Here is a 68853-nt window from a genome sequence, read left to right as displayed (position 1 = left end):
TTTCTTATGTTTTAAGCCCTACCTCCCCAAAGTCGTGACTGCTAGTTCACTCTTGAGATCCATCTCCCCAGCTTCTGCTGTCACGACCCTCCGTGACTGCCGGCACATTACTTCTTAGGCTAAAGATGTCATTTCCAATCTGATTAAATTCTGGCCAAGGAGGTATAAATGGAAGTGTGTTCTACTTTACTTCCAGAAAGTTTCCTCAAGAAGAAAAGAGAAACCCCCATTCCTTGTTCTTTCCCTTGCTGTTTGGAATGCAGATGTGATGGGGCTCTAGCAGTCACTTGGGGCCATGGTGACATAAAGAATAGGCACCGCATGCTGAGAATGATGGAGGAGCATAAAGTTAAACTAGGTCACTAAGGCTACCATGAAGCCAAGGTTAACGAGTGTTTACCTCCAGGTATTTTTTTCAATGAGAAATAAACATCTGCCCATTTAAGCCACTGTTAATATTTAGTTACATCCAGCAGAACTTAATCCTAATTAATCCAATTGTTTTTCCAGCCCCCTGAGGCTGAGGCACAGGCCTGTGACCCAAGCTCTGGTCATTGTGCACAGGAGTGCAAGACTTCAAATTCTAAAAATCAGGCTCTGGGATGCCTGGGTGGCTCAGCGAGCAGTTGAGCGGTTGAGCGGTTGAGCGTCTGCCTCTGGCTCAGGGCATGATCCTGGAGTCCTGGGATCGAGGCCCACATTGGGCTCAGCCTGCTTCTGTCTCTGCCTCTCTCTGTTTCTCATGAATAAACAAATAAAATCTTTTTTAAAATAAATAAAAAATAAGCAGGCTCTGAAAATTCCTTTACTGGCAAGGACAGGAGTGGAAGGGATCAGGGTTTCGAGGCAGCAATGGTGAGAGGCATCGGCATCTGGTGCCACGTGGCAGGGGTAGGAGCTGCGGAGTCTGCGCCCCACAATGGCTGTGGGGCTTTCTCTAGAATGTTCTCACATGTGGTTAGCCACACCTCCTGGCCGCCCAGCTTCCAAGGCCAACTCACTGCTCCTCTCAGGGATTCCGTGAGCAACCTGATACCTCTAATAAATCATTTTCCTGTTTCTGCGGCAAGGAGCCTCAGGGATCTAGCACTCCCCTTGGGTTTACCAAAAATAAAGATCTTGTGTTTCTTAGGACCTCAGCTAGATCCTAGTCACAGGAAGATCATCTTTTTTGGTTGCCTCAGTTTGAAGTACATATATTCTACTACTTCTACCCCCAGACTTTAAAATATACTATTTTACCTTTTATGATTTTGGCCACATGTTTAGAAAATTGTTTTCGTTTGCAATTATCTCTATCACATCGTCCATCTATTCTTTGCTAATCACCCCTCTGTCCTTTCCTCCTCCCTCCCTCCCCATTCCCTCCCTCTATCCCTCCCTTCCTTCTTTCCTTCCTTTTCTTTCTAAACTCTACCCCCAAAATGGGGCTTGGACTCATGACCCTGATATCAAGAGTCACATTCTCTTCCGACTAAGCTAGCCAGGTGCCCTGGTAATCACCTTTCTTATTTCAAATTTCACATTTAAACTTCCATATAGCTAATTTAAGCTTCTGGATCAGGAGTCAACTGTTTCTATAGAGAAGTTTGGAAACTATAGCCACCTGTTTTTGAATTTTCTTGGACTACATCCCCACTCACTCATTTGTATTGCCCATGGCTGCTTTCACACAGGGTTTGGGCAGTCATCCAGAAAATGCGGCCTCTGGTTGGCCCCTGACCTGGACCCCAGCAATCAGAATCTCCTCATTCCCTGTCCCTGGAAGGTGCATTCCGTTGCCTTCCCTGCTCCCAAAAGCTGTCGCAAGGACAGAGTCTTCAGATAGTGATGTGATGTTGAGACCATCTGGACAGTACACATGACTGAACCCAGTTAAGGCCTCTATATAAACTTATGATTTGCCAGGCAGGTGTGCAGATCTACTCATCTTGCGGCCACCCAAGACAAGCCTCGTGTGATCAGTTCCCATGCTTGGGTAACCTCCCACCTACCAAACTGGAGAGACCTGCCTCTTCTGTCCCTCACTGCCCTCCTAGTACAGGGAAAGGGCTCAGATTACACCCAGGAAGCTTCCAAGGAGCTCACAAACAGACTACAAAAGAACTGAGGTTAACTGTGACTGAGATGGGGCCCACAAAGCCAAAACTATGCACTATTTAGAACCTTACAGAAAACATGTGCCAACTCCTGTTCTAGATCTATTTTACTATGATCTAATATTTTTGTTCTGTTTATCTTTTAACTTAACGCCCCTCCTAGTTTCTATTACATCTTTCCTTTTTATTCTTAGCCCTTCTTATTCTATTGAGATATGTACGTTGACCACTGGCAGAGCTGAAATAAAGGGTCTCAGAATTGTAACTGAGGGAGCACAGATTTGGGTAGCAACCCAAACTGTGTTCCCCTAGAGAACAAAAGTCAAAGGTTTTAAAAGACATTTGTATCAGGGTGCCTGGGTGACTCAGTCCGTTAAGTATCTAGCTCCTGATTTTGGCTCAGGTCAAGATCTCATAGTGGTGAGATTGACCCCCTGTGGTCATGGGACCACACATGCTCAGCAGGGAGTCTGCTGCCCCTCTGCCCCTGCCCCAACTCGCACACGCACTCGTGCACACAAGCACACACACTCTACAATAAATAAATCATTAAAAAAGAAGAGACTTGTATGTATTGTTTACAAAGAATTGTGATTGGTGTTGGTGGCAGAAAACTAACCTTGGCCGAATATAATTGGTTTGCTAAGGCTAATACTGAGCAAGATTTCTTAATTCAAGAAAGTTGCAGGTATTTCAGCAGAGTTCTTGGAATAGTTGCAATTTGTCCGGTTCAAAGTTCACTGTTTCATTAATGAGGATGAGCATTAGCTCCATCTCCTTAATAGCCTCCCGGCTGCTTTTGAAAACCCCTTAACAGAAGTCATTACATTTCATTTCACCTTCCAGTTATCTGAGCATGAAGGAAAGGCAGCAAAGGGTGCAGGGAGAGCACCCAGGAAGGGGTGACAGTATGTCCTAGTGGACTCCTCAAGCCCCCAGGGCCCCCAGACCACGACACAGAGTGCTTTCTGCAAGCTTATAGGTGGCACCCCATGAATGCTGCATTAAGGAGGGACTCAGGCACAGAAGGGCCTCCCTCTTTCTATAAGACCCCAGGCTGAGACTCAGCAGTGTATGAAGTGGGTAGAAATGAGCAAGAATCCTTAAAATCCTTTGTGTCCCGGGCAGCCCTGGTGTCGCAGCGGTTTCGCACCGCCTGCAGCCCAGGGCGTGATCCTGGAGACCCTGGATGGAGTCCCACGTCAGGCTCTCTGCATGGAGCCTGCTTCTCCCTCTGCCTGTGTCTCTGCCTCTCTCTCTCTCTGTCTCTATGAATAAATAAATAAAATCTTAAAAAAAAAAAAACAAACCTATGTGTCCCCTTTCTTGGCATCACACACACATCCCGATCCACTGAGCTGGTACAACAGACGCCAGAAAAGGGAACTCTCATGTTCCCAAACACAGTCAGTCCTGAATCCAAAGGCCAGAAAGGAAGAACACAAGCCAGGTCATAGTGCTCAAGGCTTTACTGGGGATTAGGCAGGGCTGGGTAGGGACCACCCCGGGGGAGCAACAAGGGCACACCAGGTCACACCGGGCTTCAGGGCAGTGCTCCGGAGCTCAGGGGGCAGGCTCTGCAGGCCAGAAGTCCATGCCAGTTCCTGCAAGTGGCACAACCACCGAGGGAAGAATGATCTGGTTGGCTTTAGCGCAGGAGGGGTAACATTGGGGGAGGAGGAAAATTGCTGAAGTGGATAGCTGACGTCAAAGGCCTTTGATGAAAATAGGGTTGGGAAGGAGAAAAGGGAGTCAATAGGTATTTCATGGGGACAAAAAAAAATGTAACAAAGGGCAAAAACGCAGGACACCTGTTCTGGTACATGGAGCAAGCACAGCTCCAGCTCCTTGCTGGCATCTCCTCCTATGCCCCCCCTACTTGTTGCCCCACATGGCAATCTTTAGAAACAGGGGGCCTGGGACGAAGCGGTTGGACTTCATGTAGGCAGAGATCTTCTTCAGGCCCTGAGAGTGGAGAAAGACATGTCAGATTTCAGGCCTGCTGCCCTACTGAGCAACCTGAGGTGAGGAATATTCCTTGTGACATCGGGTATTGAGATGGCAGACAATCAACCTGGGGTCTGCAGATCTAATTCAACTCTCCAGCAACCTCTAACTACTGCGACATCTCAAAGAGTTACCACATCTGGAGACTGTCCCTGCACTGGGTGCTTTCAATCCACCGGAGATGACGGTACAGGTAAAGGACCCCCGTCAACCACCCTACAAGACAGGTCCTACTATCTCCCTACAGCAGAAGGCAAACAGGCACAGGGGCTGCAGCGGCCTCCTCAGGCTCCCAAGGCTAGCAGGTGGGAAGGGCTGGAGGGCAGCTGGCTCTCTTTCCAGAGCTGAGCTCTTTCTGCCTCCCCCCTCCTCCTCTTCCCTCTTCCACCCTCTCAGGAGGCCCTATCCCTCCCTGTCATACAAACATCCCCAAGTGCAGAGGGAGGCTCCTGGCATCTCAGGGTTTGACACACACGGAACCCCAGCAGAACAGGGGCACTCAGAATGTGCCCACACAGCTTGCAGGAGAGCCCAGACCTCACCCAGTGACTCAGCAAAATCTGGAGCAAAGAGGAGAGGCTGGGGAGCTTGAAAGCCAGCCCAGGCCAGACTCTATTTACACCTCAGAAAGAAGAAGATCCAACTGCTTGGCCTGGTAGCTGAACCCAATGTCATGGGCACCACTACCTCCTCCCCAGTGCTGCCGCAGCCAGCGGGCACAGGACACTCAGGGCTGTCTGAGGCCCTCCTTCACAGCACACCCAGGGCCCAGTGGGTTCTAAAGGACTCAAGATCCTGGGACTGCCTGTACCCAGCAGGCCACACACTGCAGCCCATGGATGTCCTCTGTCCCTCCTGCCAGCCAGTCCCTGGAGCTCTGGCACAGTCCCCAAGGCCAGTCACCCAAGCCCAAGCCAGGGCTGATAAGGACCAGCTGAGAAAGCAGATCTCTGGATGAGGAATGGGGAAGAGACTCAGACTGCAGGCTGAAAGTCCTGCTGGACAAATGCCTCAAAGCCGCCCATGGCTCACAAAGCACACCCGAAGCCCTCCAGCCAGTGACATCGGGTGAGGTCCAGGCTGTGCTCCTCCAGCACCCAGTTGGCAGCACACACACCACACGGCGGGGTGCTCCTCTAGCCCTCCAAGTGCTCTGAGCCTCAGGATGGTGGCCCCAGGCCCGGCTCACCCTTGCATCCCCACTGTGCCTGGCACGGTGCCTCACACCCCAGGGGAAGATCGGATCGGCCAACAGGACTTAAAATAAACAGACTGCCCGCCTCTGACACGGAAGCTTCGCTAATGGAAAAGAAGAAGGGAAGGGAGTCAGGGAGGGAAGGAAGGTGCCCACCACAGAAGATGTAAGGTGGTCTCCTTCCACGGGGGCACCCACCTAGGCCCGCACACCCAGGACCAACTACATTCCTGGGAATCTCAGGGTGGCCCCCGACAGGGATCGGGTGGCTGCAAAGCTGCCTGGAGATGCAGAGTAAATGCCATCTGTGTCCTTCCTACGTAGTATCATCCCCACCATGGCTCTGCTCTACTAATGCCAGCTCCGTACACACCCCTGAACATCGGCTTCATTCACACCATCCTGAGCCGCGGAGCCCAGTATAAATAGATCCAAGGTGTACCAACTGGCCCAGGAAAGGGAAAGCCACTCACTGCTGCCCACCCCAACCAGCCGCTGCCTGGGAGCCCAGGACAGCCTCACTGCCCCTGACACACTCTGCAAATGACTTAGCCTTTCTGCCTCGTTGCTCTAATCTGTAGTATGCAGGCAATAATTCCTCTGCTGTGTAGAAATGTTGTAAAGACTGAATTTCACACACTATATGTAAGATGTGAGCATGGGTCCTGGCATAAACAAATCCTCTATGAATCCTACTTCTTCTTTATTTTAGCTGTAAAGCTAAGAAAGCCTTAGAGAAAAGAGAGAAGACAAGAGACCCATAACTAGTAAAGAGGGTCGAGAATCACCTCAAAGCGAGCCATGAACTCCTTCAGGTTCGGGAACGCGTCCAGGGAAGTGGGCTCAAATATGCGGTGCAGGTCAAGGATGTCGTAAACCAGGAAATCCACGTAGGTGAGCTAAAGAAAGGCAAAGAAGGAATGAGCACCTAACTCTGAACCTGGACAAAATGACGGCCTCCCATCGCCCATAGCCTTCCCCTTACCTTCTCCCCTGCAAACCAAGGCCTCTTCCCTAGAAACTGTGAGTAGAGCTTCATCTTGTCAGGGATTGCCTTCACGTACTCAGGCTTCAGTTTCTCCTGAGACACAGAACAGCCGTCACCACCTCAGACACAGGCCCCCTGGGCAGACAGGCAGGTCTCCCCTGGGCCCTGCATGACCCCAGCTGCCGGAGGTGAGCAGCTGTGTCCCCCCCACCAGAGCCGAGTCACTGTCCAGGCTATGATTTAGCGAAGCTGTGCTCAGCAGAGTCCTCCTGGGTCCCACCGCCCACCTGTGAGAGGCTGTGGAAGGCAGAGAGCACCACCTCACTGTCCCTGAATCTGCCACCGCTCCTCTCCAAACGCCCTCCCAGAGGTCACACCCAGGTGTCTGTGAGAACCCAGCAGTGCTCTGCACTCAGATGGCGGGCAGAGGCAAAGAAGCACACAACTGAAACGGCCTAGGGAGACATGGTCTATCGCCTTCTACTTGGCAGGTGATAGGTAGGAGTGGACACCCGAGTAGTTTCTGGAAAGATGTAGAATTTGAGAGACTGAGAGGAAGGAGAGGGAGTACAAAGCCCTGGGTCTCCCCTGTGCTGACATTCGCCTGCTGGGCAAATGTGCTCAGGTCTGGGGGTGTCAGGAAGACAGTGCTGAGCTAACAAGGTAAACACACTGTCTAGGAACTGAATTTCCACCCTGGATACTGAGTCACAGTACTCATCTGATGCATTAAATTATACGGGTCAAAAAAATAAAAAAGTAAATAAAAATAAAAAAATAAAAAAATAAAAAATAAATAAATTATAAGGGTCATTCTGGTGAAAGTACAGAGAATGATTTGCAGAATCAGCAGCGCCTTGGGATTCAAATGGCAAAGGAGACCAAGGTAGATGGCACAAAAGAGTCCACTCTCCCTAAAACACCCTGTCCATCTCAGCCCACAGGGAGAAGACTCACAAAATCAGGGCTGTAGCAGATCCTGGCAAAGTATATGCGGGTGTCCATAACCTCATTCTCCAAAATGTCCACACGAATCTTCTCCTCTTCCGTCTCCCCACCTGAAGCCCACATAACAAGAGACTCACCCTCCGCATCCCACCCAGGCATCCCCAGGGGCATGTCACCTGTTCCCCTGCATCCCCACCCAGCCCCACTCACAGAGGTTGTGTTTGCGAGCAATGTAGCGAAGGATGGCGTTGCTCTGCGTGATCTTGTGAGCCCCATCAATTAAGTAGGGCAGCTGCAGGGCAACAGGGGCAGGTGGGTAGGCCAGGGCCTCCCCTGCAAACCCCCCGCCTCCTTGAACAAGGGCACTTCCAGAGTCTGGCTCGCGTAGCCACTCAATCAGTACACTGTAAAACGACTGAATGAACTAGAACGTAGAGCATGGGCGACAGGCGGTGACAAGAACTAGAAAGCTGAGAGGCCTGAGCAAAAGGCAGCAAATCCTGAAACCTCTGAGCTGGGAAAGCAGGTGGAGTAGCCACCCTCCCACTTGCCCCCACATCGCCCCCATCCCCTGCACCTACATTGGGGAAGTCCAGACCCAGCTTGAATTTTTCATTCAGCCACTGGCTTCTGTCATAGTCGGGAGCTGTGGTGGAGAAGATGGAGTGAAACAAACCTCCCCAGAGCCCACCCTCACTGGGCCTGGGGCGGAGGTAGGGCCGGGAACACCCCCCACCCCCCAAAGATCAGTGGCAAACCCCTGTACCAGTTGCATCTAGAATCTGGACCACCGAGTCTCACGTTCCAGGACAGGGGACAGTGTAGGCTTATAGGGCTCTGGGACTTGCATGAGTAAGCTTACAAAACGTTTAGAGCAGCCCCAAGGGGAACCCATCCCAGTTCCTGACGCCAACGTCCAGCAACTCCCTCTCCCGTCCCGCCTGGGGACCCTAAAAGGCGTTAGGGTAGGGCAGGCCCTGCTCCAGGTGGTGGTGGGTGACGGAGTGGAGCCGCATGTGTCTAAGGCAATGGCTGCTGGGTCACAAATCAGCAGCAGGTGGGCCGAAGCCAGAGGGCACGGGGCTGCGTTACCGTCCCCCATCGTGTACGTCTTCTCCTCGTAGTGCGAGTCCGTGTACTCCAGGAGCAGGCGGACGGCGTGCGCCAGCTGCAGGACGGGGCTCCGGCTTGGTGCTCGCCCCGCGCAGGGAGCCTCGGCGGCCCCGGGCCCCGGCCGCGTGCGCGCCCACCTGCCCCTGCCGCACCCCCGCCCGCTCACACACACGCACGCGCGCGCGGAGTCAAGAACACGCCCCATGAGGACAGACTACGAGGAAGGGCTGAACTGCAGAAGCCCTGAAGCGGACTCTGGTACACACGGTCCCCAGGACGCAAGATTTCTCTCCAGGAGCCTCCATCCACCCAACCCGGCGCCCCAGCGCTCACCCCGCGAATGTCCCAGTAACCGAAGATCATGACCATGGTGCCGGATTTTTGCGCTGAGTGGAGGGACTGGGCACAGCCGAGCTCGCAATTTATAGAGCTGACCTGCGGCGGGCCAGCCCCCGCCCCCGGCTCGGTCCCCGGCCCCTCCTCTCGGCTCCGCCCCCACCCCGCCCCTCAGCCCCGCCCTCTCGGCTCCGCCCCCGGCCCGCCCCCTCGGCTCCGGCCCCGGCCGGTCTGAGCCCCGCCCCAGCCTGCCGCGGAGGCGCGGCGACCCGGCCGAGGCGCGGCCTCAGGCCCCTCGGGCTCTAGGTCCCCCAGCCCCCGGGGCCGGGCCGCCTCTGAAGGCGGCGGGCTGCGGGCGTCTGTGCTCCGGCTCCCCGCGGCTCCCCGCGCAAACCAGGGCTCTGTTTCTAGGTCTAGGACCTCATGGAACCCTCAGGACGCTCGGGGCCCCGGGAAGCGCCCCCGCCCCCGCCCTGCACTTGGCTCCGCCCCGCGCTGCCCGGATCCCACCTGTGCTGCGCTCTCCGCCCAGGTGCAGAGCGGGGAGGGCGTCCTCCGTCGGGGTGCAGAGCGGCCCGGGGCGGGGGGCCCAGGACTCAGACCCGCCCCAACGGCCCCCCCGGGACAGGTCTCCGGAACACGCGGTCCCTGCGTGGGAACTGCCGCCGGGATGACGTGGTCTCCGTGTTTGCTCCTTGGCCTGCGGAGGCCCGGGCCCTTCGGGCACGTGCCTGAGGGCCCTTGGCTCTGCTGGCAACGAAGTCATTACCGTTAGGACCCAGGCTGCGAATCAGAACCCAGAACCCAGCCGTCCCAGCAAAGGGCGGGGCTGTGGGGTGCAGCCCCAGAGATGTCGTCCATGTCCCGGACAGCGACAGGGAGTGTGGTGCTCACACACAGCACGGGGCTGAAGGGGCACGGGAACCCTGATGGCCACAGAGGGCAGCGGGGGGGGGGGGAGGATGGGGGGTGAGCAGGAGGGTGGAGGGCGCCCCACAGGACGGCAGTCGGGCCGTCCCTGCGCTCCTCGGCTGTGTGGGCCCACGCATTCCAGCCCGACCCTAGCTGGGGCCCACGTGTGCTCCCCTGCATGTCAGGGTGGCTCAGATGGCCTTTGAGGCTCTTCCGTGACCTCTGACGTGTGGCACGACGTCCACAACCACGGTGTCCTCCCTGCCACCTTTCTTCTTTGGAGGCAGAAGACTATCTCAGAACTAGGTGAGTAGGCCAGAGCTTGGCCTGTGCTCGTTTCCCTTTGGATAAAGGATATTGCAAGGTCTGGTGGGTATGTGAAAACAGAATCTTTTTTTTTTTTTAAAGATTTTATGTATTTATTTGAGAGAGAGTGAGAGCAAGAGCGAGCACATGCAGGAGGTGCAGAGGGAGGGAAGTGCAGAATCCACACTGACGAAGAGCTGGCCCCGGGGCTCCATCCCAGAACCCTGAGATCATGACCTGAGCCCAAACCAAGACTGGACACTTAACCAACTGCACCACCCAGAAGAAGGGAGCCTTAAAAAACAAATGGGGGACACCTGGGTGGCTTAGTTGGTTAAGCATCTGCCTTTGGCTCAGGTCATGATCCCAGGGTCCCGGGATCGAGCCCTGCATCGGGGTCCTTGGTCACCAGTAGCTTGCTTCTCCCTCTGCCTCTGCCTGTGCTCCCCTGCTTGTGTGCTCTCTCTGTCAAATACATAAATAAAATATTAAAAAAATAAATAAATAAAAATTTAAAACAACAAATGACTTCTTTTTTAAGATTTTATTTATTTACTCATGAGAGAGAGAGAGAGAGAGAGAGAGAGAGAGAGAGAGAGGCAGAGGGAGAAGCAGGCTGCACGCAGGGAGCCCGACATGGGACTCCATCTCGAGGTCCAGGATCAGGCCCTGCCTGGCCTGAAGGCGGCGCTAAACCGCTGAGCCACCCGGGCTGCCCAATGAATGACTTTAAAACTCATTTAAAGCACAGAAAAATGCACTACAGAAAAATAAGCCTGAAATGACTTAGCACTGTGTTAGGACAGCAAAGTGTGAACCCGGTGTTTGATAAGGATTTCAAAGCACCATGATCAAGTGTGGAGTGGGGAAAGAGGAGGACACAGAGGCTTCCCCTAGGGGCGCCTGGGTGGCTCAGTCAGTTAAGCATCTGCCTTCAGCTCAGGTCCTTATCACAGGTCCTGGGATCCAGCTGCGAGTTGGGGGTCTCTGCTCTGTGGGGAGTCGGCTTGTCCCTCTCCCTCTGCCCCACCCTGGCTCATGCTCCTGCATGCTCTCTCCCTCTCAAATAAATAAATAAAATCTTTAAAAATAAATTAATTTTAAAAATTTAACAGACAAAAACACCCACAGGCTTCCCCTGATCGATCAGCTATCGCAGAAGTCAGAGGTCTGTCCATCTGTGCTAGGCTGGGGAGCTGGGAGGGTGTGTCGCCTGAGGCCAGCAGAGCTCAGTCCCTGTTGCACGTGCTGCCCACCCATCCACCCTCAGCCAGTCCTCAGTGCTCCAGGGCTGGGTCCAGGCTCAGGAAGTAGCCCTTGGGGTCAAGGTGAATTCCAGGTAAGTCTGGCCACGGGGAGGTGGTGGGGGCCAAGTGCAAACACATGAGTGGCCCTCGATGTGGCTACACGTTCATCATACATTAAGGAGTTGTCCCTTTGACTTTTACACATCCTCAGCCTGGAACGGCAACATCACAAGATTCCACTTACCCACTTTAAATAGATTTAAAGTTCTATTTTTGAAGCTAAGGATAAGCAGAGTAAGAACATGTAAGAGTGGGACAGATGTTGGTCCACTGGCACTCATCCCTGAGGTCACTCCTGTAGTGACCAAGAGTCACTGAGATGCTGTCACCAGGTGGGCACCGTGAATAAGATGATCCTGGTTGTGAATGCTGGGAGTCCCAGGGCACTGCCAGGGAGAGAGGTTTTCAACTGGGGGACACATTTCCCCTGTAAGTACCAAGAGGCAGTGAGAGGCAGAGAGGAATCCAGGGAGGGATTCCTGGGGGGGGGGGGGGGGGGCAGTGTGTGGCAGGAAAGGACACCGAGGCAGGCGACGATGGGAGATGGGCCCAGAGCTCTCATGGCACCTCAGAAGAAACAGGGCAGTTCTGCAGGGGTGCAGGAGGCGGGCTGGCCTGGGTGCAGGGGCCCAGGGGGTTAGGGCAGGGATGCAGTGGGTACAAGGAGATGGGAGCAGAGGGCCAGGGAAGCTGGAGGTTGGGCTGAGGGGCGCCAGTGTGGCCAGCGGGCCACATTGACCATTGACCAGTTCAATTTGAAAAGCAAATTGTGTCAGATTTTGGCTAAGGGACTTTAATCTGACCTCTGGCTTGTATTCCATAACTCCTCCCAGCTCTATATTCTAAACCCTCAAGGTAAAAAAATTTAAATCTATGTAAAATATCCTCAGGATATAAAATGACATGTTAGAAATAAATACCAACAGTATAATATTAAAGTTCCCATGTCCTGGTGATTTTTAAAATTCTTTTGAATATTATTTGAGGGGCACCTGGGTAGCTCAGTGGGTTAAGCATCTGCCTTTAGCTCAGGTCATCATCCCAGGGATCCCTGCTTCTCCCTCTCCCCTGCTTGTGCTCTCTCACTATGTCCCCCTCTGAAATAAATAAATAAAATCTTTTTAAAAATTACTTTATTTCCATGAAAAAGAAATTGTCACTTTACCTTTTGACTTGGAGACCTATTACCATGACTAATAGTTATTTTATTTCTGTTAATTGCCTATTTTACACTTCGCCACTGAATGCATCTGCATTCAGCTCAGGTTGTGACCCCGGGGTCCTGTGATCGAGTCCCACATCGGGGTCCCTGTGAGAAGCCTGCTTCTCCTGCTGCCTGTGTCTCTGCCTCTCTCTCTGGGATTCTCATGAATAAATAAATGACACCTTTAAAAAAGAAGACAAAACAGACTTTCAGAAAGTGACTCTTTAGATCCCCTTAAAAACATATTGTGGTAAAATACACAGAACGTAAAATTCTCCATCTCAACCTAGACCACACTTTTGGGGGCCCCCATAGAATGGCTTTAAGAGAGCAGGGCTTTGGTATTTTGACAACCTGCCTGCTATGCTGGGAGACCTGGGGAAAATCTCTTTATGGGACTTGAGCCTTGAGCCCCTCTGAGGTCAAAGAGAGCAAGCAGAAGGGATCAACAGCCCGTGGCTACTGTTTATTGCTCTTACAAAAGGAACTCAAATGCCTGTGTGACCCTTCCCTTGGGCAAAAAAAGAATATCAAGTGTTTTAAGTCCTCCTGGCCTTTTTTGCGTTCCCATCAGAGAAGCAGGAGGAAGCTGTGGCCAGGAATAAGAGAGAACCAGGCCTCGCTGGCACCTGCGGCCCACAGGACCTGTGCTGAGGAAAGCACTAGGTCCTTCACCTCAGTGAGCTGCCCACAGGGTTCCAGGGAGGCCCAGAAACAGGTAACGGGCATTCCTCAAAGCCCCGGATGGATGGATCCCGGGATCATCCATGTGCCCAGAAGATCTGCAACTTCAGGAGAGAGCAGGGCAGCAGGGCAGTGTGCGCAGTAAAGGAGGCAGAGCCCTTGTGGCAGGGAGCCCCATGATGTCCTCACACGGTCATTATGAGGCTCCAAGTACAGCTTGGTCCAGGAATGGAGTGGGGGAAGGGGCCAGTCCTTATTGTGGTGGATCCTGAAACACTTCCTTGGAAGGATGTTGCAGTCCCTTGAAACCTGTCATGGGGTTTTCCCTTGTGGACAGTATGGTTAGTATTCAGTACATTTAACGGGATCCTGCAGGAAACATTCTTCTAAGGGGTCATTCCTGGAACAGGGCTGCTTTCTCCAAGGCACTGGTTCACATTTTTAATTTTTTATAGGCACAGAGGTACATAACAAATTGTAATTCATTCTCGCCTTGAGCTCTAGACAAATCACAGCCAAATTTTATCATGTGGAAAGAACACAGGATCTCATGATATTCACTCTGTGTAAATCTGGCCTCTGACTCCGTGCTATTTCTTGTCTTTTTATTTCAGTTTTCCTCTGATTAACTCACTTTTTACAATTTTGAATATATTTTTATAAGACTTTTGTGGGGAGGGTGAGGAGACCAGAGTAGAAGACAGACAGTCATGGGCTCATGGGCATCTGAGAAGTACAGTTATCGTAAAAGAAAGCAACAACCTTAACAATCACTGTCAGACCCGGCATTGCTTTAATATATGGATTTCCAAGAATCTTATTTTTTTAATTTAAATTCAACTAGCCAATATAAAGTGCACAGTTTCAGATGTAGTGTTCAATAACTCATCAGTTGTGTGTAACACCCAGTGCTCATTCCAGCAGTGCCCTCCTTAATGCCCATCATCCAGTTACCGCATCCCACACCCTCTTCCCCTCCAGCAACTCTCAGTTTGTGTCCTAGAGTCAAGAGTCTCTCATGGTTTGTCTCCCTCTCTGATGACTTCCCATTCCATTTTCCCTCCCATCCCATGTGATCCTCTGCACTACTTGTTATATTCCACATATGAGCGAAACCATATGATAATTGTCTTTCTCTGATTGACTTATTTCACTCAGCATAGGGCCAAGAATTTTAAATAACCGTGATGGACTCTGTCACTGTCCTCCAGCCAAAGACCACCAGGAACACAGAGAAGTAGAAATTGGGTTTGTTGGTCTTTGCAGCCACGGAGAGTACACAGAGAACCAGAGTGTCTCAGGAAGAGGGCGTGAGAAACACACTATCAGAGGGTTCCAGTTCTGCTTGGGTGATTTGGGGGAGGGCCCCAGGAAGGGGGGCTCACTCTAGATTGGACGCTGTCAGAAAGCTGGGGAGAATTCTGTCGTTGGGTGTTTTTGTCACAGTGACCTTTTGTCTGTGATTAGGTAAAATCATAAAGTGGTTTTGTTTTGTTTTATTGTGGTCTCAGAGTAACTGGGAGATTGTTATTATGTGGGATTGCTTGTCCAATAGGGGAACAGAATGAAGAGGTACAAATTCCAGTTATAAAATAAGTATGTCGCAAGAATGAAAAGTACAGCCTGGGGAACACAGTAACATAATGATGTATGGTGACAATTGACAACTACGCTTATCATGGTGGACGTTTCCTGATTGTGTTAAATGTCAAATCATTATGTTGTACCCCTGAAACTAATGTACTCTTGTATGTTGACTATACTTTAATTTTTAAAAATAAACAAACAAATAAGAGAACAGAGTCCAGCTGTATCAAAGGAACTTGCAGCAACACTGAAGCCTACACTCCATGCACACTCTTCTGAGCCACCAGGGGCTACTTTCTCAGTCCCCCACACCCCACCTTTGGGCCAATGACAAAGTCAGACCCCAAGGCAATAATTCATGAAATCCAGATTTCTTCTCCCAATGCTGAGATTTTCCTAAGGTCAGAAGAGTGTGCATGGAGCATAGTTTATACTTAAACCAGAGTTCATTTTTTCTTCTCCCTCAATTATGGGATGAGTCATTGAACTATCGAAGTGACAGTGGCTGTGCCAGTAACATTTAAGGGTACGATACACTGGCGAAGTGTAAAATAGGCAATTAACAGAAATAAAATAACTATTAGTCATGGTAATAGGTCTCCAAGTCAAAAGGTAAAGTGACAATTTCTTTTTCATGGAAATAAAGTAATTTTTTAAAAGATTTTATTTATTTATTTCAGAGGGGGACATAGTGAGAGACCACAAGCAGGGGAGAGGGAGAAGCAGGGATCCCTGGGATGATGACCTGAGCTAAAGGCAGATGCTTAACCCACTGAGCTACCCAGGCACCCCTGAAACGAAGTAATTAAGTTATCCTCTTTTTAATAGGATTGATGAAATTTCATTTTTCAATTGACATAAATTGAAACAGAATGTTAATCTCAATCTGAAGTCTTGAGCAGAAGCTGTTCACTTCTGAAATAGCATCTTCTAGAAGACTCCTAAGAATCTCAGTTTAAGATTTCCAATAGAATGAACATCCAGTCCTCAGGAGGAAGTGTTGTATATCTTTTGAGCTGGTATATATTACCCTAAGGATCAATACTTTACAATTCTGATGTTCGGTCAGTTAACAGGATATGTAAGCTCCTTTTCATCCAAGCTCAAGGGTAATTTACCTCAGGCGTCTTTTCCAGAGCATGAAATCTCCTCTTGTTAAGTGAGTGGTTTGGAAAGGCAGCTCAGACCTGTTAATGATAAAGCTAGAGTTATTGTATGAGTTCCTTGTAGAATATAATCATATTTCAATCATATCCTGTAATAGAATAGGATCTAACATTGGGGGTGGGATTTTCAAACACATGGACCAGCCTCTTATTAATTGATAAGAATATAACATTTGAGTCCCGGAGGGGATTGATCTTATATACGTTAAAACTAATGGTAATATTTTAGGCCATGGAAGTTTAAGGAAGCTTTGTTAATTTCAGCTTTTAGGATTCTACTAGTTTTTTGGTTTTTTTAGATTTTATTTATTCATGAGAGACACAGAGACAGAGAGGCAGAGACATAAGCAGAGGGAGAAGCAGGTTCCATGTGGGGAGCCCAGTGCAGGACTCCAGGATCACGCCCTGAGCTGAAGGCAGATGCTCAACCACTGAGCCACCCAGGCATTTTTCCTAAAGGACTACAAAAATAAGTTAATGATAAGTTAATGATAAAAGGATGACAATAATAGCAAAAGTTTGGGGGTAAAAGACAAACTTTATAGAGTTCCTTAATAACAGCACCAGTATAATGAGTGTTGTTATTAAAGAGACAAGTGGAAATTTCCTAGGATAGGAGATGAAATCAAGCAGATTTCTTTTTTTCTTTTGCTACAATTAGAACCGTAGCTTCCTGGTAAGGAAAATCTTTAATATTCTCCAAGAAGAAAACAGAAAATAGCCAAAACACATTTATAATCCATTGCAAGAGGCAACTGTATAAAGTCCATTAGCAAGTATGAAAGGCTCTCAAGAATTCAGTTCTTGTCCATATCCTACCTTCATGTTACATCAGGATCACATCATCAGCAGTGTGACATGTTTTAAAAACATCCTTGGCAATGCTTCTAAAGTATCCTACTGGGCAGCCCAGGTGGCTCAGTGGTTTAGCGCCGCCTTCAGCCCAGGGCATGATCCTGGAGACCCGGGATCGAGTCCCATGTCAGGCTCCCTGCATGGAGCCTGCTTCTTCCTCTGCCTGTGTCTCTGCCTCTCTCTCTCTCTCTCTCTCTCTCTCTCTCTCTCTCTCTCTCTGTCGTTTCTCCCTCTGCCTGTGTCTCTGCCACTCTCTCTGTCTCTTGTGAATAAATAAATAAAATCTTAAAAAAATAAATAAAGTATACTACTGATGTTGGCTCAAGATTGCTGCCGGTGTATCTCTGTTATTATGAGTAATAAGACGAAGCATCTCTGCTAAACTTCGTTTAACATTATTTGAGGTTACGCATCAGCCACTGTGAGAACGCAAAATTCCTCTTTATGCAACTTCTCCTGCTTCTGAATTTTTCCACTTTCCGGTTTTCCAAATCAGGGATTTGTCTATGACAGTTTAAAAATAGCCTCTTTGTGTTCTTCCAAGAATTTCTTTTCACTGCGATTACTGGAGCACTGTCTTGGGCAATGCTACTTGCAGAGCAAGAAGGTCAGCCACAGCACTACCGTGAGATCCCCGGTCTTAGTGTTGTGAATGATGTTCTACTTTTATTATAGCTATTTCCTTAGGTAACAGCAAATCAGCTAATCACCCCCCCCTTTTTAATTTATCCAATCTTTATGGTTTTGTCAAAGTTAGAAAGCTCTTCCTAAAGCATTCCAAATTTGCAGGCTACCCCAAAAACATATCTGCTAATAGCACGGGTGCTTGCTCTTTTCCTTTTTAGCAGCTGGGAGGCCCAGGTAAGGACAATTATCTTAATCTTTGGAACTGATTTGGTTTCTGGAGAAGTCTATATTTCAAGTGTGAATTTAGGTCTGTGCTAGCATTTTTAAATATAAGCAAATACAGTGAGGTCAGGGCTATTCAAGGAAATTTCTAACAAAATGATTTAAGAGTGTGGGAAAAGCAGTAAAGGTTCTGAGAATCATTTGGTGAAGAAAAGGAACCTCTACTTATCTGTGTGTAGAAGCACATAAGCATTTTACATGAAGGACCCCAATATTAACTTTACTCATTCGGTGCATTATTTGTGTAAGAGATTATAGTAAAGGATCTACTAATATTTCATTTGTATGTATTCAGATACACGGGTACATAAACATACAATAAATATTACTTTAAAGATTTTGGCTATTGCTTTAAGTATCATTAACTTATCAGCATTAAATTCATCATTTGAATTAACTGTAATAATTTTTCTAAATAAACAGAAAATCACATCCTATTTTATTTTTGTTTTTTAAATCTTTTATTTATTTATTTTTTATTTATTTATGATAGTCACAGAGAGAGAGAGAGAGAGAGAGAGAGAGAGAGAGGCAGAGACATAGGCAGAGGGAGAAGCAGGCTCCATGCACCGGGAGCCCGACGTGGGATTTGATCCCGGGTCTCCAGGATCGCACCCCGGGCCAAAGGCAGGCGCTAAACCGCTGCGCCACCCAGGGATCCCCACATCCTATTTTATATAGATATATATACCTGTATCTCCACTGTTACTATATCCAATACAATTAATCATCCACGCTAATTATTATCTTTAGAGTAACCAATCTTTTCTTTTTTTCTGCAGACACAAGAGAAACTCAAAGGGAAATAAGTTTAAAAACCGTCCAGCAACTTTTTATGCATGTTTATCTCACATTATGTAAACATTTTAAGAAGGCCAAAACAAATATACATGCATTATCATCCAAAGGCATTTTCATGTTTTGTTACTCTGCTGGCATTTTTAAAATAAGGACAAATTAAAATTAACTTTAGTAAACAGTGTTTTGTATCCACACCTTAAAAATCACCTTAGTTCAGTCTGCCTGGAATCAGGAGATCTCATCTGGCCCCTGATGAGTGATCCTTGGTCTTTGACCAAGTCCCAGAGACACATGTCACATAGATGGTCACACTACAGGTCTCAATGGCACCCATCCCGGCCAAACACCTGCTTCCTTCGCTCTTGCTCCTATAATGTTAACACCTGTATATATCTTTCTAACTGGCAGAGTTCACCAGCGACAATTTGAAATTATACGGGCCACTTTGGGGGGACTTTGAGGTGGGCAAATCGTTCGTTTGAGGGGCAACTTAAAATGAAACAAAAGACTCCAAGTATCCAAAAGCTGGCTTTCTTTCATTGGCTTTAGGAGGCACAGTTCAGACTCAGAAATTGCCTGAAATTTCTTTAGCATAAGTAATTACAAAACGTGAGAAACTGTCTCTCTAATCATCCACTTTACATGTGAGTCAGAACTTTCCCTGAATGATTTTCTAGTGCCCTTTCTGCTTTTATTGTAGATGGTTTAATGCCAAAGCAAACAGAAAGTGACGGCTTATCACTCCATTGCATGAAGTTCAGCATTTGATGAAGCATTTCCAAGAGAGTTTGAGGCCCAAAAACAAAAGAACTGTCACCAGGAATTGTTCATCCTGTTTGTCTGAAGATACCGTTTTGTATAACTACAGAAGCATCTTCTTCGCTTGCCTACTTCGGGGATTATTAAGTGCTCGCTTTTTAATCTTAGGGCTTTTTTAAAAGATTTTATTTATTTATTCATAGAGACAGAGAGAGAGAGGCAGAGACACAGGCAGAGGGAGAGGGAGAAGCAGGCATCATACAGAGAGCCTGACATGGGACTCTATCCAGGGTCTCCAGGATCACGCCCCGGGCTGCAGGCGGCGCTAAACCGCTGCGCCACTGGAGCTGCCCAATCTTAGGGCTTTTGTATGTGCGTGTCCCAGGCTGGGTGAGGGCGTCAGAGCTAGGTGGGAATATTGCTCTCCAGTGCCTGCTTAGGCTCCCAACCTGAAACCTTGAGAAAAGTAATGGTGGACTGTCACACCTGCCCAATCTGACTCTTCTGGATCATACCTCCCTTGAAGGGGGGGGGAGTGGTAGAAGCTCTACAAGGGGGATATTTGTTCTCACTAACAGAGAGGATTGTCTCAGACTGGAAGAGAAGGATGGGGGACAGATGAAGTGAGGAGGGAGGGAGTTTGACCTGGAGTCTGAGGTTCAGGGAGCCCCCAAATCCATACTGATAAAGGCTGGATTCACATTTCCCATTCAGGGTCCTTTGGGAGTAATTGCCTGGGACCTTCAGCACCATTTTCACCTGTGGCTGTGGCTACTAACAGTAAACCCTGCCAGGGACACACGAGCTTTGTTAGCTTTGGTGCCTGGTACTGGGAAATTTGTTTCCTCATCTACAAAATGAGGATAATGAGATAACTGTACCTACCTCCCAGCATCACTGTGAGGATGAGGTGTGATGGAGCAATTGGAGGGGCCTGGCACACAGAGTTTGCTGGGAAGATGATAATGGTGATGGTGATGACGGTGATGATAATACCTTCCATCAGCCTCTCACTGGGAGGAAAGTCTTGTCAACTGCGTTCTACGGCTTTCAGTTCCAGGTGCTGAGGTAGAAACACAAGGCTGTCGACAATTGTCACCACAGAAGACAGCTGGGGAGCAGGGGGCACAGGTGAGACCAATACTCTGGGCAACAGCAGAGTTGTGATCTGGCCCTTGGGTCAAAGAGGGCTCCTGCTATGCAAACATTGGCATAAAAATGAAGTGTTATCAGAATGGGAATGGTATCTCAAGTAGTTGCGCACAGCAAAAGAAACAATCAACAAAATAAAAAGGCAACCTATGGAATGGAGAAAGTATTTGCAAATCATATAACTGATAAGAAGACAATATCCAAAATACATAGGAAACTCATACAATTCAATGGGGTGGGACTTAATAATCTGATTTTTAAATGGGCAGAGGACCTGAATAGACCTTTTCTAGGGGCATCTGGGTGGCTCAGTTGGGTAGACATCTGCCTTTGGCTCAGGTCATGATTCTGGGGTCCTGGGGTCGAGACCTACCTTGAGCTGAGCTGGGAGCCTGCTTCTCCCTCTGCCTCTGCTTGTGCTCTCTCTCTCTCTCTCTCTCTTTCTCTGTCTCAAATAAGTAAATAGGTAAAATCTTTTTTTTAAAAGAGACATCTTTCCAAAGAAGATATACAGATGGACAGCAGGTAAATGAAAAGATCACTCATCATCAGGAAAATGCAACTCAAAACCACAATGAGCTATCACTTCATACCTGTCAGAATGGCTCATATCAAGAAGACAAGAAATAACAAGTGTTGGTGAGGATGTGGGGAGAAGGGAATCCTAGTGCACTATTGGAGGAGATTTAAATTGGTGCAGATACTGTGGATAGTATGGAGGTTCCTCAAAAAGTTAAATGTAGAGCTACTATATGATCCAGCAATCCCACTTCTGGTTATATATCTGAAGGAAATGAAATCGCTATCTCAAAGAAAAGTCTACACTCCCATGTTTACTGCAGCATTATTCACAATAGCCAAGATATGGAAGCAACCTGTGTCTGTGGATGGATGAAGACATAAAGAAAATGTGGTGTATTTATATAATGGACTATTACTTAGTCATAAAAAAGAAGGAAATTTTGCCATTTGCAACAACATGGATGGACCCCAACCATTACACAAAATGAAATGTCAGACAAATACCATCTGATCTCATTCATGTGGAATCTGAAAACGCCACACTTGCAAGAATAGAGAACATACTGGAGGCTGCCAGGGGCTAGAAGGTGGGGGAAATGAGATATTGGTTAAAGGATACAAACTTAGCTCTATGATGAATAAATTCTAGGGGTGAGTGCACAGCATGGAGACTACAGTTAGCAAGAGAGCATTGTGCACTTGAAAATGGTTGGAGCTCCTGGGTGAGCTCAGTCAGCTGAGCATCTGACTCTTGACCTCAGCTCAGGTCTTGATCTCAGGGTCGTGAGTTAAAGCCCCATGTTGGGTTCCATGCTGGGCATGGAACCTACTTGAATAAATAAATAGTTTTTAAAAACTGCTAAAAGAGTGGATCTTAAATGTCACCAGGGGGCATCTAGGTGCCTCAGTTGGTTGTGTCTGAGTCTTGATTTTGTCTCAGGTCATGATCTCAGGGTCATGGGATCAAGCCCTGCATCGGGCTCCATGCTCAGCATAGACCCTGCTTCTCCTTGTCCCTCTGCTCCTCATCCCCCACCCCACCCCCTGCCAAAATGTTCTCAGCATACACACACAAAAAATGGTAATACATGAGATGACGGAGGTGTTCATTTACCTTATTGTGGCAGCCATTTCACAATAAATACCTGTATCGAACCATCACGTTGTACACTTTAAAAGTCCACAATGTTTTACACCAATTACGTGGTGAAGCTGAGGGAAGAATCCCAAGTAGGCCTCCTGAGTGCATTAGTTCTTTCCACGGTATCAGCACTGTGATTCTAGATGCATCCTTTTATTTCTTCTTCATATAGCCCTAAGTTAAGGAAACCTAGCAACATCGGAGAGCAGCCCATCAACCAAGGCCATGCATCAGTAGTACCACTGGCTGTTACTGCAGATTCCTGGACTCGCCCAGACCTGCTGCATTTGCATCTTAGGTGCACTCGGTACAGGGCACTCGCACTTATTTCTTTCCAGCCCCAGAAGCACTGCCAATGGTGCAGCCAGGGTGGAGAGCCTCAGACTGCAGCAAGCGTCCTGGGCTGGGCCAGGCACTGCCCAAGTCCTCCAGGTCTGGAATCTGGAAAGGAGCCTTTGGGGGTGAGGTGGGAGGGGAAATAGTGAGAAATAGGTGGAGGGGGAGGAGGGAAGAAGGGGGAAGGGGGAAGCAGAGAGCAGAAGAGGGCCTTAACTGAGGCAGAGACCAACACACTGGTGGCTTGTCCTTCATTTCCTTCCAAATTTCTTGGACTTGGGGGCTGGGGGGGGAGGGTGGGGTGGGAAGAACATGTTCAGACACCATCACCTCCTTCCTCACATCCTCACTAAACATGCAGAACATGCCTGGACAGCCTAGAAGGAGGACTTGAGCCTGTGTGCAAAGGCTTCCACCCACGAAACTGAGTTCCCTTTAACACCCTGGTCTTCATGAAGAACTAGAGTCTGAAGTACTTATAAACCAGACCCTTGAGGCACCTGAGTGGCTCAGTGGTTGAGTGTCTGCCTTTGGCTCAGGTCATGATCCCGGGGTCCTGAGATCGAGTTCCGCATCAGGTTCCCCGCAGGAAGCCTGCTTCTCCCTCTGCCTGTGTCTCTGCCTCTGTGTGTCTCTTACGAATAAATAAATAAAACCTTTTAAAAAAATAACAGACCAGACCCTTTATTGCTATACTTTTGTGAAATTGGGAACTTGATAGCAGATGGAGCCAAGGGCCCCAAAGGTATTTTGTCGGAGTTACACAAATGTCTACAGACAGCCAAGGTAGAAAGAACTCACAAGAAGGAAAAGAAACTGGTCAAGCATTCAGTGAGAAGAGGTAGGAAGAAGACGGGCAATCTGGAGGCGGCTTCTCACTGTGGCCCGGGTTCGAATGCTGGCTTTTCCCTTTACCCTCCGGGGACTCTGGAGCAAGTTACTGAATCTCTGTGCACCAGAATTGCCTCCTCAGATTACAGTAGCCCATACATGCCCCATAGGGTTTCAAATTTTTCTCAGGAATCTCACTAATGGGCTGGGCACTCTTGTGAAATTCAGTAGTGACCAAAATAGACAAAGTTCAGACTTTCATTTAGTGGGAGTTGATCTACTAAGACGAGAGAACCACTTGGAAGCGATGCCTTGCACACAGTACATGGCCAACAAATGTGCAGCACCTTCCGTCCACGCGGGACTCCACTGCCCTCCTGCTGGGGGGTCTCCAGCAGCTGTCAGTAGATTTGGGTGCATGGGTTCTCATCCAAGGTCCCATGAGGCTCCATTGTTCTCTGAGATTTGATCCCGCATTTGGCTCTGGGCCTTATATCTAATACCTCTGAGAACAACATCGCCTCGGCCCAGACAGAGGGCTCCGCTTCTCAAACCAGCAGAGGTTGGAAATGGTCTTTCTCCTGCTTTTTGCCTTTAGTCCAGGACACTAGCACCACATGGCGGCCCCCTGTCCTCTGCCCCATGCAATAGCCCCTTCCCTGCCTCTGCTTCCAGATGCCTCGAGAAGTGATAACTTCCTGGCAGCCAATTCAAGTGTGACAACGTTGTTTAGGAAAGAGCACTGTTTTCCTCTTTCAAGAAGTGGCACGTCTGCATTTACTAATAATCCCAGTCAATAGCCATTGAGCACCTATTGCACGTCTACTATATATACTTTCTCACCGAATTCTTGAAACATCTCTTTGAATTACATATTTCTTCTCCCATTTAATAGATGAGGAAGCTAAGGCCCATAGAAAGTAAGTAACCTGCCCAAAGACACACAGTAAATCAGAGAGGAGCATTTGGACGGCCTCTCCCCGGGACACCACACTGCCTACAAGAGGCCGCAGAGTGAAACCACCGGACCGGAGGACCCAGCAACAATCCGGGACTATTTCCAAACCCTGTGCAAGCTGACACTAGACAAACTTGGCAAGTAAGCCAAGAGGTCCTCACATGCCAAGCACAGTGGATGTTTCTTAGATGGCTTTGTGTCCTTTGTATTCATTATCAGCAAGAAACTCAACTGCACAGGCCAGAATACTTCATTCTAATGTAGATCTTTTAATTTTTTTTAAAGATTTTATTTATTCATGAGAGAGAGAGGCAGAGACACAGGCAGAGGGAGAAGCAGGGTCTATGCAGGAGCCCAAGGTGGGACTGGATCCCACCTCTCCAGGATCACGCCCTGGGCCAAAGGCAGGCGCCAAACCGCTGACCCACCCAGGGATCCCAATGTAGATCTTATAATCACTTCATGTCAACACAGCAACAGATATGGCCAGAGAGAGACCATAAGCCAGAAAGAATGTGCTGGAAAGCTTCAGAACAGTTCACTGGGGATCAAAACCTCATTGAGCTACAAGAGGCCTCTTGTATTAAAACCTCTGGGCTTGGGCCCCTGAGTAGCTCAGTGGTAGAGCGTCTGCCTTTGGCTCACATCGTGATCCTGGGGTCCTGGTTTCCAGTCCTGCATCATACTCCCTGCAAGGAGCCTGCTTCTCCCTCTACCTGTGTCTCTGTCTCTGTCTCTCTCTCTGTGTCTCTCATGAATAAATAAAATCTTAAAAAAAAGAAAACCACACACACAACAAAAACCTCTGGGTTTTTGGGTAACAGGAGAAGATTAGTGGAGTTCTAAATACAAAGAAAGTATGCAGAGAAAGGGTGGGGCCAGGTGAGGGTGGCAATGAGCTGGATCAGGCCGGAGCCGGGCAGGTTACAGGCTGGGCCCCAGGACACTGGGGATGGCCTTGTGTGGCTCACGAGGTCTGGCCTAGAGCAGGGGAGAAGCCGGGATCCCCGGGCACCGCGGTGGTGCTGGGGGTGTGGTCCAGGAGGTGCCGACCCTGTGGAGCATCGGGGCTTGGGGACTGCCCCAGAGTGGGGGCCGAGAGGGCTGGGTCTCACCGGGCAACGTGGGATTCCAGGCCGACCCCAGCCCGGCTGAGGAGAGCCCGTTAAACCGGAAGCCGAGGTCACGCGCTCTTGCCAACGTGCGTGGGGGGGAAGGAAGGGGGGAAGGAAGGAAGGAAGGCTTCGCAGCACAGAGGGGTCAGGCCACACCTCCGATCCAGCCTGGGAGACCAGCCCCCCCCCCCCCAGCTGCTGGCTCGGGAAGCTTCTCACGCTGGGCCTGCGTCTCGCGCTGGGCCCCCGGAAGTTGAGGCGAGGCCCTTGGTGCACTAGCGGGGGTGGCTGAGCCCAGTCGTCCGCTGGTCCGGGGAGCTCAGCCCGTTCACCGCAGAAGGTGCAGTAACCCCTTTACTCGGGAGGGGGTGCAGCCCGGAGAAGGACGGGAGAGGGGCCTGGAGGCATCGTCTGGTTTCGGGTAAGCGACGCGGGAAGGCTGGGGGACCCCGCACATCGCATGTGCAGCAGGCCCCACGGCCACCAGGAGGTTGCAAGTTGAAGCCTCCGCGTCCTCTGTAAGGCCAAGTCGTCCCGGGCCTGGGCCGCACGGCTCGGGCGGCGCCCCCTGCTGGCCGAACGCGCAGCTTCCGCGCGGAGAAAGGCCCGATTCGGCCCCGCGGCCCCCGAACCTCCGGCCGCGGCCGCTTGCTTGTCCGCGCCCCCCGCCGCCCCCGCACACCCGCTGCCCCCGCGCCCCCGGCCGCCCCCGCACACCCGCCGCCCCCGCGCCCCCCGCCGCCCCCGCACACCCGCCGCCCCCGCGCCCCCCGCCGCCCCCGCACACCCGCCGCCCCCGCACACCCGCCGCCCCCGCGCCCCCGCCGCCCCGCGCCCCCGCCGCCCCGCACACCCGCCGCCCCGCGCCCCCGCCGCCCCCGCACACCCGCAGCCCCCGCCGCCCCCGCGCCCCCCGCCGCCCCCGCACACCGCCGCCCCCGCGCCCCCGCCGCCCCGCACACCCGCCGCCCCGCGCCCCCCGCCGCCCGCACACCCGCCGCCCCGCGCCCCCGCCGCCCCCGCCCCCCGCCGCCCCCGCCCCCCGCCGCCCCGCACACCCGCCGCCCCCGCGCCCCCCGCCGCCCCCGCACCCCCGCCGCCCTGGCATAACTGGCGCGACCCGAGCCCGCGGCACCGCTGGTTCACTCCCTGCCGACCCCACGAGCCGCGGGCAGGAGAACCGCTTGTTTCTCCTCACTCACTTGTTTTTTTTCCTATTGCGGCGAAAGTCACATGAGTAAGACGTTCATAACGTGAAACTTTTTGAAGTGAGCGACTCAGTGGCAGCGAGTGAGCGCATTTACAGCGCTGTGCGACCGCCACCTCTAAGTAGTTCCAAAACATTTTCATTGCCCCAAAAGGAACCCATTAAAGGGGTTCACATCCATTAAAGGGTGAGTTGTTCCTCATTATCCCCCTTCCTGGCAACCCTGGCAACCCCCAACCTGCACTTCGTCTGTTGAAGTTGCACATTCTGGCTACTTCCTGCAGGTGGAGGCTGTGTGACCCGCTAGTCCGGCTTCTGCGCTTACATAGCGCGTTTGCGGATCCTGGATCCTGCGCGGTGTGACCTGTGTCCGGGCTCCTCGCGGCGGAGTAATGTGCCCTGGTATGGATGTACCGCGTTTTGTTTCTCCATCTGTTGACCGGCGTTTGGGCTATTTTCGCTTTCGGTTATTGTAAACGGTGCTGCTATGAACACCCACACTCATCTATTTATTTGAATAACAATTCTCACTTCTTTTCTTTTATATCATAGGACTGGAGTTGCTGGGTCAGATGGCAATCCTGTGTCTCACTTCCTGAGAAACCATCAAACCATTTCCCCATTGGTTGCACCATTTCACATTCCCCCAGCACTGTATACGGGTTTCAGTTTCTCCGTGTCCTGGCTAGCGCTTGCGATTTTTTCTGTATCTTTTTTTTTTAATATTTTTTAAAAAAATTATGAAGTTGTACCATGGCTGATTTTTCAAAGCGAATTAACTTAATATTTAAAGAAAATATTAAGAAAATAATAGCATGGCATATATGGATAGGGCAGGTAAGACTGGCAAACCCAAAGCCTGCAGTTTGGAGGCAGGAAAACAGATGTAGGCCAGTGTGTCACTTTTCTCTGGCCCACACTACCTCCCCTCCAGCAACCCAAGCCAAACCCAAACCTGACTACAGGAGGCCGGCAAACATCCTCTATCTCCTTCATAAAGGTGAGCTCAGGATGAGGCAAATCTCTTCCAGGTCAGAGGGCCTTCCTTGGGTCTCCCATCTTCTTGCTGCAGAGCCCAAACCACCTCTGGAGGCCCTACTGTGGTCCTGTGCACCAGAACGCCCAGATTTGGATCACCAGAGCCCCCAGGCCAGGTCTGTGGGCTACCTGACCTCTCCCCATGATTTTGGTTTTTAACTTCATATTAAAGTATAAAGTATGGGAGTTTTAAGCCTGCAATTTGTGTCGTTTCACAAATTCGACACTCTGGGTAGCCAGCCCCCAGATGAAACAGAACTTTATCAATAGCCCCGAACATCCCCAGAGGTTCATACTAACCCAAGAGTAAGCACTAGTTCGGCTTTTTTCTTTTAAGATTTTATTTATTTATTCGTGAGAGACACAGAGAGAGAGGCAGAGACCCAGGGAGAGGGAGAAGCTAGGCCTTCTGTAAGGGGAACCCAATGTGGGACTCGATCCCAGGACTCCAGGATCACAACCTGAGCCAAAGGCAGACACTCAACCACTGAGCCACCCAGGTGCCCCCACTAGTCTAACTTTTAATGCCACAGCCAAGCTTTGCTTGCTTTGAAGCATATGTAAACGGGCTTACAGAGCGGATACTTTTTGCGTCTGGCTTCTCCCACCAGCAGTGCCTGTGCAACGCTTCTTCACTGGAGTGTGTGACCGCCCTTTGTTCATGTCCACTGCAGTCTGGCATCCCCATTGTGTGGCTGTGCCACATGTCTTTATGTGGTCTGCAGGGGGCGGACATTGAGTGGTCTACAGCTTTGAGCTCTGTGCCCAGTGCTCCTGTGACATTCCACCTATGACCAGGGTACACAGGCCACTGTCCACCCATGTTCTGCTTTGACAGATGCGACCAGTTGTCTGTAGCTGTGCCAACTTACACTCTCACCAGATTGCATGAGAGCTCCAACTGCATGTCCTCACCAGGACTGGGCGTTATCAAGCTTTTTCCTTTGGATCATTTTGATGGGTGTGTGGTCATAGTTGTTTGAGGTCTTAGTTAATATTTCCCTGATAGCAAATACAAATGAGCTCCTCTTCATGTGTGTATGGGTCGTTTGGATTTCCTCTGTGAAATGCCTGATCAAGCCTTCTGTTTTCTGTCAGTTGTCTCTTTCTTACTGATCTGTAGTTCTTTATTCTGCTCATAAGCCCTTTATTATCCACTCTCATTCTGTGGCTTTTGAGAAATAGAATTTCTTAATCTTAATGCAATCTTTTGTTAAAAGATTTTATTTATTTATTCATGAGAGACCCAGAGAGAGAGAGGCAGAGACACAGGCAGAGGGAGAAGCAGGCTCCTTGTGAGGAGCCCGACGTGGGACTCGATCCCAGGACCCCAGGATCACGCCCTGAGCCAGAGGCAGATGCTCAACCACTGAGCCACCAAGGTGCCCCTTAATACAATCTAATTTATCATTTTTCCCCCATCATGCTTCGTGCTTTAAAAAAAAAAAAAGATTTGTTTATTTACTCTTGAGAGACACACACAGAGAGAGAGGCAGAGGCACAGACAGAGGGAGAAGCAGGCTCCATGCAGGATCCCGAAGTGGGACTCAATCCCGGGACTCCAGGATCGTACTCTGGGCCAAAGGCAGGCGCTACACCACTGAGCCACCCAGGGATCCCCGGAATACAGAGCTTTCTTAAACAGGATACAAAAAGCACTAAGCGGGCAGCCCCGGTGGCACAGCGGTTTAGTGCCGCCTGCAGCCCAGGATGTGGTCCTGGTGACCTGGGATCGAGTTCCACATCGGGCTCCCTGCATGGAGCCTGCTTCTCCCTCTGCCCCTCTTTCTCTCTATGTCTATCGTGAATAAATAGATAAAATTAAAAAAAAAAAAGCTCTGTACTCCAAGTTCATCAAGGTGTTCTTTTACATTGTCATCTGAAAGCAGATCTTTAAGACATTTGAAATTAACTTTTGTAATTGGTGTGAGGTTGGGCCTGGCATTATTTCCATGTGCATATCCAGTTGCCCCAGCACTAGTTACTGAAAAGGCTGTCCTTTCCTGACCCCATTTTGGGGTGAGTGATGATAGCAATTTCTCTTCGAGTGAAGGTAGGTGTGGATGTAAGGCATTTTGCTTTCTCTAAGTCTGGGAAGAGGGTTGCACTTAGGACTGTATCTGTCATAGCCACACAAATAGCAAATAGGCCCTAGGAGAAAAAGAGTCCTGTCCAGGAGCCAGGAGGCTGTCAGGAAATGAAGGAAAAGCCCCAGGGACTGACAGAGGTATCTAGATGGGACATTCACAGGGAGTTCAGGGGATGGGGTTTTGGCTTGGCAAGTGCAAGACGGAAAATGCGGGCAAAGAATTGATTAACTTTGACCGGGTCCCAGAACCAGGGCTGCCCTAGAGTGCAGGAGCTGTGGACCAGGGCCCAGGGCTGCGATCACCATCAGGATGTCCCACCCACGGAAATCTACTGAGAGGAGCTGGTAAGGCCCAGGACATAGGCCAGCCTTCCCTTGTAGTGTGAGGGGTCAGCCCCCATCCTGCGCAGCCATGATGGGCCCCTCATCCACAGAACCCAAAGGAAGAAGGTTGGGGCACAACCCATGGAGCATTGCCTCTGGAGACAGACCTCCTGGGTTGACATCCTGGATCCACCACTTGCTAGCTATGTAAACATGGGAAGACAACTAAACCTCTCTGTGCCTTTGTTTCATTTTCTGTAAATGGCAGTAACAATAGTGCCTACTTCCCAGGGCTGATCTGAGGATTAAATTGGGCCTACTTGCATCTGCAAGTGCTCAATAAATGTCAGCCACTGTTATTACCCTGGACGGCTAAATTCAGCCTCCCCGCCGGTGCTGTTCCCTGAGCGCAATGGAAACGAGGATCTTGAACAGCACGACCTAAGGGCCAGAATGTACGTCTCCAGCCTTGTCCAGGAGAAAGCGTGTCCACATCAGCTGGCCCCTGGGCACCTCTCCTGCCGGAGTCCTGGCTCAGGCTAAGGACTAACTGGGAGGACTCCTATGTGAGCCAGCCGGTGTACTGAGCCGGCCGGCCGGGGCCCCACTGGAGCCCAGCGCATGAGTTAGCAGGTGTGGGCGCCTGGAGAGGGTGCCCAGTCCCAGAGCCAGAAGCTGCAGCCTGCAGCCGAGGCCGGTGGAGGGTCTCAGTACCGCCACCCTGTGGGAAGGTGGACACTGCAAAGAGCTACCAGGCGGGAGCAAGTTCAGCAGCCAAGAAGCGGAGATCAGCCTGCGTTCTGCTCACCCAGGAACGGGCCCTGGCCCCGCCAGGACACCTGGACGGAGGGACACTCCCTTGGCTATCCAAAGATACCAGGAGTTCTGTGAGCTGTCAGGGTCATGTCTGCCCAGAGGGCCCACCTGTTCCTAACTCAAAGGTGACATTTCGGTGAGCATCAGTCCCGGGTTTGTGCATGACCCAGTTGCCCAGGCAGCCACGGCAGCTATCTGGCGCACAGGGACAGGACAGAGGGGGAGGGAGAGAGCCATGCACCTGGATTATTCACAGCGGGGGCTTCAACCACACCTCTGGCGGGCTTCCCCAGGGACACGTTGGCATGATCTATGTACTCCCACAGCAGCGCTGAGGCCCCCACACAACTCTGTGGGCCCTGAGCCCACGGCTCCAGAACAGGATTGGAGGCGGAGCAGAGGTGGCTGGAGCCTCACCTAACATGTAAGCTTATGCAGGGGGCTGCTCGAGTCCCAGACCCAGCTGGGGGACGTCTGCCAGGAGCAGGTGCAAGAGCCAGAGGCCTCAGTGGTAATACAGCTGCATGCACACCCGCAGGCTGCAGGGGCCCAGGGACTTCAGGGCCAGGCTGCCACCTATGTCAGACAGGGTATGCATGGATAAGAGCCCCTGGTGCTTGGGGAGCCAAAGTAGCCTGTCCTCTGCTCACCAAGCTGTGCTCCCCAGCATGAGGCTGTGTTGACCCAAGGAAGGGGCATCTTTTACACAAAGCCACTCAAGAAGCCAACACAGCTCTGCCCAGGGCACATGGGTGCAGACAAGGAGGCCCAAGGCCAACGAGCTGTTCAAAACCCTGGTTCCAATTCACTGTTCACTGACTTTTGGGAAAAAAAGCTTATGCTTGGTGTTTTGATTCCCCTGTTGCAAGCTGGAAAGTAGCTTGCCTGGTCTGGTGTACATTTCCTGTGAGCTGGGTTAGTTCCTGTAGACTAGAGTCAGTTCCTGTGGACTGATCATCTCTAGGTGCTCAGACGGATTGAGCATCTGACCTGCAGGACCACCCCCCACCAGCAGCCTCTTGAATCCCATGTCCATCTCCATCTTGACCTCTGCTAATATATTTATCCTCCTAAGGCCCTCAGTGAGTACCGTAAAGGATTCTCTCCTCCCTTCTCCTCCCCTCGTTCCACCACTTTCCCAGCACCAGCCTCTCCCAAGCAAATGTCTTTCCTGGGATGCCTGGGTGGTTCAGTGGTTAGCATCTGCCTTTGGCTCAGGGCATGATCCTGGGGTCCTGAGATCGAGTTCCACATTAGGCTCCCTGCCTGGAGCCTGCTTCTCCTTCTGCCTAAGGTTCTGCCTCTCTGTGTGTCTCTCATGAATACATAAATAAAATCTTTTTAAAAAACAAAAATAAAATGTCTTTCCTGAGTCTGAGATGTGATGGTAATGGATACTATCCATTCTCCACCATGGATATGTAACATTTTTTTACTTCTGTTTGGATCCTACCTTATTTCAAAATAATTTTAGGCTGCTGGTAGGAGTAAGCACACCCCTGTCCAAGTCATAAGACTGTTGTAAAAATTAAATGTGGAACATTATCAAACACAATACAAATGTGATGTTGCTATTTTCTCCAAAAGGACTTAGCCCACCCTAGTCTGCCCCCTTCCACTAGTAGAGTTGCCAATGGTAACCCCAAAACTTTCCAAGTTCTCTGAGCTGAACTCAGGGCTGATGCATGATTGCCTCCTCCTCCACCACCTTCCACTATGGCTTCAAAAGTTCCATAGATGCATTAGGGTTTTCTGTGTGCTGGTCAATGTGCTAAGAGCTTTAAATGTAGCATTGAATGTCAACTTAGTAGACTCTTGTTGTCCCCATTTTTTTAAAAAAGATTTTATTATTTATTTGAGGGAGGGAGGCAGAGAGCATGCGCGCACGCACATAAGTAGGGGGAGAGGCAGAAGGAGGAGAGAGAGCAGCCGACTCCCCACTAAGCAGGGAGCTCCATATGGGGCTCGAACCCAGGGCCCCTAGATCATAACCCAAGCCAAAGTCAGATGGTTAAGAAACTGAGCCACCCAGGTGCCCCATTCCCATTTTATAAATAAGAGGACTGAAGCTCATAATTCATATAATTTACCCATGATCCTGCAGGTAATAAGTGAAAGAGCTATCCCACGAAATGGTGATTTTATCCCCAGGAACACGACTCAGATGCCTCCCTGGCAATCCATGGATTGGGCCAGGTGTAAGGCAAAAGGGAATGGGGGGTGCTCTAGGTGGCAACTGGAGCACACACCCACTTGGGGACATTCCCACTCTCGGTCTTTTGTCCAGCCATCCCACCATGACACTGTGGCCAGTTCTGCCCCCTGTACCAAGGCTTATGCAAGTCCTGACTGCACCCTGCAAAAGCTGCTCTCCCTCCCCGCTGCCACCACCCAGGTCCTCATCACTCACACCTGGGATGCTGCAAGAGCCTCCTCCGTGGCCTTCCTGCCTCCAGCTTCTCCAGAGCCAGACAGCAGCCTTTCCCTGGGCACCCACTCCTACAGACACCCAGCCCCACAGACACCCAGCACTCACTGGCCCACCCCAGGGACCGTCATAGAATGGAAGGAACAAAGACTTTGCAGCCAGACGTTCAGGGTTCCAATATCAGCTCTGCTATTTGCTAGCTGGGTCACCTTGGATAAGTTCCTTAACCTCCCTGGCCCTCAATTTTCTCTAAGAGGAGCGTGAGGACAGTGGCATGCAGTCCCTAGGTGCACTGACTGTGCTGCGGGAGAACGCATGGTGGACACAAAGCTGGCAACCGGTTGGTGCTCTCTCCCCTGCGAGCGTCGCTGCCCCACCTGGGAAGTCAGAGGACTGAGGATTGGCCGCCTAACAGAGGAGCACTCAGCTCCCCACCCAGGGCAGCGTCCCACCTGTGAGACGGAGACCAAAACTCCAGCTACACGTGGTCTTGCGTTGACCCAGAGAAGGCGTGCGTGTGGCAGGAGCAGGTGCTCTGGATCCGCGGGCCTCCTCAGGGAGGCAGGAGGGCCCCCCAGCCCCCAGGCCCTGGGGAGGAGGGCTTTGCTCGTGGGCCGGGGCGCGGGGCCGCCCCGCACAATACCCACCCCAGACTGCCCAGGGCTGCCCAATCTGGGCAGCTTTATTCTCACCTTTTTTTTTTTTAAGATTTTATTATTTATTTACTTATTTATTTATGAGCAAGAACGCAGGAGGGAGAGGAACGGGCGGACACCATGGTGCGCTCGGAGCCCAGCACTGGGCTGGATCCCATGGCCGCAAGACCATGACCTGAGCCAAAATCAAGAGTAGGAGGCTCAACCGAGCCACCCAGGTGCCCCAACCTTATTCTCATCTTGAAAACAAAATGATTTGCCCAAAATTAGGTTAAATGTGATTTAATACTTAAGCCTTTTTTTTTTTAAAAGATTTTATTTATTTATTCATGAGAGACACAGAGAGGCAGAGGCACAGGCAGAGGGAGAAGCAGGCTCCATGTGGGGAGCCCGATGTGGGACTCCATCCCCGGACCCCAGGGATCATGACCTGAGCCAAAGGCAGATGCTAACCACTGAACCACCCAGGTGTCCCAATACTTAATGCTTTATTGGAGTTTCTGAGAAATGAATTTACAAATGAAGCAATACTCTGATGGAGCGACTGTTCTGTTCTGATGTAGGGTTTGGAAATTAGGATGACTGTCATCCTAACCAAACCATACCACCCCATCCCATGTGGGGGCACAGCCAGGACCCTCCCCTCCCCTCCCAGAGGAGCCACAGGGAAGGTGAAAGTTCTGTGACTGGTCAGGAACAGTCCCCTGGTGCAGACTTCATTGAGGGCCTGCTCTGCAGGGCAGACTGGACAAGGTGGGGTATTGCACTGTGGGCTATTTATTATTTTGGTGGGAGCCTTTTTAAAAACATTTTATTCATTCATGAGAGACACAGAGACATAGGCAGAGGGAGGAGAAGCAGGCTCCCCATGAGGAGCCCAATGCGGGACTCGATCCTAGGACCCCAGGATCATGATGTAAGCCAAAGGCAGATGCTCAACCACTAAGCCACCAAGTGCTCCTAGTGGGAGCCTTTTAAAACAGATCAGGTTTTTTTTCTTTTTTATATGCCCATGATGGGGCTCAAACTCATAACCCCGAGATCAAGAGTCACATGCTCTACCAACTGAGCCAGCAGGCATCCCTAAAGCATATATAATACATTTTTACTCAATAATTTATAAAATCTTGGACCCGATCATTTCACTCATGGGCATCTAGACTGACGGACTATCTATAAAGCATGTAAAGGTAATACTAGCTACTACTTATTGAGCACTTAGTATTTTATATCCAGAGATGGGATTGACTGAATGATTCCAAAATCAACCCTTGAAGACAGTGCTATTATCATCCCCATGAAATGGGTGAGGACCTAGTGGCACAGAAAGGGGTATTAACTTGCCCAAGGTCACACAGCCAGAATAGCAGTGGAGCCAAAATGTAATCCCTGGGCGGTCTAACTCCAGAGTGAACACCTTTAGCCATGACGTTAGGCCACAGTCATTCTCAAGAGAAGAGCTGTGATGATGAATTAATTACAGTGAAGCATACCATGGGACGGTGAATAGTAATTAATATGTATACAGGCATACCTCGTTTTATTGTGTTTTGCTTAATTGCTCTTCACAGATCATGCGTTTTTTAATAAACTAAGGGTTTGTGGCGACCCTGCCTCGAACAAGTCTATCAGTGCCATTTTTCCAAAAGTTTTTGCTCACTGGTGTCTCTGTGTCACATTTTGATACCTCTCGCAATTTTTCAGTTTTTTTTTAAGAGAGAGCACGTATGACAGCAGCGAGTGCATCTGCAAAAGTGGTGGGGAGGGACAGAGGGAGAGGGAGAGAGAGAATCTTAAGCAAGCTCTATGCACACCACAGAGCCCAACTCGGTTGATCTCAGGGCCCTGAGATCATGACCTGAGCTGAAACCAAGAGTCAACGCTTAACTGCACCACCCAGGCATCCCTCAATTTTTTCATTATTTGTCATGGTGACCTGTGACCAGTGATTTTATGTCACTATTGTAATTGAGGGGCATCACAAACTGCATCCATATAAGGTGGCAAACTTAATAAATGTGTGCGCTCCGACTACTCCACCCACCAGCCTTTCCCATGGCTCTCCCTGGGCCTCCCTCCTCCGAGACACAACAATGTTGAAATGAGGCCAATTAACAACTCTACAAGGGCCTCTAAGTGTTCAAGTGAAAGAGTCTCACACTTTAAAGAAAGAGAGAGAGAGGGAGGTAGGGAGGGAGGAGGGGAGGGAGGGAGGGGAGGGGAGGGGAGGGGAGGGGAGGGGAGGGGAGAGGAGAGGAGAACAGCCTTACTGCTGATATGGAGAAAGTTTTAGTGATCTGGATAGACAATCAAACCAGCCACCACGTTCGCTTCGGCCAAAGCCTCTTGTAGGGGCTAATGCAGCTGGCGACTTCACCTGGAAGTCAGTACGCCTACAGCAGTGCAAAGGTCCTAGGCCTTGAGAATTGGGAATACTCTGCCCGCGCTCTGTCAGTGGAGCAATGAAGCCTGTGCAGAGGACAGCACATCTGTTTACAACATGGTTTACTAAGTATTCTAAGCCCACTTTTGAGACCTGCTGCTCAGGGGAAAGGTAAAGCAAACTGAGAAGCTTCTGGAAAGGATTCACTCTTCTAGACGCCATCAAGAATATTTGTGATTTGTGGGAAGAGGTCAAAGATCATTAACAGGAGTTTGGAAGAAGTGGATTCCAGCCCTGATGGCTGACTTTGAGGGATTCCAGACCTCAGCGGAGGAAGTGACTGCAGATAAGGTGGACACAGCAAGAGAGCTAGAACTAGAAGAGGAGCCTGGCGATGAGGCTGAACTGCTGCAGATTCAGGAGACAGACGAGCTGCTTCTTAGGGAGTAAAGACAGTGGCTTCTTGCGGTGGCATCGACTCCTGAAGATGAGGTGACGTTTATTGAACTAACATCAGCGGACTTCGAACAGCATATAAACTTAGTTGATAAAGCAGCAGCAGGGGAGGGGGCACCTGGGTGGCTCAGTCGGTTAAGCGGCGGTGGACCGGTGGACTCTTTATCTCATCTCCAGTCATGATCCCGGGGTGGAGGCCTTAGGGCCAAGAGATCAAGCCCAGCATTGGGCTCCAGGCTCCATGCTTGGCGTGGAGTCCGCTTGGGATTCTCTCCCTCCCTGCCCCTCCCCCGCTCGTGCTCCCTCTCAATAAATACATTAAATTTTAAAAATAAAAGTAGCAGGGCTTGAGAGGATTGACTCCCAATTTTGTTTTTAGAGATTTTATTTATTTGACAGAGAGAGAGAAAGCACAAGTAGGCAGAGTGGCAGGCGGAGAGAGAGGGAGAATCAGGCTCCCGGCTCAGCGGGGCTCCATCCCAGGACCCTGGGATCAGACGCTTACCAACTGAGCCACCCAGGCGCCCCTTGACTCCCATTTCTGAAAGAAGTTCAACTGTAGGTAAAATGCTATCAAACAGCATCACTAGCTACAGAGAAATTGTGAAAGGAAGAGTCGATTGATGTCGCAAACTTCATTGTTGTCTTAGTTGAAGGAACTGCCACCACCACCGGCCTTCAGTAAATACGAGCTGGATCAGTCGGCAGGCCTCAACACCCAGGCAGGACCCTCCACCAGGAAAGAGATTAGGACCTGCTGACAAGTTCAGGTGATGGCAAGCATTTTTTGCAATAAGGCATTTTTCAATCAAGGTATGCATTGTTTTCTTATACATATGCCATTTTATTTTTTACATATTCTCTACATATGCTGCATTTTAGACAAAATGCTATTGAACACTTGACTACAGTATAGTGTAAACATAAGTTTTGTACACACTGGGAAATGAAAAATTAACTCCTCACTTTTTTTTTTTTTTTTTGTTAGAAGACAAAAGTTTAATGAAAACTGGTCTCTGGATAGGTAAGAATCCACAGGGCTAAAGAGTTACATGGGACTATAGTAGAAATTTAAAATAGATGCTGAAGTAAATGTTACATATTATCATCATCTGATTCATCTTCTTCCTTTAAGGATTCCTTAGCGTATTTCTCTGCCTCTTCCCTTATATCTTTTGGAACAATTTCATGTCTTCCTTTAGTTATTTCACCAACCCAGCTGAGCTCTAGTTCAAAAGCTTTATCCTTAACTTCATCATGTACTATGTAAATTATTTTTGCAACTTCTTTAACAACATCATGGCAGGTCATTTCTTTCATCTGAAGTTTTTCAATTTCTGTCTTTGCAGCTTGCCTGGCTTTGCCAATGGCACAACCCCAATAACCATATGAAACTCCTGATGGGTCAATCATGCAGAGCTGTGCACCGTCATTCACACTGTAAGACCCTAACATGAAACTGCAGCCAAAAGGTCTAACAGCACTGTAAAGTGTATATGCGTGTACATACATGGCCACTCTGTCTGCAAGATGTTTTAATGGAATGTTATAGCCAAAATTAGATCTAAAGTTGGAAGCTTCTTCTCTTGCAATGTCTGCTAAAGAACGAGCATCGGCCAACAAACCCGCTACTGCCATTCCAACATGCCGATCAACATTAAAAAGTCGTTTGTTGGAACCTTCTTCATAAAGTTTAGAAAGGACTAACTTTTCTACCCCAAAGACAACGCCATCTTTACATCTGATTCCAATAGCTGTACTACTGTTTTCCACAGCCTTCATAGCATATTCAACTTGAAAAACTCTCCCATCAGGAGAGAATGTAGAGGCTGACAGGTCATACCCGGTGCCGATAGAGCTCATGGTGCACAAACCTCCCGGACACCACCGCCGCCTTCCAAGGCCTTAACTCCTCACTTTATTGTGATATTTGCTTTCTTGCAGTGCTCTGGAACCCAGCCTGCAACCTCCCTGAGGTATGCCTGTATTTATAAAGGGTATCTTAATGACATGTGGAAGGACTTACGTCAAAGTATCTTAGGAACGCAAAATTACACATATATGATCTCAACTCTAAAATGTCTTCTTAGAAAAGAGCTGAAAGGAATATATACATGCATATTTAAGATATATAAAAGGGCACCTGGGTGGCTCAGCCAGGCATCGGACTCTTGATTTCAGCTCAGGTCATGATCTCAGGGTCATGGGATCCAGCCCCACATCAGGCTCCATTGCCGAGCGTGGATCCTGCTTAAAATTCTCTCTCTGGGTGACAAAGCATGAGAGACTCCTGACTCTGGGAATCAAACAAGGAATAGTGGAAGGGGAGGTGGGCGGGGGGATGGGGTGACTGGGTGGCGGGCACAGAGGGGAGCCCTTGACATGATGAGCCCTGGGTGTTATATGTTGGCAAATCGAACTCCAATAAAAAAATAAAAACGAAAAAAAAAAGTTTCTCTTCTTCTCCTTCTGCCCCTCCCCCAACCCCACTCTTGCATGTGTGCTTTTTCTAAAGAAAAAATACATAAATAAAAATAAAATACATAAATATATCTCAGACATGCAGATGATCAGCAAATAGTTATTGAACGTGGTGGACTCTTGAGTGGGCTTTTTTTTTTTCCCTCTTCCTGTTTTTCTCTAGTCTCCAAATTTCTCCAAAGAAAAACTATTTTCTTTTCAGAGAGAACTATTATGGCCTTGTGGTTTTGAAATTATTTGCTCTCAGTAAATGCTTAAAAGAAAAATTTTGGAGAAACTAAAAATCCAGAAGCATTTTTAAAAAAGATTGAGAGGTTGTGAAGAAACTCTTCAAATTGGGAACACTAGGCCTCAGCACACCCCAAGAACATACAGAGAACGTGGAATGGATGGTTGGGCACACGAGGCCCAGGCGGGGCTGGGGGCCCTGGACCAGAAGCTCGTGGCCTCCGACCCATGGCCTGCCACTCAGACTTCCCGGGCCTGTTTCCCCAACCAGAAACCAGCCAGGGTGGCACAATCTCCGGCTTAGCGTTCTGCTCTCGGGTTTGGTTTTAGCATCTATCCACGAGTGGAACGAAGTAGTATGTGATGCCTTCTGGAGGCCGACGGACCCCTGGTCTTGGCCAGGAGTGAGCCTGGTGGCCAGGGGCTCTCGGGAGAACTGCCCAGAGGTGCCCGGTGAGACGCAGAGGCGCTGTGCCCGGGAGAGGCCAGCACACAGGAGGGGACGAAGCCTGCCTCCTGCTGCTCACCAGGCCCTCAATTCCTCACGCTCCTGCTGTTCCAGGGCTAACAGCTGGTGAAGCGCCAGCCCACCTACCTCCCCACTCAGCAGCTGCAGCAGCATCCACAGGCTTCTGTCACCAACCCCGGACCGCAGACAGCACAGGGCACATTCCACTCTTCTCCTTTACTCGGGCAACACACCCCAGCAACCTCTAGGCCCAAGGAGGTGGTCAGAGACTGTGCATCAAACACGAAGCAAAGCTAAGCTGCTTAAGCCTGGATTCCAAAGGCACAGGGTTGCTCCAACCCTCGTAAGAGAGCGTGCAGGTGGAACTTGCGGGTGTCCACACCACACCTTTCGCCTCCGTCAGAACCTCTGAGGGGAGGACCCGGAAATGGCATCTTAAACAAGTTCCCCGGAAAAGCCTGATGTCCCAAGTTTGAGAACCACTGGCCTCAGGTCTGCTTGTGAGGGCAGACTCCCATGTTTACCCAGCAATCCCGAGGCTGGCAGTGAGGCAGCAGGAGGCGGAAGGGGATGCTAGCCGACACGTGGGTCTGACGGCCATGTACCCCAGACCAGGGGCCAAGTGTCCACTTCAGAGGGCCTGGGGCAGCAGACGCATCCCCCGCGGGCCTCTCTGCCCTCCCAGCTTCCTGAATGAGTCTCCTGCGTGCACACTCCTCAGCCAAGCCCTGTCACCCCCTTAGAGCGGCTCTGCCTCTGTCCACATCGCTCCTGGATCCACCCTCAGCCACCCCCGCTGCCAATGGCTCCCTCTCTCCCGACAGAGATCCCACCTGCCTCATTACTTAAATAATCTTTATTTCTCATGCACTAGGAAAGATGGGATCGTATGAAACACTGCATTTCACAGCAAAGGCCTCTGACCAGAACACAACACAGGGGACCAGGTGGACTCAGGTCTGGTCAAAACTCGGGACCAGAGTGGGGATACCGCCCTCAGGGCTGCTGGCAGCTTCAGACGCCCCAGCTGCAGCGGCCCCGGATACAACACAGGGCAGCCGCCCCTCCCACAGAGGCACAGGGAGCTGACACCAGAGGAGCATGTGGACCAGAGAAGGGACGGGGGGGCTGCTAGGCAGTGACTTGGTCGAGGCGGGGGTCTGGCACCTCCACGGCCCGAATCGAGGGAGCCAGGGCTCTGCGCCCAGCTCTGCTCACTGCAGAGCCGCCGAAGGAGCTGTAGAGACCCCCCGGCCCGTCTGCTCCTCAGCCACACACACACAAGACAACATCTGCCCAGGCGGGACCCCAAAGGCTAGAGGGGCCAGCCCCCCTCAACCATCCCTAGCCCCTGCAGACACACTGACGCCCACAGGACAGCCAGACTTCGGAGGTTCCTGGGACAGGGCCACCGGCGTGGCAGCCAGCAGACCGGAGGCCATCGAGTAGCCGAACCAAGACCAGGGCAGGGCAGATTCGGGGCACCATTTTCACTGAGGTGGCATGGGAACAGAAACAGGTCGGAGACGTGCAGGACAGAACAAAGTAGAAAGGACACATGCAGACACAACAGGGTGGGAGGGGCCGGAGGCTAAAACGTGGTCAAGGTGCTGAGAGGCAGGGGACACGGTGGGCCGGCCTCACTGAGGCCCCGGGCTGGTGGTGACCCCGGCCTCCTCTGGGATGGTCTCCAGCATCTCACTCTGGACAGCCTGTGTGATGAGCGCCAGCTCCTGGCACAGAGTCTCGTAGCGGTAGCCCACACGGATGTCCGGCACGTTGGTACGGCGGATGTCATTGCCCTCGGGGCCCTCCTTGGTATAGTTGGGTCCCAGCCAGTGGCTCTTCACCTGCAGTGAGCACAGGTATCAGGCAGGGTTGCCGCTAGCTTTGAGGGGCCAGGGCCGGCACCCCTGGGACCCCCCCCAGATGCAGAGGGGAAGGCGGGCACCAGGCTGCAGGCAGGTGGGTGCAGTACCTTGTGGGAGAAGCCGCTCATGAGCACACTGTTGCGTGCCAGCTCACACATGTCGCAGGAGCTGAGCTTCCACACCTGGGTGGCAATGCTATATTCCTCCATCAGTGGTTCCTGCACAGGCCAGGTTCCCTCAGACAGTGCACGCGGACCTGCCACCCAGTCCCCACCTCGCATCCTGGTACCCATGCCTCCCTGCCGCCCCCTCCACCATGGGATTTGCCACGAGACTGCTGCCCTCCACCAGCAGGGGGCAGCACCAGCCCCGTGACCCAGGTGCCAGTGTGGCCTTTGAGTCCCAGAACCACCGCGGACCTGGCCACCCTCTGGATTCTGACCTTGGTGAAGTGGAACTGCAGGGGATCATCCGTGGACAGCGAGACCATGAGACCACGGGACAGGTACTCAGGTAGTGGGTTCCGGTGGTAGCTGAGGAAGAGGCTGTTGTTGCTGAGCGGAGACATGGCGATGCCAATCTGGGCCAGGTAATACAGGTACTGCAGGACCGGGGCCTGTGTGGACAACAGTAGGGGAGGGCCTGTCAGGCAGCCTCAAGGCTGGGGAGGACACCTGGTTCTGGAGGGCACAGGCTGCAGGGGGTGGGCAGGGAGTCTGGGCTCATGTACAGCCAAAATCAAGCTGAGGCCTCAGGGTGGAAGCTGGCGTGTGGCGGGACCCAAACTGGAGGTTTGGGGAGGAGAAGATAAGTTGCTAAAGAGGCTCAAAGGGTTGAGAGGAAGGTGAGCGATCTGGAGGGGAAGCTGTGGGTGCAGACCCTGACCTTGCGCAGAAGCAGCCCGTGAGAAATGTTCTCCGCCAGCATGAAGGCTGACACCAGGTGGTGGATGGGCCCGGCTTCCCCACAGTGCGGCCTCAGTACAAACGTGTGGAAGCCCCTCTGCCTGGGGGCATAAAGACGGCCTCAGCTCCCATGCCGGGGCTTCTCAGCCCCCCGCCCCCAGTGATTGCGCAGACCTGGGACAAAGGGCCAGGAGTGGACTCTTGGCTGTGAGGGGGTGAGCCGTGGAGCCCCGAGGGCACAGAAAGAACTTGCTTGGTCAGGGAGTGGGGGGCAAGAGATGGGTCAGGGCTCTGGGGCCCCCAGGGCAAGGTGGGTAGAGACATCACACTGATGGAACAGGCACCTGCGCAGGTGGTTCAGCATGGCCATGTTGGCAAAGGTGTAGTATAGGTAGTAGGCGTAGGGTGGGTTGTCCTCCTCCACCCAAGCCTCAGGGAGAGGGCTCTCCAGGTTGAAGACGTGATTCTCGGGCTTAGACTCGTCATCCACGCTGTCAAAGCCATCCACCTGGCACAGGTCCCTGGGGTCAGGCCCAGAGCTGTGGCTGTGCCTGAGGCAGGCCCCCCCTTGCCCCTCCCCCCTCTGGCCTGGTGCTAGCCCCCCTCACGTGTTCCAAGAAGAGGTGCAGCTCTGGGTGGCTGGCAGGGTGCACGGTGGCCTCAAACAGTGGCAGGAAGATGTTCTCCAGCATCTCCTGGAAGTTGGCCAGCTGGCCCTTGGTGCGGTACACGTCGCTGCAGCAAGACGTGTGCACGTAGTATGTACAGGTCAGTCGGCGTGGGAGCTTGGCCCGAAATCACGGAGGGCACTGGACACTGGGTGGGCCAGGCTGGGCAGGTTCCACACGTGGAACCAGGGGGTTCTCGTCTACTCGGAGGGCTTGGCTGGGACCGGGGAGGATCCGCCACCCCAGGTGGGCAGAAGGTGGGGGATCCCCACCCTCCCCTCGAATTCTCCCCCCACAGGCACCCCCACCCCCACTCCAAGGGACACTCACAAGAGGCGGGGCACTTGCACGAGCCAGCGCACATTGGGAGAGTGTACTCGGTGCTTCACGGCCCAGCAGGCCAGCTTGTCCCACTCATCCCTGGAGCGCCCGTAGATGGAGAGCCGCAGCTCCGCATTCTGGTATTTGCTCTCCTCCAAATCTGACATCACCTCCTGAAAGACACACAGAGGGTGATGTCACACCCACCCAGCCACGACGCCAGGCTCCCGTGCGGCCAGGGGGAGGGCTGCTCACGGCTCACGCTTCCCCTGCACGTGAGCCTGGGCAGTCACTCCTCCTCACCTTGATAATGTGGGCAAAGTACTTTCCAGAAACCCTGTTGTCAGTCTTGATGAAGATCTCTCGGAGGACAGACTCCCCAATGGGGTTGTATTTGGCATTGAACTTGTCAAAACGATGGAAGGTGTTCCTGTCCTGGGGAAGACGGACAAGCCCAGGTCACCCCTGCCCCCGGTGCACCCAATGACCCAGCCCCTTGGCCCCTCCCCTGTGCCACCAGGACAGACCGCGTGCATGTCCAGCGTGTCCACACTCAGGTCATAAGCAGTGAGATTCATGCTCTCGAACACCTCCCGCAGCGTCTGCTCGCGGCCCTGCTCCACATGCACGATCTCCTCCAGGTGTCGCTTCATTGCCCGTTTGATGAAGCGCAGCAGGTGCTTCTGGTTCATGCAGGACGAGGCATGGATGTGTGTGTCCACCTGGGGCAGGACAGGATGGGCGGTGCTGCTGGGTTCCCTGGAGACTGGGAGGGTCCGGGGCTCGGGCAGTGGGACGAGAGAGGAACCTTCCACAAGGGAGGCCGGGCAGGGGCTCAGGGCCGGATGCAGGAGGGTGGACCCACCTTCCGGATGTTGTAGAAATCTCGGTGTGGCACCTTCTTCTGGGCGGCCAGCTCCTTCATCTCATTGAGCAGCACGTGCATCTGGAATTTGGAGCTCAGGTACTGTAGCCGGCGGTAGCAGAAGGACTTTCTGGGCAGGGAGAGAACAAGGGTGGGGGCTCTGGGCCACAGAGACATGCCTTGGGAGGGCCTGGGTAGCAAAGCAGAGGGGGGCAGGAGAGGGGTACACTGAGGCAACAGATGGAGGGAAAGTCTAGGACTTGGTGACCATGAAGGTGGTAGGAGGTGTCTGTGGCAGGGCTGGGGCTGGACGAGCCAGGAAGCCAAGTGTCTGGGACAGGTGGGGACTCACATGGGGCCATTGATTATCAGGGCCATCAACACATTGACATCTGCCACGAATTCCTGCAGGTCAGGGTACGGCAGCTCCACCTCTGAGCAACTGGCAGGTAAGCAGAGCTCAGTGAGGAGAGTAAGTCACGTCCCACGGACCCTGCTGAGCCAGTGCAGCCCCCACATAGCTCCCCTCCACACACCCTCCCAAGCCAGGGTACTCCCCACACCCGCTTACTGCTCATCAGCTTCCCTGCGGGTGTAGACATGCACCACGCCCTGCACCATGCGCAGACCCAAGCCCAGGTCCCCAGGCATGGTGCTTGGCTCACAGTACTCATATGGGTGCTGCTCCAGCGCAGGGGGGTGCACGGGGGCATCTGCAGGATGGGGAGGGTGGAGTCAGAGCCAGGGATCTTCCAGGCCACCTGTTGCCTGGCCCAGAGGCCCCACGGAGGGTGGGAGCTCCTGCCCCTGCTTCCACCCACCATGTGCCGAGAGAGGTGGGAATAAGCCTGGGTGGGAAGCCGCAGGCACGGTGGAGGCTCCTGGGCATCAAAGCTCGGGGAGTCTGGGACAGCAGGGTACTTGGAGTAGGGCAAGGATGGGGGGTCCCACCAGCGGACACAGGGGTGTCGGGGCCCTGCTCGTAGGTCCGCGTCTCCAGGGGCTTCTCAGCCAGCTGCTGCAGGTACCGGCGGGTTGTGGGGCAGAAGCTCTGCAGCGACAGGGCCATGTACTTCTCCCGGATGAAGAGCGCCCGCACCACACTCTTGGCTGCATCCAGCAGGTCGGTGAACGGCACCTGGAGACAAGGACACGGGGCTGCCTTCCTTGGTCTCAGCCCCAGACCAGGCTCACTTCTTCCCCCAAAGCCTGACCCTAGAAACCGTGCATCAGCCAGTTCCCAGCCAGACCCTGTGCCCCTCCAGTTTTTGGAAAGAGAAATGCCTCCTCTAGCTGCACCCCATTCCCAGGCTAGGGGAGCCCACTGGTACACCGTGGAGTCAAGGGGTGGTGGAGACCCAAGGCCCACACTGACCCCACACTTCTCCTCGCCAGAGATGGTGACCCGCTGAAATTCTCGCTCTAGCACCACGTCTCTTTCCCGTAGGCCCCGGTCGCCTTGCCCCTCGCCCTTCTCCTTGTAGAGCCTACAAGGGGACAGTCCAAGGGAGGGGGCTGGAGCCAGCAGCAGGACAGGCCCCAACCCACCCCCCACTCCCCTCTGTGCCCCTCCGCCCTCCTCACTGGAGGTCTGAGTCACTGTCTGTCTTCAGGAAATCTTGCTTGGCCCGAAGCAGGATGTCTGGCTCCAGCCTAGAATTGAGAGGGGCAAGACGTCAGTCAGGTGACAAGGGATGGCCCCTATTCTCGGGGCCCTGCACCGTGCTGGCTGCTGAGCACATGTTGGTCCTCGTGGCTGCATGGGGCCACAGAACCCTGCACCCACCCTGCACTGTGGGTGCTCTCTTGCTCTACCTTAGAGATGAGAAAGCACATCCAGAAGGTGAGTGACATGTTTTAGGCCACACTGGTGGGTAGAAGACAGAACTGGAACTCAACAGCCTGACTCCAAAGCCTGCACTTCACACGACTGTTCTATGCTACCCAAAGGGGGGGCAGGATGGGACAGGGACAGAGACACAGCTCTCAAAGTGTCCGGACAGAGACAGGCACTGGGCACTGTCCTGTGCCTCCTACCTGCCCCACAGCCATCTGGCTGTGCCCCCTCCGTCTCACGGCTGCCTGTGGACTCGGGGGCTGGGGCCTTACTTGACATCCTGGCTGATCTGCCTCTCCAGGCGCTGCCTCCGCTCCTCCAGCTGCTCAATGGGGCTCTCCTCAGGGAACTCGTACGGGGCGCTGCGGAGCTCGCTCTCAGCCAGGGAGCGGCTGAACAGCTCCTAGGGGGAGAAGGAAGGGTCAATGTGCCAGGCACTCGGCCGCCAGGCCCTCCCTCGCAGAGTCTAGGGATGGGGTGAGGGCAGCAGGATTCGGAGGTACCTGGGAGAGGCTAGGGATGAGGGCACAGCCAAGCGTGAAGTAAGGGGACGGCTGAGATGGAGGGGTGTGGGGAGCAGAGACAGGGCATGGGGACAGCAATGGAGGGACACAGGGTGAGGTGTCAGGTGATACCTCAGCGATCTCCTTGCATTTGCCATCCATTGATGTGCGTAGGTCGAGTGGGAAGTGCTTGAGGCAGGGGGCAGGGCCTGGCAGGGACCGGGCAGACTGCAGCGGAGGGGCCCCCAGCCCACCCCGAGCCTCTGTGGAGACAGCGATGCCAGGGTCAAAGGGTGGAGGGCAGGGCCTGTGTGCACTGGGAGCCCTGGGCCCCTGCATGCCCCAGGCCTGTCCCAGACAGAGGCCAGGGCCTAGAGAGTGGGCAGTCCCTCCTCGGAGGCTGAGGAGTGGGCCTGCACGTGGCTCCCAAAGGACCTCACCCTCACTGTCTGGCAAGGGGCCCCTCATCCCCTGCAGGCTCAGGAGTGGGGGTCCTGAGTCAGCCTCGAGGGCCAGTGGATTTGCTCACTCCAGAAGTAAGAATCTGAATCCTGGACTAGGGGCGCTGCCTCAGTGAGCAGGAGACCTCCTACAGGCAGACCCATGTGTACGTGTTCGGGGGTGCGCACACACCCGCGCACCCCCCCCCCCCCCGGGTGCTAAGGACCTGGTGGCTGTGCCCCAGGCCGCAGCTTCCAGGGCAGGCAGGCTGGCCGGCCAGGATTAGACCTGCTTCTGGCCCCAGCAAGCCTCCTCTCAGAAACCCAAGGCCTGTGCTCGACATACCAGACCTGCAGAGACCTACACTGGCTGCCACTGGGCTCTGAGCTGTGCGCCAGCCCCCTGGGGCAGAGGAGGAGAGGAAGTGCAGGACCTGCCTGGCAGCAGGACGACCTCCTCCCCAGGGGCGTGCCTCTCCCCCAGGACCCCAGGGCTGCCAACATGCAGCCTGGCCCCAGCCTGCCCCTCCCACTGCTGGCTGCCCCTCCGAAGGGAGCTGCCACAAACAGTCTGCGCCACTCAGAGGCCCCAGGATCTGGGCCGGAGGCCCCAGGGAGGGCCCAGGGAAGGCAGGCAGTTCCGAAGCCAGGGCGTCCCCACAAGGAGGGCGGCACTCCTCAGCGGCACGACCAGGAGGCTGGCAGTAAAGGCCGTGCGGGTGAGGGTGCTAGTCTCGGCCGGTCCTGAGCTCCCAGCCACCGCAGACCCTCCCTGGGCTTCAGCCCCACCCTCCTGGCTAGGAAGCTCTCCACACCCAACTGGGCTCTCCCAGACTGCTCTGAAGGTACTCCCTTCCAGCACCCTCCTTTCCCCTCTCCACCGGGTCTCAGGCCTGGGACTAGAGGCTTTGCCCAGGTGGCGTGCACCTTAAAGTCTGTGGGCTCACTTCACGACCCGCCCCCCCCAGTTGGGTTACAAAGCTGGACAAAGGGAGGAGGAGGGGCCTGCCCTGGATCTAGGATCCAGGACCCAGCTCCCCCTACCCACTCTCCGTAGTGCCTGCCTGGATCCTACCTGCAGAGTTCGGGCGGCCCCAGCCAGCAGCCCAGGGCACCCTGCCCTCTGGTTTGCTGAGTGAAGCTGTAACCAGTCCCCCAGGACAGCTCAGGGGCCGGCATGGGCTGTACCAAGTGCAGCTGCATGCAGGGGAGACCCTAGGATGGCAGTGAGCAGGGGGCTAGGGAAGCCCAGGGGAGCCAGAAATCAAGGCAAGGAGTATCAGAGTTGGGAAATGAAAGGAATCTCAGAAGGGAACAGGGCCTTAACCTCTCCAGTACCAGAGTGGAGCCCCCAAGGGGGTGGAGCAGGGTAGGCCAATAAGGCCAGGGCAGTCTGGCTGGGGGGGGGGGGGTCAGGCCTCCTCCAAAAGCACTACCCTGGGGACTGGTGAGCGGGTAGGGCCAGGATGGCCAAAGAATGGCGGGGAAGGAGGGGGGGAGCAGCCCTCCTGTGTGTGCACAACACTCCCAGGCCAGCTTCCCCTGCCCAGGGGCCTTGTTTTGCTCACCACTGTCCCCTGGGGCTCGGACCACGGGGTCCCCTGGGACAGACAAAGCATCTTCCAGGGCGAGAAGTTGGCTGGCAGTGAGGGAAGTGAGTCGGTCCAGATAGAGACCAGTTGCTGAGCTCCTCTGCTGCCCATGGGGGCTGACTCACGGCTCCCCAGGCCTCCAACCTCCTTTCTAAGCCTATCGCCAGGAACAAACTGTCCAGGAGGAGAAGTGTGGGAGATAAGGGACTAGAATTTGGAGGACTTGAGTCTGAGTCGGACTCTATACCCACCTACTAATGGGTCCCTGCCTCCCGGAGGCTTCGAGTCCTATCTAGAGTGGGGTGATAAGCGGGTCCTGCCCTGCCTAGCCACAAACTGCCGTAAGGCTAATGGAGATACGGTCTCCAAGTGGTCCGTGAAACACCATATTCTGGGATTGTGAACTCCTGAGACCCTCCAAACACTTACCACCTATACTTGCCACCTACCAGGGAGGATGGGAGGTTCTGCGCCCCATGTGGGCCAGCAAAAGCCAGCAGTGAAGGGCAGGAAAGAAAACTTGACACAGGCAGAGATGGGGGGAGGAGGGTGACACTATCTCATACTCAGAAGAGGGCAGAGCAGGAAGAGAAAAGAAAGATGGGCACCTACTCCACACCCAGGGTATAAGCCAGAGCCCAAGGTCCTCACCTGCCCAAGAACCTTGACCCTACACAACTGGCTGCTTCTAGACCCCTGGGGGGGGGGGGGGCGCCCACAGACTTCCATGGCTGGTCTCGGTCTGGTCAGCAGGAGTTGAATTGAGGGTCCTATTTTCAACCTCCTCTCTTAGCAGAGTGACCCAAGATCACAGAAACGCTGGGGTGACCTGGACAGGTTCCAGCAGCCGGAGCCATTCCTCCAGGCCCCTGCAAAGGGCTGCCGGGTTTCACTAGAGGTGATAGTAGTAGTAGTAGTAGATAGGCAGTAGTCTCCACACTCCCTGAGGCCAGGCCTAGAACACCCAGCTTCCTGCCTGCTGCTCCCTTCCCCAGAATCTATGCCACTGCAACACACACACACACACACACACACACACAGGAGCCAGGGGGGACTGCTCCCACCAACCAAGGTCTTGCCACCCCATCTACCCTCTCCCCAGGAGCCCCCCTCACCCACTGCCAGGACCACCTCAGGAGAGAGGCAGTGACGTGCCCAAGGCTTTGACCCATAAGTCTCAGATGCTCTCACTGGGTGACCACCCAAAGATGTACAGACCTAGCCCCAGGGGACACACTCTGGAGGGCTCAGACCTGGCACAGAAAACAGACCCTCAGGACAGTACTGACCTCTGGTCAGTATTTTCAACAGCAGAAGAAAATACAGGAGGAGGAGGATCCGGCTATAGGTATAGACAGCTGCTGAGGAGAGGGGGAGAAGACACTGGCTTGACCTGGTCACCAGAATGGGGGCGGTCCTTCCTTAGCCACAAGGCCTGGGGACAGCAGACAGCAGGTAGCTGGCCCTCAGCAAGCACATACTCCGGCACCCACCAGGCCCTCAGGGGGATGGACACAGCCCCACCATGCTGCCTGCTCCAAATGGTGCAGACATGCCTCCCAGAGTGGGAGCCAAACCGAAGGGTGCAGGAGCACACACAGGCAGGCAGCCCGCAGCCCGGCCTGAGCCCCTAAAGCAGGCCTGGCCCAAGGACACCCCGTACTGAGAAAGCCCACAAGAAAAACCATGAATAGCCAAACAGCAGATGATGGATACAGTTGAGCCCCCAGCCCCTGGATGCCTGGCAGCGGCGAGTGTGCCCTAACAGCAGACCCCCACCCCACCCCAGGAAGGGGATTGGAGATCTGGGGTCCTAGGAAGAATGAAGCACAGGAGGACGCCTGAGCCTGCTGGGCAAAGACACAGCCGCCAGCAGTGTGACCAGCCCACGAGCCAGTCAGTCCCACACATCTCCCTCTCCATTCACACACGCTCCACATGCAAACAGTCTTAGCACATCCACACGCTGACACGTGTGCAAACACACCTCTTGCGGCACCCACACCTGCGCTCATTCCTCTCAGAGGCCAGCAGCCGCGACACTGAACCTGTCACCTCCCACTGTACCTCCGTGTCCACAGCACCTCCCTAGCCACTGTCCCGGGCAGAGGACTAGGAGGGGCGCCGCCCCAGGCAGGGTGCCCCAGGCAGGGTGCCCCAGGCAGGGTGCAGGACAGGGGCGGCCCCTCCGTCAGGACCAGCGGCCCAGGGCCAGCCGCGGGGGGAGACCGGTGCCTGGGGCTGGGCAGCACTCACCTGGCACTGCAGAGGCGGCCTGCACGCTGGCCAGCTTCTTAAAGGGATATTTGGCCTTGGGGCTGCCGGGGCCGGGTGGGTTGGATGCCATGGCTCGCGCCGCGGGGACGGCGGGGGCACTCGGAGGCGCACGAGCGGGGCCTGGCCCTGCCACATCCAACCCCTTCCTCCGCCCCGCCCCCAGCGGGCCGACCGGTGCAGGAAGCAGAAGCCCCGCAGGCGGAAGAGGCCCTGGCCACGATTCCTGAGGTTGTCTAGGCAACCTCGGGAGGGGGCCTCCGTCGCCTCCCTGCGCCCTCCCTCGGCTCCGCAGAGCTGGGCGCGCGGCGACTGCCGGCAGGCGGGCGGGGGAGGCGGGGTGGAGAGGAGCAAACCGGGAGGGGCGGGCCGGCGCCCAGCACCGCCCTGAGCCCTCCGGGGCCCTTGCCCCTCGCCAGGCCCTGGCGCCCCGGGGTCCGAGTCCAGCTAGCTGGTCCGGCCGGCCTGGGAGAAGGAAGACCATAAACGGGAGGCCAGCGCGCGCTCCAAGCTCGGAACGCACCGCTCGGAGCGGCAAGCCCGGGAAGCCAGGCCCTCGGGGGCACCGGCCCCCTCGCCCCGCCAGCCTCCGGGCCCCAGGGCTGGTCCAGCTCCGCGGGAGGGGGAGAAGGGAGAGCCCCGGCCCCGTAGGGAGGAGCCTGTCTTGGGAAATTCCACTGGCCGGCAGAAGCTCGCCTCCAGGAGGGCAGGGAGGCCAGGGGCAGGGGCTCCTGGGGCGCTTGGAAACGGACCCCGGCGACGGCGACTCGCCCGTGTCTCGGCGCTCGGGCTCGGCTCTCCCAGGCCCGCCCGGGAGGGGGCGGCCGCCTTCCCCAGGCCCGCAGGCCGTGCGGAGACCCCCACCCCCCACCCCCACCCCCACTTCTCGGAGCCTGAGACCCTCCCCCCACGCACGCGCGCGGACACTCACCTGAGGCCATGCTGCCCGGGGCCCGCGGGGTCGGGAGGTTGCCCCGGGGGACCGCGGTCGCCGGGGAGCGGGGCGGGCCCGGGACCCAGACCCCGGCCAGGTCGCTCCGAGGACCCCTGCCCTGGCGCCGAGATGGATGGACTAAGAGGGTCTCCCCAGATTGCCCGGAGGCAGGACGCAGACCCGGGCCCACCCCGCCTCGAAGACCCCCGACCCCCCGCTCTGTGCTCAGAGGCGAGCAGCCCACGTGCTCCGCAGAGAGCAGGACCCGGAACTCGTCTGGGCTTCGCCGCACGCTCCGGGTGTTCAGGGTCGGACGGCCGTCGCGGGGCCCCGGGGGAGGCACGCAACAGGTGCGACCCCACCGCGGGCTCTCGGCGCCCCGAGCCTCCCGCCTCCCCGGGCCTCGCCGCTCGGCAGCCCCGCCCCCACGGACAGGCCCCGCCCCGAAGGCCCCGCCCCCGCCGCGTTCCGCTTCCCCGCGCCACGTGGGCGGCCGCCCCTCCGCAGTTGGCCCCGCTGGTCGGGGCGAGTCCTGGGCGTCAGCTTCCTCCTCCGCGACCTGGGTGGGGCGATCGCGCTCCAGGGAATCACTGTGAACGTGAAGTGTCAAGCACCTTTGCTCCGTGCCTGGCACAAAGTCGGTGGGCAATGAAAGGACTAGAATTGTCGCAAGATTCATTCACTTTTAGAAATCCTACCCTGGCATTCTCACTCTAGTTCCTGTTTTCTTCCCGCAGGAGCTGATAAGCAGGGTATGCCCTGCAACTCTGGCTCCCCTTCCCGAATTTACTTCTGTATTTATTGGTTAGAAGCTTAGACTCTATACCCAGAATGCCTGGGTTCAATTCCGTGCTCCGCCTACTTTGTGATTGACTTGGAAAAGTTAACTGGACTCTGTGCTCTATCTCTCCTGGAAAATGACTGTAAGAGACCCTGCTTTGTATGGTGTTAAGACAAATGAGTTCATGTAAGTTTAGTGCTTACTGGGTATTTACCCCAATGATACAAATGTAGGGATCCGACGGGGCTCCTGCACCCCAATGTTTATAGCAGCAATGTTCTCAATAGCTAACTATGAAAAGAGCCCAGATCTCCATCAACAGATGAATGGATAAAGAACATGTGATACATATATATACACAGTGGAATATTACTCAGCAAAAAAGAAAAAAAAGAAAAGAAATCTTGCCCATTGGCAATGAAGTGGCTGGAACTAGAGGATATCATGCTAAGCAAAATAAGTCAATCAGATAAAGATAATTATATGATCGCACTCATGTGGAATTTAATAAATAAAGCAGGATCATGGGGAAGAGAGGAAAAAATAGAAGATGAAATCAGAGAGGGAGACAAATGATAAGAGATAAGAGACTCTTAATCAGAGGAAACAAACCGAGGGCTGCTGGAGGGGAGGGGGTGTGGGGTGATTGGGGTAACTGTGTGATGGGCTTTAAGGAGGCCTGACTATAATGAGCACTGGGTGTTATATAAGACTGATGATTATATACCTCTGAAACCAGTAACACATTATATGTTAATCAAATTTAAATAAAAATTTAAATGTAAGTGCTTAGAACAGTGCCCGGCCTGTAGTTACTACTCAGTTAATATCTGTGTCTTATTCTTGCTATGACCTTGGCCTTGGTTCCCTGCTGACAGCCTCCAGTGGTGATGATCCTAGCACTTATAAAGAAGTGGAGCTGGGCTGTTTGGGGAGACTGCAGACACCCCACCCACCCCCATTTCCAGGTGACAGTGAATCCTACCTAAAGGGAACTTGCAGGGGAGCCCTAAGACTTCCCTGAACATAATTAAGTGTATTAACAGCAATTAATCTTTTTTCTATTCCTCCACCTTGTGGGAGCCTTTGTCCCCCACACCCAGTTGTACTAATGCTGTTTGTCCAGTTCCTCCCAGTTCTCACCACCCCCACAGCCAGATTCCTCCCCAAACTCTGCCTCCCCCAGCTTTCCCCAAGCTGGATTCTGGACCCTGAACCCAATTATCCATGCGTATCTGGTGTCACCTCTATTGATCTCTGCCTGCTGTTCCTCAGCTCTGGGCAAACTCAAAAAACCATGGCCTCCATACACATGGGGGTGGAGGAGTTCACCTCACAAAGAAGCAATAAAACCAGCCAGAGACCATGTTTACCCATCAAATTAACAAAGATTAAAAGGAAAAAAATCCTAATGCAGGCAAGAGTGTGGTGAGATGGGACACATACACACACTACTGTTGGACACCAACAGCGACATAATCTTTCTGAAAGCCATTTGCTTCATAACTAATCAAGAGTCTTTAAAAAGTTCTTATTATTCGATCCTGTAATTCCAGTTTCCTAGCAGGAAACTGTTCTGCTAAAAAGAGCTGCCAGAAAAATATGCACAAATTTGTTCATTACTGTAATGTTTATCACATAGAAAGGCTGGAAACATAAAGGTCCAACAATAGGAGGATGTTTAAATTTTGTCATATGCATGCAATGAAATACAACCATTAAAAATTATTCTTGGAGAATTTCATGAGGTGGAAATGTTTACAATGTAAAGTTGGGTTTAAAAAAAGGAATGTAAAAATCTGTACAGACAGTATGGGCCTAAATATGTGACATATATGCATAGAAAACAAACACACCAAAAAGTTTACAAATGATTATCTGTGGGTGGTAGAATTGAGAATTATTATTTTTTAAAAAATATTTTATTTATTTATTTATTCATTCATGAGAGACACACAGAAAGAGAGGCAGAGACATAGGCAGAGGGAGAAGCAGGTTCCATGCAGGAAGCCCGATGTGGGACTTGAACCTGGGTCTCCAGGGTCACACCCTAGGCTGAAGGCAGAAGCTTAACCGCTGGGCCACCCAGGCGTCCCTTATTTTTTTTTTTAAATTTTTATTTATTTATTCATAGAGACCGAGGGAGAGAGGCAGAGACACAGGCAGAGGGAGAAGCAGGCATCATATGGAGAGCCCCACGTGGGACTCGATCCAGGGCCTCCAGGATCACGCCCTGGGCTGCAGGCGGCTGCAGGCACGCACACACACTCGAGAGACCACAAACAGTGGAGAGGGAGAAGCAGGCTGCTCATTGTGCAGGAAGCCTGATGTGGGGCTCAATCCCAGGACCTGAGCTGAAGGCAGCCACTTAACCCATTGAGCCACCCAGGTGGCCCAGAATTGGGAATTATATTTATTTCCTTCTTTATACTTTATCTGCATTTTAAAAATTGCCTACAATCATATCCATTACTTTTATAATAAAGAGAATAGAAAAAAAAAAACCGTATCTGTAATAGGCTCCACCCTCCACCCCCAACAGACTCTCCTAGGTCTTAACCCCAAATTAAATCAGTCTTGGGATCTTTAGGAATTTTGAAGCCATTGGGCTCTCAACAATGAATAACAGAAAATTAAAGATCAGGCAGTAGGTAACCATGTAGAATGTCATCTGCGTTCTGACAAAATGCAAATTTTGACATAGTTTTAAGGGGTGGTATTTAAGCACTGAGCCAAGTCTCATTAGGATTCCCCCGAGTCAGACCTACCTACCTAACCAGCCCATAGGTGGCAATCCCTGCCCTCCACCTTACCCAGGCAAACCGGTTCACAAATCCCTTCAAGCTCCTCCCTAGTCCCATCTGCAACACACCCTCCACCCAGTACCCAGTAACCCTCCCCTATTTCAGGCCACTTGGTACGCCCTCCCTGCTAGGAAGTGTGTCCTGATTACAACAGCTACCCATCGATCTCCCCACCTACACAACACCAGCAAAAAAATCTCAGTGGGGTTCACTGTCTAGTAGAACAGTTTGGGAAATGAAGGAGTGAGTCATCCCCCTTGGCCTCCAGCGTCTTTCATGTTGGGTTCTTAATGTTTTCTTTGAGCCTCTGGGATCTTTCCTAGCTCTAAACACAGCTTCCTCTCCTCCTACCATATTCACCAGATGGTTCCTTAAATGGCCCTCCCTGAACCCCAGGGCCCCAGTCAAGTGTGCTCCTTAATTCTCTGAAGAACGCTTGCTTCTATTAGCCTCTGGCCTGCAGCCCATGCTGAGGTCAGCCTCCCCCCCGGGCCAGACTACTCTGCCCACACCGGACTGGGGAGGGAAGGCCGGCAGCCTCACCCAGATCCTCGGCCACAAGTTTCCCAAAACATCCCCTATGCCTAGATCCTTCTGGAACCACACTGCCCAGCTCCTGTGCCTCAGCTCTTCCAAGCAGCTGCCCCGTCACCCCCGACCTATCCGCCAACTGTCTAGTCACACACAGCTGTATCCACCTGTACTTATGTCTTCAAATGGTTTAGCCACGCCAACACCGAGGCCCTGGCTGGCTAGCCTCAATGCCTTTGCTGTCCTCTCCCCGGGGCTCAGTTCGCATCCCGTTTCTCAGTCTTCCCTGAGCACAGTTTGCGCCTTGGGCCTCCACGCCTTCTCTCGGGCTTTCCTCTCCCCAAAATGCCTTACCCCCGTTTCTATTGTTGTTCTGCTTCTCTGTTGAAAGTCTGTTCATTTTAGTAGCTCCCTCCTTTCTTCTACAGAAATTTTCAGTCTGACAGTTAAATGTGTGTGTAATTGTCTTTTCTACCAGGGGTGGAGGTTAGGTTCTAAACAGCTCAGAATTCTCCAGCACAGTGTTCCTTTAATTAAACGTTCTCTGTGAATTTGCCCCTCCTCTTCCTTTGGACTGGAAGGTCCTGAAGGCAGTTCCTCATTCATTTCACCCCCACTGCAGCCGGGATGAGGCATGAGGCAGGCATTTACCACAGTCTCCAGCACTGAGGGGAGAACCGATCCTGAGATCTCCCCTCGGCTAGGCAGGCAGGACCAAATTTGTTGGGAAATGGTGAGTCTTCTGTCAAACTGATTTGGCTATCAGGATTCCTGAGCTCTAGCTGATTCTGATACTAACCTGTTTCTTAGTGTGAGGATCATCTTTCTGAGCTGCTAAATGGGAACAGGACCTACATGCCTTCCCTATTCCACCAGGAACTCAAATGCAGTAACAAGGTACAACAGCTCAGGAAAAGCACAGGAGTTGAAGATGGAAGGCAAGAGGTCACTGGTGTCAAGATGGGTCAGCACACTTAGGGGCCAGGCGAGGGTCAGGAGCTCCCTTACTCAGCTTTAGTAGTGGGAGGGGAGCCCAGCAAACTAGGAAACAAGTAGAAGCAGCCCTGAAGTTTGCAGAGGTGGTGGCTGAAAAAGGAACAGCTTGGGATCCCTGGGTGGCTTAGCGGTTTAGCGCCTGCCTTCGGCCCAGGGCATGATCCTGGAGTCCTGGGATCGAGTTCCGCATCGAGTCCCGCATCGGGCTCCCTGCATGGAGCCTGCTTCTCCCTCTGCCTGTGTCTCTGCCCCCCACCTCTCATTCTGTGTCTCTCATGAATAAACAAATAAAATCTTAAAAAAAAAAAAAGGAACAGTTTGAACATTTTCCCTGCGTGTGGAACAAGTTAGTGGTTCCTTTAACAACGCAAGGGCTACTGTTATGCATTTGACTTTTTTTGTCCAAGTATTCTTTACTGGCTGCTTATGTCCAGGTGAGAGAAAGATCACCTGACTTGTCTGCTTATTATACTACATGACCTCGAACAAATTTCTGAACCCTCAAGTCTCAGTTATCTGGTCTGTAAACTGGGGACAGAGTACTTACCTTGAAGTTAGTGAGAATGAACTGAGAGGAGCCACATAACTTGTCTAGCAGTTCCTGGCAGTCCCCTGCTCTGAACAGAGGCAGCTTTGGCATAGCTCTGGCCTGCGTGTAGGCTACCAATATTGTGGGTAGGCTAGGGCAGGCCTGGGGAGGTATGATTACTCAAACTTTATAGCGAAGATTCCAAGACAGTCACAATTTCAAAGACACTCTCCTGTTTTCTCTTAAGTCGAGAAGCACTTGCCAAGTTCTGATTGGGAAAAACATGATCACTATGGAAGGCACCTTGGTGGCTACCTATTTCTCCATCAGCCCTGAGAGGCTGGGCTCAAAGCCCAGAGCTTCTCAGCCAGATACTCAGATATGCAACTGAAAGGTGGTAGAAGGAAGAAGATGCTCAGCAGTGGCTCAGGCCACCTAGAAGGTAGGAGATCCAGGTGCTACTGCCCCCTTTCTCCATCCGAGTGTATATGGGCCACTGCAGCACATTTCCACTCTAAAAGGAAAGGAGCACATTAAACCCTTCGAACTCAAGTTAAATCCTCAAGTCTTTGGATACACATTAGAATCACCTGGGGAAATTTGGATATCTTCATGTCCAGACTATATTCCAGATCAATTAGATCAGTAGGCTTTTTAAAGCTCCCTAGGTAAATTCCAAGTTACACCAAAAGTTGAGAACCACTATTCAAGATTTTTCTTTTCAAACTTGCCACATGATGATAATCACCTATATTGGCTTAAAATAGCTTCTCAGTCTCTGAAATTAGCACCATTACCGGAACATAGTATTTCTAAAACACACCTCCTTATTTTTTTTTAAGATTTTTATTTATTTATTCATGAGAGAGAGAGAGAGAGAGGCAGAGGGAGAAGCAGACTCCCTGTAGGGAGCCCAACATGGGACTCGATCCTGGGTCTCCAGGATCACGCCCTGGGCTGCAGGCGGCACTAAACTGCTGAGCCACCCGGGCTGCCCTAAAACGCACCTCTTTAATAACATACAGGGTATCTTAGTATCTTTGAAATCTGAGTGATTTTCCAATCAGTGATATTGAAGATTTTATGACACACAGAAATCAGTATCTCAGGTGATCCTCACAATTAGGCAGGTTTGAGTAAAAAACAGTTCCCTCTACTTTTTAGAGAAGCACTTTGCAAATTTTAACATCCTTAGAGTCACCTGTAATCCTGTTACAACACAGGTTCTGAATCAGAAGGTCTAGGTTAAGGCCTAAGATCCTGCATTTCTAAGAAGTTCCTAGTTGATCTGTGCTGGGCCAAGACCATTTTGTGTCACATTTTGGGTAGCAAAGTTCTGAAATGTCTTCTTCTGAGGAGGCTCCACCAGCAACTCATTTAATTAAACTGAAATAACTGGTATAGAGAAATACGACCAATGGAGAGAGTCTTCGATAGGTCTGAGAGGCAACTGCTGGACTGCACTCTAGCATTTCTCCCCAGGAAGGGGCAACTGGGATGAGGACCAGAGGGAGGGCCATCCCGACGTTTGCAAAGCCAGAGTCCAAGTTCCCAAGGAAGCAGTTTGTTATATGAGGCAACATAGATCCCCACTCTAAATGCCAGCAGAAGTTCACTCACCAACTGAAATTGGGCCTTTAGGTGGCTTTAGTGGGTTAAGGGGATGCAGTCCCATTCTCTGTACACATACCCCTTTTCCTTCATTTAGTCACCAAACCTTTACTGATGGTTCACTAACAAACCACAAGGTCTGAAGCATTCAAAGATGAATCAGATTTGGTCCCAGACCCGCAGGGGGAGGAATTCAGCCTGGGGGAAACCCATTTGTAAAGCAAAGTACAGTATGAAGTTATAAGTGCTATTAACAGAAGAAGCACATACAAAGAGATGAGCCAAGAGAAAGGATGATAAGAGCTTCCTAGTGCAGCAGTCACTGGAGGAAACATTTATAATCTTTCCAGGTAGGGCACCACCTTTAACAAAACCGCCTTTGCCAGAACCAGCCTGGTATGATGGAGAGGGTGCTCTGATGCCTTGAAGCCCTTGAAACCAAGACCCTAAAATCTGGAATCTCAGGATGGGCAGAGCTTCCTGCATTTATGTCTTTAATCTCTAGTGCTAAGATGCAAGTGAATCCCAGGAAGGGATTTTTAGGGGATCAGCCCCTCAAAAGGATGGGGCAACTCTGATCTCATTCCAGAGAGCTTCAGTTTCCCGCATCCTATCCTCCTGTGTCAGAATCCAGCAGATCATTTTCCTAGTTACATAAATACAAGTCTCTGCCCTTTGTCATACTGAGCTCTTAATTGGCTTTGCTCCGTCACATTGCTAGATATAAAGGCTACAATCCCTAGACTAAGTAGACCTCCAGCTGGGTAGGGAGTCTCGGCCAAGACAGGCAGGGTATAAGAACCTAGAGCCTGCTCCCTCACTGAGGCCCCTATAGACCAGCTTTTTAGGAGGACTACAAAAGGGATACTCATCCCATTTTATTTTTTCCTTATCTTCCATCTCACAGACAGGAAGCTCTAGAGAAGAAGCTTAAGGGCCAGAAGAAGCAGCTGAGGAGGAGACAGCAAAAAGATGGGGAGTGGAGTCAGTGCTGAGGACAAAGAACTGGCCAAGAGGTCCAAGGAGTTAGAAAAGAAGCTGCAGGAGGATGCTGACAAGGAAGCCAAGACTGTCAAGCTGCTATTGCTGGGTGAGCAAGATGGGAAGATGAGCCAGAGAAGGAGAAGGTACTGCTCCTTCCTGCTTATCCTGGATGGTAGGTGGGTCTTAGCCCACCCATGGAGAGGGGAGGGATGGCAGGTCATTTTTCCTTTCCCCATCAGGTCTTGGTCTAGGGAATCAGGGCTCTAGGGCTGAGCGCAGCCACCCCAAAGAGGTGCAGAATGCCAAAGCTACCCTGGAATTGTTCTGCTCTTCCTTGAACCAGAATTAGCGCAAGGGCTGGGGCAGACCTATCCATCTCTAAATCTAACCAAACCTAACAATTCACAGCTTGGCAAATACCGTGAACCCTAGGCTTGCAGACAGTTACCGAATCTCCAGTCAGAGCTCTGAGTCAAGGACTCAGAAGTCCTACCATATAATCAGTGCCATGTAGTCCCAGGGACAGGCTCACTGCTTTGTGCCAAGCAAACTGGTTCCTTCTCTTTGCTTCCAGTACACAATTCATATAAATTTTAGAACTAGGGAGCCTGAGGGAGGAGGAATAGAGTCTTTACGGCAGTCCTTTCCTGGCTTTCTGTTGAGTAGTTGCCCTCAGAGCCCCTGCCAGATGGGAGGTCCATCAACATGATGAGCTCCTAAGCAGATCACAGGTCTGTGCTGAAAAAAGAAAAACACTTCTATTGGTCAGAGTAAGTGGTCACAGCTGTAAATAGAACCAAGACAATGAAGAGTTTGGGACACCTGCCTTAGAGGTAAAAACTCCAATGGTAGTACAGAGGTAGGCAAGTTGGAGCAGGTGGGGTCTGTGCAGCAGCAGGTTAGCTGGCTCGGCTATTTTGAACCCATTGCACCTCCTCTTCCCCAGCTGATCTGTGAGCATACCACTGTAAGCTGGAACCAGACTCCAAGGAGCCCAAGAACCTACAGAAGGGGAAAGAGATGGCAAGGCCACTGAGAGATCTTTTAAGCCTAAGCAGCTTTCTTCCACATTCAGGATAAGCAGCTTAGAGGGAACAAGCAAGCACAGGTTAAGTGGGAGGGGGTTAACGTATCAGGGCAGTGCAGACAGGGGGAGAGGGTTGAAGGGCATATGGAGGGGGAGCGGAGTGCGAATGAGAGGATGGTAGGGCATTTTAGCCAATAAAGGAAAAAGCAAGATGATAAAAAAATAATATTTCAGTGAAATCTGCAATACTGCTCCAAGATCACTCTCCTGAGTAAAAATAGAAGAAAAGTATTAAAGGAATTCCCTTGAATCTATCAGTGGTTCTCAATGAAATTTTGCCATCACTCCCTGCACCTCCTTGGGACACTGGGAAATGTCTAGAGACGTTTTTAGTTGTCACAGTAGGAAGGGAAGAGTGCTGCTAGCCTCCAGCGGGTAGAGGCCGGGAATGCTTGCTAAACACCCTACGATGCACAGGACAGTCCCCCACAAAAAAGAATTGCCCAGCCCAAAATGTCAACAGTCCCGAGGCTGAGAAACTCTGCTTTAAATCCATACTGAATGGCCTGAGCTCAAGGTGGTCAGAAATTGAGGGCAGAAATCAACCCTATGTGTTCTCCCCTAACAAGGCTCCCAAGCAAGTTCTAGCTTGGACTTCTCACAGGCCATCTACTGGAGGGTTGGGGAGAACTGGTGGAAATCTGAAGCATAAGCATTTCTCCCTGCAGGTGCTGGTGAGTCAGGAAAGAGCACTATCGTCAAACAGATGAAGTGAGTAGGAAAAAAGCCCCAGAGGACTGAGGTAGGGTGAAGTCAGAAGAGCCCATAGAAGCATGGAGGATGAAGGGCTCTTCGGCCTCAAGGAACCCAGATGTAAAGGATATAAAGAACCTGATCTCCAATGTCCCTCATCTATATGCCCTTTTCTCCTCACTCTTCACTTTGGGACAGCCATAGGCATAGAAATTGGGTTCTCATGACCCTTTAAATCCTTCCAGATCCCCAATCCCTTAGGTCTGGTTATTCAGGTCCATTTAAGGGCTGGGTGTCTACTCCTTGCAGGATCATCCATCAGGATGGCTATTCACCAGAGGAGTGCCTGGAGTATAAGGCCATTATCTATGGGAATGTGCTGCAGTCCATTCTGGCTATCATCCGGGCCATGTCCACACTGGGTATTGACTATGCTGAACCAAGCTGTGCGGTAGGTGGTTAACAGTATGTGGTTAAGGGTGGGAGGAAAAGCTAATGAGAAGAAACAGCAGCCAACAAGCTATGAGGAAACATGGGCCAAAAAAAGTTTCATGTAACTAAATCCCACCTACTGAGTTTCCAGTTTTTACTTCAGTTCTGGAAAAGTGTGCAATCCCTACCTTACAACAAATTACAAAAATCTCCTTTCAGCTTCCTCTGCCTTTTTGTCTTATTTTACCATTTAAATTGCTCTCCTTGGGCTCCCTACCCTGGCCATGGAACTTTTACAAGCTAAATCCCTAGTTCCAGTATTGGCCTTTTCCTAAATTGGAACCACAGAGAGACCAAAGGTGATGGTTTCTTGTCTCCCATGTTGTCTATTTCATGGTCAATCTGGTTTTTAAACTTCCAACCTTACTGTAGCGGAAGACCCACATTTTGTGGCAGTACCCTTTTAGACTAAGGCTAGAAGGTAGAAACACCAAAGAGGAAGCCCCTGGAACCTCTGTTTTCCCCTAAGCATCCCAGGACTGGATAAATTACCACCTTCTATATACCCGAAGCACATTCAAAATTATCAGTGTTTTCTTAGCATCTCCATCTTAGGCTTCAGTAGCAATGCAAAATGCGTTCCTTTCAGCAGTAGTCCCAGGAGCCTCCTGGAAAGCCATTACTCCTGTGCAGTTCTCAGCCAGGTCTCTGCCTTACAGGATTCTGGGCGACAGCTCAACAACCTGGCTGACTCTATTGAGGAAGGCACCATGCCTCCCGAGCTGGTGGAGGTCATCGGGAAGTTGTGGAAGGATGGTGGGGTGCAAGCCTGCTTCGACCGAGCTGCAGAGTACCAGCTCAATGATTCAGCATCTTAGTAAGACTCTGGGGAAGGGGTGGGATGAGGCGTAAGCAACCAGGATTTCCAAGAGAAATCACACCCAGCCTAAAATTTCAGGCACTGAAAGCTGGAATCCCAAGGACTGAATTCAGCCTGGATTCCTGTTTAGGCTTGAGCAGTGTTCTACTATTCTTTGAATGTGATGCCCTTAGACGGACACTGCCATAGCTGTCACACTCTGTATTGCTTTACGCTGGCTCACTGCAGCCTACAGAACTGAAGACCCCCAAAATTCAATAGAAGGTGCTCTGTTTAGTAGCCGTCAGACTGCTGTCCTCTTCATTAATTCATACACATAGCCTGTCCTTTAGAACCATGAATGCGAAGACCGACCTGCAGTCCTGCCACATGTTCTCCCAGGAGGCGCATGATTCGTGATGACCTTTCCAGGGTGGAATTTTCTAGCTGGTAATCTAGGCTCTACTTAGGCCACTAACCAGAAACGAAAGCCTCCTTCACCCACAGCATCTCATGTCAGGGGGCCAGGGCACGGGACAGACATTTTCAGGGCAAATGAAAGGAAGTCGGTCAGGGGATTGAAAAGAAGCAACTTTGCAAGGCTGGTTCCAAAATGGTAAGGTACACAGATGCACGTCAAGTCTACCTCTAACAATGTGGTCTCTATCCTAGATGGGCAGGAACTTTGCAGTCAAACAGACTTGGATTCAACCCCTCTTCTGTCACCTAATTCTGTAGTACAGTGATCATCTACCACCCACAGAGCACTACTCACCAAGGCCAAGGCACCACCAGGTGCACTAGGTACACCATCTCATTTGGTCTGCCCAGTGAACCTTTGAGATACAGTAATTATTAGTCCCATTTATAGATGAAAAACTGAGGTTCAGAGAGATTAATTAATTTGCCCAAAGTCATATTGATAGATGGCAGCAGCTGGATTTGAATCCAGTTCTATTTGACCACTAAGCTGAAGGCTTTTTAGAATATATCACAATGCCTCTTGGCCTTGGACAAGTCATTTAACTGTTCTGAATTTTCCTTCATCTGTAAAACGGGATATGAAATTAGGAAAGTGTATGAGGTTAAATGACCATTTAAAGGTGCAAATGCCTGACATACAGTAGGCACTTGTCAGTTTTCCTTCCCTTTTTCTGTCATCTCACTTCATATTGCCTTCCTGTCTTTTTAAATTTTTTTTATGGTAACTGTCAAACATATAAGAAAGCAGAATATAGTGAATCACCTGGCTTCAACAGTTAACAACTCATGGCCATGCTTGTTTCATTGTACTTTCATCTCCCACTGGATTATTTTGAACGAAGTCCCAAATATCCAAATATCCTATCATTACACCCTAAAAATTTCATTATGGATCTCAAAAAAAAAAAAAAAAAGAGGCCCGTTAAAAAAAAATTGTAACATAATCATCACACCTGAATATTTAATAATTCCTTAATATCATCAAATATCCAAGCAAGTGCTCATTTAAGTTTCCCCAGTTATCTCAAATGTTTGCTCCCCAACTTGATTCAGGATATAAATTAGGTTGATACACTGCACCAACTGACACCTCTTAATGTCTCTGATGTCTTTTAGTCTATTCTTAGGTCTTCACGGAACTTTTGGCACCCATTTAAACCACCAAATCTCACTGAGGGTCTAGAAAACCTTGTAGTCATGCAAAACTTAAGGAAAAATTACCTGAGTTGACTTATATGGGCTAGAACCCCATGCCTCTCAGCCCATCCCACACTCCCTTTCATAAGGACACAAGGGGATCTGAAGGGAAGAACCCTAGGTTTAACAATATGGATTCTAGTCTTGATTCCATCACCGAGTTAGTTGTGTAGCTTTGGGTAAGACCCTCTACCTTTCTTGGCAGTGGCTGTGGAAAGTTTAATGTCATCAATTCCAAGCTCTCTTCTCTAGCTACCTGAACCAATTAGACCGGATTACAGCCCCTGACTACCTCCCTAATGAGCAAGATGTGCTTCGATCCAGAGTCAAAACAACTGGCATCATTGAGACCAAGTTTTCTGTCAAAGACTTGAATTTCAGGTGAGTACACAGTTCCCTAGGGCACTGCAGATACACACATGGCTCCTGGGGACACCTCAGATACCAAAAAAGGGCAAGGGCATGCTTCTTGGCCTTTACTAAAGCCCAATCTGAATGACTATCCTATTTCTCCCCCTTTCCCATCTCACTGCCAAATGGCCCCAAAGTGGCCACCTCTCTAGAGCATGTGCTGTTTTTTTCCCTCAGGATGTTTGACGTGGGAGGGCAAAGATCAGAGAGAAAGAAGTGGATACACTGCTTTGAGGGAGTCACTTGCATCATTTTCTGTGCAGCCCTCAGTGCCTATGATATGGTGCTAGTGGAAGACGACGAAGTAGTAAGTGGCCTTTGCACCAAGCAACTTTTGAGAGTTCCCCCGTGATCCTTCCTCTAAGCTTTATGTCACCAATTCTTCAACTTGGCTGCTTTCAAGACAGTCTAGCAGTCCTCTAGCACACAATTCAACGTCTCAGGCAGTAATTCTAGAAAAAACTCCTTTACAGGTTCCAGGTTAGCACTTTAGAGCTCCAAATTTACTGAGTGAGCTTGGTCTCAGATTTAGACATCCAATAATCACTTGGACATCACAGAGCTTACAAGAGGAACTGAGTATTAAGGGGACAAGGAAACACAACTGGATTCGCAAAGCACAGGAGTTACACTTAGGACTTTCCCAGGCTGCCTACGGAAATAAAGGATAGGAGATGAAAATGATAGAGCAGAAAAATAACGTATGATGTGTATCTTTGTGCAACATGATAGAGGGGTTGGACTAACCTCACTTGGAAGCCTAAATATGTACTGTCAACAGGACTAAGGAGAAACTGGCAAACCAGATTTCTCACATGCCACTTAAATTGGCAGGTGGAAGACTACCTGAGGCTGAGTCTCTTGAGCCCGCAGAGCTTAATCTGCATGCCAAGTGTCAGCCCAGCCAATTACCTTTGGAGTTTGAGACAGGGTATCAGGCATGGAAAAATGCTAATGGAGGCCCAGCTCACCGATTCAGGTGAGCTTTTCAAACAAAGCTACTACACTACTACAAAGCTACTACACTCCCATCTCTTGCTTCAGTTCTCCCTTCTCCCTGGTAGTTCAAGTTCACATTAGAGCTCTAAGAATTTGAGCTCTAGCCAAATTTGATTTTTTCAAGATCTCTTCTGTCTTTAACCCAAAGTCTATGAGGTTTTAAGGGATTCTGCAGGAGTATTAGCAATGACAAAAGCCACAAAAAGTTGATTTCTTTAATTAGATGAAAAGATTGAGCACAAGTCAACTGACAGAATACTTCAAACCCTCAAGGCCTGCTCCTTGAAAATAGGCTGGTCTGGGGCACTTGGCAACACCTAGACTCTCAGATACACAGCACCACTCCTCACTCACTCAAAGTTCCAATCACATGAGGAAATAAGACAGAAGTACTTGTGGTGCAGCACTGAGAAATTCTCTGGCCTTTACCATTTGACACCAAGGCAATAGTCCCTATTATGTTCCTGCCCAAACTGAGATCCAGGACTCTTTAACAGAAGCCTATCAAAATCATCCTGGAGACACAAATGGGAACATGATAACTCAAGCCTAGTTTCAACCCTGTATCAGCAGGACTTACAGATGTCGAAGTCCCTCACAGTACCCCAGCAGCCTAAGATCAGCGTAACAGTTACTGTACACTTATACGCCAACCACTGTCATGGACACTACATACTTGATCTCATTGAACTTCCATAATAACCCTAAGAGATAGGGAAACTGAAATTCAGAAAAGCTCAGTAATCTGTCCCAATGACAGAAAGAGGATTAGAAGAGCAGCTATATCTCTTTGGTTCTATCCCACCCACCAAAAGGAGATAAGCTGTTCCCCAACATCCCTCTTACATTCAGAGCACTAATCTCTCCAAGGGGAAGAACAGGAAGTAGACACTACCCTGTTAGCTCAGTCTGAAATCTCTGATGGTGTTTCCTCCTACTAGAATCGTATGCATGAGTCATTGCACCTCTTCAACAGCATATGTAACCACAAGTTCTTTGCGGCCACTTCTATTGTCCTCTTTCTCAACAAGAAGGACCTCTTTGAGGAAAAAATCAAGAAAGTCCATCTCAGCATTTGTTTTCCAGAGTATGATGGTAAGTCTCAAGCCCTGGAGACAACGGTAATGCTTGCTTGGTAATGACTGGTGATTGCCTCATTTCCTATACCAAAGATACATAAAGGAACCTGTCTTTAAGAAGTACTAAGTGTATAACTCCTTTGCTTGGCTGGGTTGATGATCCCTTATCCCTTAATACTCAGTTCCTCTTATGAGCTTTGTGATGTCCAAGTGATACTTGGATGTCTAATCTGAGAAACCTGGGTATTTGGTCATAGGTTTAAATTCAGATGCCCCTGGAACAGAACAGATGTCAGATGCAGGAGAGCCACTGACTGTTCAAAGGATATCTACCAGAAATCAAGGGTGGGGACACAAAGATCCCTCTCCTCAATTTTGTTGTTCAACTCAAGTGATAAACACCGGAGTGCAAAAGAGGAGAGGATCCTCCCTCCAAAAACAGGCCCCCAACTGCAGCTGTCCAATACATTTTGAGGGTCAAATTGGTCACCTAAAAAGTAAGTACGTAGCTAAGAAGGGTTAATTTATCCCACTTCTTCACTATTTTTTCTGGAAAACCAGGAAACAACTCTTTTGAAGATGCAGGGAATTACATCAAGAGTCAGTTCCTTGACCTCAACATGCGAAAAGATGTCAAAGAAATCTACAGTCACATGACATGTGCTACAGACACACAGAATGTCAAATTTGTATTTGATGCAGTTACAGATATTATCATCAAAGAAAATCTCAAGGACTGCGGGCTCTTCTAATCCTCATCACTCCTCTTGGAACATCCATAAACAGGCTTGGAATCTGGCTAATTTCAAGCAGAAAAATCATAGGTCAGCATACCATGGCATGAAGAAAGATTCCATTCTCCCTTAGAGATGGACTTCTACATGATTGCAACTGTGTCCCATACATTCTTTTTTTTTTTTTAATTTTTTTAAAATTTATTTATGATAGCTACAGAGAGAGAGAGAGAGAGAGGCAGAGACACAGGCAGAGGGAGAAGCAGGCTCCATGCACCGGGAGCCCGACGTGGGATTCGATCCCGGGTCTCCAGGATCGCGCCCTGGGCCAAAGGCAGGTGCCAAACCGATGCGCCACCCAGGGATCCCTCCCATACATTCTTTTCAAAGTGGGATAGCTAGTGCAGTTTAAAGAACACAAGGCCAGAAGTCAAAGACCCAGTATAACTTACTAAAAGGTATAAATATTTCATTTCTCTGAGCCTTGAGTCACTCATCTATAAATGAAGATAACTTCTCTAATACTTCACAGGGTTACTCTAATGATCACAAACATAAAATGAAGGGAAGGAACATAAAAGCTGTGTGGTTAGAGTCACAGAAAGAAATCCTATATAAAAGCAGCCA

General features: G+C 51.3%; 4 protein-coding genes and 1 long non-coding RNA gene across 11 annotated transcripts; 2 read left to right on the top strand and 3 right to left on the bottom strand.

Annotated features, from left to right (window-relative positions):
* Positions 1–3553: 3553 nt before the first annotated feature.
* On the bottom strand, positions 3554–8819 carry LOC129520272 (glutathione S-transferase Mu 1). Its single transcript, XM_055341364.1, has 8 exons — positions 8684–8819; positions 8330–8405; positions 7819–7883; positions 7448–7529; positions 7247–7347; positions 6287–6382; positions 6090–6200; positions 3554–4064 (listed from the first exon to the last, which is right to left on the bottom strand). The coding sequence occupies exons 1-8, from the start codon at positions 8717–8719 to the stop codon at positions 3975–3977; spliced, it is 657 nt and encodes a 218-aa protein (XP_055197339.1). The 5' UTR covers positions 8720–8819; the 3' UTR covers positions 3554–3974.
* A 13774-nt stretch (positions 8820–22593) lies between these two features.
* LOC129520181 (uncharacterized) lies at positions 22594–27676 on the top strand. 3 transcript variants are annotated; one of them, XR_008666502.1, is made up of 4 exons: positions 22594–25652; positions 26461–26625; positions 26723–26840; positions 26991–27676. It is a non-coding gene; the product is annotated as an uncharacterized LOC129520181 (long non-coding RNA). The 3 variants fall into 3 exon arrangements; XR_008666503.1 differs by lacking the exon at positions 26461–26625 and having other exon boundaries at positions 25361–25652; XR_008666501.1 differs by having other exon boundaries at positions 25524–25652; positions 26461–26840.
* Positions 27677–37049: 9373 nt separating this feature from the next.
* Positions 37050–40494, bottom strand: LOC129519536 (proteasome subunit alpha type-3-like). Its single transcript, XM_055340121.1, has one exon. The coding sequence runs from the start codon at positions 38489–38491 to the stop codon at positions 37724–37726; it is 768 nt and encodes a 255-aa protein (XP_055196096.1). The 5' UTR covers positions 38492–40494; the 3' UTR covers positions 37050–37723.
* A 152-nt stretch (positions 40495–40646) lies between these two features.
* On the bottom strand, positions 40647–52424 carry AMPD2 (adenosine monophosphate deaminase 2). 5 transcript variants are annotated; one of them, XM_055340116.1, is made up of 18 exons: positions 52014–52424; positions 46909–47039; positions 46546–46676; positions 46021–46089; positions 45812–45923; positions 45388–45574; positions 45008–45149; positions 44789–44878; positions 44437–44566; positions 44099–44293; positions 43875–44006; positions 43581–43744; positions 43191–43317; positions 42927–43090; positions 42563–42683; positions 42120–42293; positions 41785–41895; positions 40647–41656 (listed from the first exon to the last, which is right to left on the bottom strand). In XM_055340116.1, exons 1-18 carry the CDS (start codon positions 52021–52023, stop codon positions 41447–41449), a joined length of 2400 nt encoding a protein of 799 aa, XP_055196091.1. In that variant the 5' UTR covers positions 52024–52424; the 3' UTR covers positions 40647–41446. The 5 variants fall into 5 exon arrangements, with proteins under 5 accessions (XP_055196091.1, XP_055196093.1, XP_055196092.1 ...); XM_055340118.1 differs by lacking the exon at positions 52014–52424 and adding an exon at positions 51065–51236; XM_055340117.1 differs by lacking the exon at positions 52014–52424 and adding an exon at positions 48292–51057.
* Positions 52425–54362: 1938 nt separating this feature from the next.
* Positions 54363–68423, top strand: GNAT2 (G protein subunit alpha transducin 2). The gene is made up of 8 exons (XM_055340792.1): positions 54363–60358; positions 62008–62050; positions 62342–62483; positions 63184–63341; positions 65256–65384; positions 65592–65721; positions 67355–67508; positions 68054–68423. The coding sequence occupies exons 1-8, from the start codon at positions 60241–60243 to the stop codon at positions 68242–68244; spliced, it is 1065 nt and encodes a 354-aa protein (XP_055196767.1). The 5' UTR covers positions 54363–60240; the 3' UTR covers positions 68245–68423.
* Positions 68424–68853: the final 430 nt, after the last annotated feature.

This window comes from Nyctereutes procyonoides, unplaced genomic scaffold (genome assembly GCF_905146905.1).
Source record: "Nyctereutes procyonoides isolate TBG_1078 unplaced genomic scaffold, NYPRO_anot_genome, whole genome shotgun sequence".
NCBI classification, from domain to species: domain Eukaryota; kingdom Metazoa; phylum Chordata; class Mammalia; order Carnivora; family Canidae; genus Nyctereutes; species Nyctereutes procyonoides.
The sequence above is the reverse complement of the archived record's forward strand: the minus strand, read 5'-3'. Positions and strand labels throughout refer to the sequence as shown.

Bases quoted from the DNA above. Each gene is read 5' to 3' on its own strand.
- AMPD2 (XM_055340115.1), bottom strand. From the start codon at position 47,244: ATGAGGGGCCCCTTGCCAGACAGTGAGGGTGAGGTCCTTTGGGAGCCA. The intron at 45,924-46,020 runs GTGAGGAGGGCG...GTCCCCTTGTAG, and splicing joins GACAGTGACTCAGACCTCCA to GCTCTACAAGGAGAAGGGCG. The intron at 44,567-44,788 runs GTGAGTCCCCAC...CTCCCTGCCCAG, and splicing joins CTGATAATCAATGGCCCCAT to AAAGTCCTTCTGCTACCGCC.
- GNAT2 (XM_055340792.1), top strand. From the start codon at position 60,241: ATGGGGAGTGGAGTCAGTGCTGAGGACAAAGAACTGGCCAAGAGGTCC. The intron at 63,342-65,255 runs GTAAGACTCTGG...TCTCTTCTCTAG, and splicing joins CTCAATGATTCAGCATCTTA to CTACCTGAACCAATTAGACC. The intron at 65,722-67,354 runs GTAAGTGGCCTT...TCCTCCTACTAG, and splicing joins TAGTGGAAGACGACGAAGTA to AATCGTATGCATGAGTCATT.
- LOC129519536 (XM_055340121.1), bottom strand. From the start codon at position 38,491: ATGAGCTCTATCGGCACCGGGTATGACCTGTCAGCCTCTACATTCTCT.
- LOC129520272 (XM_055341364.1), bottom strand. From the start codon at position 8,719: ATGGTCATGATCTTCGGTTACTGGGACATTCGCGGG. The intron at 7,884-8,329 runs GTAACGCAGCCC...TCTCCACCACAG, and splicing joins GACGTACACGATGGGGGACG to CTCCCGACTATGACAGAAGC. The intron at 6,201-6,286 runs GTAAGGGGAAGG...GCCTTTCTTTAG, and splicing joins CTTGGTTTGCAGGGGAGAAG to CTCACCTACGTGGATTTCCT.